Below are 72,089 nucleotides of genomic sequence, written 5' to 3' on the forward strand. Positions count from 1 at the left end.
AAAATATATATATATCACTACTGCAGCCGGACAGGTATATATTATATAATGACGGACCTGCTGGACACTGTCTGTCAGCAGAATGAGTTTTTTAAAGAATAAAAAAACACCACACAAGTCACACGACGAGTTTTTAACTTTTTCAGGCAATCACAATATAGTATACTATACTGGTGGTCAGTGTGGTCAGGTCACTGGTCAGTCACACTGGCAGTGGCACTCCTGCAGCAAAAGTGTGCACTGTTTAATTTTAATAATATGTACTCCTGGCTCCTGCTATAACCTATAACTGCTCCCCAGTCTCCCCCACAATTAAGCTGTGTGAGCACAGTCAGATATTATACATAGATGATGCAGCACACTGGGCTGAGCACAGATATGGTATGTAACTGAGTCACTGTGTATCGTTTTTTTCAGGCAGAGAACGGATTATATTAAATAAAACTGCACTGGTGGTCACTGGTCAGTGGTCAGTCACTAGTAAACTCTGCACTCTCTAGTACTCCTAAGCTCCAGTAAATCAAGTATCTCTGTCTCAATCTCACTCTCTCTCTTCTAATCTAAATGGAGAGGACGCCAGCCACGTCCTCTCCCTATCAATCTCAATGCACGTGTGAAAATGGCGGCGACGCGCGGCTCCTTATATAGAATCCGAGTCTCGCGATAGAATCCGAGCCTCGCGAGAATCCGACAGCGTCATGATGACGTTCGGGCGCGCTCGGGTTAACCGAGCAAGGCGGGAAGATCCGAGTCGCTCGGATCCGTGTAAAAAAAGCTGAAGTTCGGGCGGGTTCGGATTCCGAGGAACCGAACCCGCTCATCTCTAGTAGTTTGTAATCGCAATATTGCGAATACATCGTTCGCAATTTTAAGAAGCTAAGATTCACTCCCAGTAGGCGGAGGCTTAGCGTGTGTAACTCTGCTAAAATCGCCTTGCGAGCGAACAACTCGGAATGAGGGCCCATGTGCACTGCAGGGGAGGCAGATATAACGTGCAGAGAGAGTTAGATGTGGGTGGGTTATTTTGTTTCTGTGCAGGGTAAATACTGGCTGCTTTATTTTTACACTGCAATTTAGATTTCAGATTGAACACACCACACCCAAATCTAAGAGGCCCTACACACATGCTGATATCACTGCACGATATGAACGATCTCGTTCATTAATGAACGAGATAACGTTCATATCGTGCAGTGTGGAATCACCAGCGATGAACGATGCGCGGCCCCGCGCTCGTTCATCGCTGGTGACATGTCGGCTGTGCATGCAGGCCAATATGGACGAGATATTTGCCTGTACGTCTATGGAGCCGGGTGACGGGGGGTGTGAAGAAACTTCACTCCCCCCGTCACTGCCCCCCCGCCGCCGGGTCGCCCGTATCGGCCGTCGGGCACCTCGACGGCACATCGCTTAATGTGTAGGGCCCATAACTCTCTCTGCACATGTTATATCTGCCTCCCCTGCAGTGCACATGGGCCCTCATTCCGAGTTGTTTGCTCGCTAGCTGCTTTTAGCAGCATTGCACACGCTAGGCCGCCGCCCTCTGGGAGTGTATCTTAGCTTAGCAGAATAGCGAACAAAAGATTAGCAGAACTGCTACTAAATAATTCCCTGCAGTTTCTGAGTAGCTCCAGACCTACTCCTAGATTGCGATCACCTCAGCCCGTTTAGTTCCTGGTTTGACGTCACAAACACGCCCTGCGTTCAGCCAGCCACTCCCCCGTTTCTCCAGCCACTCCTGCGTTTTTACTTGGCACGCCTGCGTTTTTTAGCACACTCACTGAAAACGGCCAGTTTCCGCCCAGAAACACCCACTTCCTGTCAATCACACTACGATCACTCAAGCGAAGAAAAAACGTCGCTCGAGCTTGTGTAAATCTACAAAGTTTTGAGTGAAAGTACTTAGCGCATGCGCGCTGCGTACCATGCGCATGCACATTTTTCCTGTTTTTACTTGATTGCTGCACTGCGAAAATCGGCAGCGAGCGAACAACTCGGAATGACCACCATAGTATCTGTGTATGTTTTTGTTTAAATAATTGATTTGTTGGAGATAATTGGGCATTTAAGTGCTGAGTTTTCTATTCACATGCATACACACACATAAAATATATATACAGCACTGATCACACCCTCATATCAGTAGCCACACACCTGCCGTGCTGTTCACACCCCATGCGGTGGCACACAGTAGGCCCTTCATAAATTTCAGCTCCAGGCCCATGAGGACCTTAATCTGGCACTGAAGGAGCCAGCACACACATACACACACTAAAAGTTTTAAAGTGCCAGGTTCCAGTGGACCCGACCTTATACCCATGGTACTAAAGAACAAGACCCCAGTATCCACTAGGACGTAAGGGAAAATTTAGTAATGCATGGAAGCAAATTATAATTGACCATATGCTCCCAAATTCTGCAAAATAGAAAAATGATAGTTCAAACAAATTAGTTAAATCAGTGGTTCCCAAACTCAGTACTCAAGGACCCCCAACAGTTCACCTTTTTCAGGTCTACTCAAAGTATTGCAAGTGAAATAATTAGCTCCAGCTGTGGATCTTTTAAAATGTATCAGTGAGTAATGAATACACCTGTGCACCTGCAAGGTGACAAGGAAAACATGAACTGTTGGGGGTTCTTGAAGATCAAGTTTGGAAACCACACCAATCAACTGGATTTAACTAATTTGTATGATTAACCATTTATGGAAATTTAGTGTATTGCCAACTTACCAGTGCATGTTTTCAAGGTATCTTTAGTAATAGTTAGTAACACCTGTAGCTCTATTTTGCTAGTCAATTAACACACCTGTGCTTCAGCTAAATGTTCTGAAAAACATGCACAAACAGCTTTAGCATTCTCTGAAAGCAAAACTGTGTCAGGGCATGCTGGGATATGTAGTTTCACAACAGCTGGAGGGCCGCAGTTTGGACATGCCTGCACTAAGGGTTCCATGAGGACCTGGTTTGAGAAAACGAGATTTAATGTAAGAACTTACCGTTGTTAAATCTCATTCTGCGAGGTACACTGGGCTCCACAGGGAATGACATTGGGGTGTAGAGTAGGATCTTGATCCGAGTCACCAACAGGCTTAAAGCTTTGACTGTTCCCAGAATGCCTAGCGCCACCTCCTCTATAACCCCGCCTCTGTGCACAGGAGCTCAGTTCTTGTTAACCAGTCCAATGCAGTAGCAGGTAAAAGAGACAACAACGATTAGTAGCCACAAACACCACACACTCACGATAGGAGAGGGTGTCAGCAGCTAATGTCATACCAACCCATAGAAGCTAAGTGCGTCAGGGTGGGCGCCCTGTGTACCTTGCAGAAAGAGATTTAACAACGGTAAGTTCTTACCATAAATCTCGTTTTCTGCTGCGGGGTACACTGGGCCCACAGGGAATGACACTGGGGATGTCCTAAAGCAGTTCCTTATGGGAAGGGACGCACTGTAGCGGGCAAAAGAACCCAGCGTCCAAAGGAAGCATCCTGGGACGCGGAAGTATCGAAGGCATAGAACCTTATGAATGTGTTCACTGAGGACCACGTAGCCGCCTTGCACAATTGTTCAAGGGTCGCACCACGGCGGGCCGCCCAAGAAGGTCCAACAGACCGAGTATAATGGGCCTTGATGGTAGCAGGAGCTGGAAGGCCAGCCTGTACATAAGCATGTGCAATCACCATTCTAATCCATCTGGCCAGGGTCTGCTTGTGAGCAGGCCAGCCATGTTTGTGAAAACCAAACAGAACAAAGATAGAATCCGACTTCCTGATGGAGGCAGTTCTCTTCACGTAGATACGGAGAGCCCGTACCACATCCAAAGACCGCTCTTTGGAAGACAATTCAGGAGAGGCAAAGGCCGGAACCACAATCTCCTGATTAAGTTGGAAAGAAGACACCACCTTAGGTAAATAGCCGGGACGTGTTCTAAGAACCGCCCGATCACGGTGAAAAATCAGATATGGTGACCTACAAGACAAGGCACCCAAATCCGATACCCGTCTAGCAGATGCAATAGCCAGCAGAAACAATACCTTAAGAGAAAGCCACTTAAGGTCTGCAGATTAAAGAGGCTCAAACGGAGACCCTAGCAACGCCTCCCAAAACCACCGACAAGTCCCAAGGGGCCACAGGCGGGATATATGGAGGTTGAATCCGCAACACACCCTGAGTGAACGTATGTAAAGTCTCAAGATTCTTGAAGGATACGGCGTAACCTCGAGTGACGACTTCCCGTACCCAGGCATCAGAAGTGGTCTTCAACCATTCTTGGGTAAACCCTAGAAGTCGGCCCCCCACCCCGGGATTCCTTAAAGGGAGGCCCGCCCCGTCATGCGGCAGGCTTGTCAGTTTTGGAAGCAGGCTGACGGGCAGCCCAGGCCCGTTTGGGTTTGGGCTTATTGGTTTGGAAGTGTGAACCTATTTTGGGTATGCCTGACCTTTTGCTTTCCCTGAAGGATGAAAGGAGCGAAAAGAAATACTCTTAGCTTCGGCACCGAAGGAGCAGTACTAGGAAGACATGTTGTTTTAGCAGATGCTAAGTCAGCCACTATCTTGTCAAGGTTTTCTCTGAAAACAAGGTCTCCTTTGAAGGGGAGTACCTCCAGGGTTTTCTTAGAGTCCATGTCCACAGACCAGGACCGTAACCAGAAAATTCGGCGAGCCAAAATGGATGTAGGAGAAGCCTTGGCCGCCAGAATACTGGAATAAGAAGCCGCCTGTTTAATGTAATGAGACGCTGTAACAATATATAACAGGCATTGTCTAGCATGATTAGAAGCGTTGGAAGGCAACTCCGCCTCCAGCTCCTGAGCCCATGCTTCCACAGCTTCTGCAGCCCATGTTGCTGCAATAGTGGGCCTATGCACTACACCATTTAGGGTGTAGATTGCCTTCAAACAACCCTCCACACGCTTGTCTGTTGGCTCTCTCAAGGATGTGACAGTAGTTACAGGCAGAGCTGAGGAAACTACCAGCCGCGCCACTTGCGAATCCACTGGCGGGGGTGTTTCCCAATTTTTACTAAGCTCCGCAGCGAGGGGGTAGCGAGCCAGCATCTTCTTGTGAGGCGTGAACTTCTTTCCTGGATTTTCCCAGGACTCCTGACGTATGTCAACTAAATGGTCAGTGAGGTAAAACCTGTTTAACCACCTTCAGACGTTTAAACCTGTCCGGTTTCTTAGGGCAGCGTCAGGCTCCAGTTCATCATTAACCTGAAGAATGAGCCTGATAGCCTCTAACAAGTCAGGAACATCCACCTGCGAAACAACTTCCCCATCAGAAGCATCAGAATCTGTGGGGTCCGTATAAACGCCATCCTCATCAGAAGTTGGAGGATTGTGAGGAACTAATTGCCCGCTTAGAGGACCCCTTGGTCTTAGGCGGGTGAGGGTTAGACTTTTGAGCAGTCAGTGATTGGTTCAATTGCTGTAACTGATTGGACAGTTGATATGCCCATGGCGGATGAACCGCGGGGACCATAAGCGGTTGTACCGGGACAGGTCTCATAGGGGGCGTTAGTCTAGTTACCAGCGTATTCAATAGCGTGGAGAAGGTAGCCCAAGGTGAGTCATTTTGCACCCCCGTTGCTACAGTCCCACTGGGGGGCAAGGAACCCCAAGAACCGAGACCCTCAGTTGCTATGTTATCCTCAAATGTGTCTGTAGCGTCAACACCACGCAATGTGGGATCAGCCCCAGCTCCGTTGCCCTTTGTAGCTGACATAATCAAAAGCTCAATGAAAGGCAACACAGTACAATATCAGCAGCATAATACCTGACAAGAACCCCTTGTGTAGTGTATAAGCACAAACAGGGAATTCAAGAGGTATATGGTGACTAAAAATCACAGAGAAAAAATAAGAATTTACTCACCGGTAATTCTATTTCTCGTAGTCCGTAGTGGATGCTGGGAACTCCGTAAGGACCATGGGGAATAGCGGGCTCCGCAGGAGACTGGGCACTCTAAAAGAAAGATTAGGTACTATCTGGTGTGCACTGGCTCCTCCCTATATGCCCCTCCTCCAGACCTCAGTTAGGGAAACTGTGCCCGGAAGAGCTGACACAATAAGGAAAGTAGAGATGTGCACCGGAAATTTTTCGGGTTTTGTGTTTTGGTTTTGGGTTCGGTTCCGTGGCCGTGTTTTGGGTTCGAACGCGTTTTGGCAAAACCTCACCAAATTTTTTTTGTCGGATTCGGGTGTGTTTTGGATTCAGGTGTTTTTTTCAAAAAACCCTAAAAAACAGCTTAAATCATAGAATTTGGGGGTCATTTTGATCCCAAAGTATTATTAACGTCAATAACCATAATTTCCACTCATTTTCAGTCTATTCTGAACACCTCACACCTCACAATATTATTTTTAGTCCTAAAATTTGCACCGAGGTCGCTGGATGACTAAGCTCAGCGACCCAAGTGGCCGACACAAACACCTGGCCCATCTAGGAGTGTCACTGCAGTGTCACGCAGGATGGCCCTTCCAAGAAACACTCCCCAAACAGCACATGACGCAAAGAAAAAAAGAGGCGCAATGAGGTAGCTGTGTGACTAAGCTCAGCGACCAAAGTGGCCGACACAAACACCTGGCCCATCTAGGAGTGGCACTGCAGTGTCACGCAGGATGGCCCTTCCAAAAAACACTCCCCAAACAGCACATGACGCAAAGAAAAAAAGAGGCGCAATGAGGTAGCTGTGTGAGTAAGCTAAGCGACCCTAGTGGCCGACACAAACACCTGGCCCATCTAGGAGTGGCACTGCAGTGTCAGGCCGGATGGCCCTTCCAAAAAATACTCCCCAAACAGCACATGACGCAAAGAAGAAAAAAAAGAGGCGCAATGAGGTAGCTGTGTGACTAAGATAAGTGACCCTAGTGGCCGACACATACACCTGGCCCATCTAGGAGTGGCACTGCAGTGTCACGCAGGATGGCCCTTCCAAAAAACACTCCCCAAACAGCACATGACGCAAAGAAGAAAAAAAAGAGGCGCAATGAGGTAGCTGTGTGACTAAGATAAGCGACCCTAGTGGCCGACACAAACACCTGGCCCATCTAGGAGTGGCACTGCAGTGTCACGCAGGATGGCCCTTCCAAAAAACACTCCCCAAACAGCACATGACGCAAAGAAAAATGAAAGAAAAAAGAGGTGCAAGATGGAATTGTCCTTGGGCCCTCCCACCCACCCTTATGTTGTATAAACAGGACATGCACACTTTAACCAACCCATCATTTCAGTGACAGGGTCTGCCACACGACTGTGACTGAAATGACGGGTTGGTTTGGACCCCCACCAAAAAAGAAGCAATTAATCTCTCCTTGCACAAACTGGCTCTACAGAGGCAAGATGTCCACCTCATCATCATCCTCCAATTCATCACCGTGTACATCCCCCTCCTCACAGATTATCAATTCGTCCCCACTGGAATCCACCATCACAGCTCCCTGTGTACTTTGTGGAGGCAATTGCTGCTGGTGAATGTCTCCACAGAGGAATTGATTATAATTCATTTTAATGAACATCATCTTCTCCACATTTTCTGGAAGTAACCTCGTACGCCGATTGCTGACAAGGTGAGCGGCGGCACTAAACACTCTTTCGGAGTACACACTTGTGGGAGGGCAACTTAGGTAGAATAAAGCCAGTTTGTGCAAGGGCCTCCAAATTGCCTCTTTTTCCTGCCAGTATACGTACGGACTGTCTGACGTGCCTACTTGGATGCGGTCACTCATATAATCCTCCACCATTCTTTCAATGGTGAGAGAATCATATGCAGTGACAGTAGACGACATGTCCGTAATCGTTGTCAGGTCCTTCAGTCCGGACCAGATGTCAGCATCAGCAGTCGCTCCAGACTGCCCTGCATCACTGCCAGCGGGTGGGCTCGGAATTCTGAGCCTTTTCCTCGCACCCCCAGTTGCGGGAGAATGTGAAGGAGGAGATGTTGACAGGTCGCGTTCCGCTTGACTTGACAATTTTCTCACCAGCAGTTCTTTGAACCCCCGCAGACTTGTGTCTGCCGGAAAGAGAGATACAACGTAGGTTTTAAATCTAGGATCGAGCACGGTGGCCAAAATGTAGTGCTCTGATTTTAACAGATTGACCACCCGTGAATCCTTGTTAAGCGAATTAAGGGCTCCATCCACAAGTCCCACATGCCTAGCGGAATCGCTCAGTGTTAGCTCCTCCTTCAATGTCTCCAGCTTCTTCTGCAAAAGCCTGATGAGGGGAATGACCTGACTCAGGCTGGCAGTGTCTGAACTGACTTCACGTGTGGCAAGTTCAAAAGGTTGCAGAACCTTGCACAACGTTGAAATCATTCTCCACTGCGCTTGAGACAGGTGCATTCCACCTCCTATATCGTTCTCAGTTGTATAGGCTTGAATGGCCTTTTGCTGCTCCTCCAACCTCTGAAGCATATAGAGGGTTGAATTCCACCTCGTTACCACTTCTTGCTTCAGATGATGGCAGGGCAGGTTCAGGCGTTTTTGGTGTTGCTCCAGTCTTCTGTACGTGGTGCCTGTACGCCGAAAGTGTCCCGCAATTCTTCTGGCCACCGACAGCATCTCTTGCACGCCCCTCTCGTTTTTTAAATAATTCTGCACCACCAAATTCAAGGTATGTGCAAAACATGGGACGTGCTGGAATTTGCCCAGATTTAATGCACACACAATATTGCTGGCGTTGTCCGATGCCACAAATCCACAGGAGAGTCCAATTGGGGTAAGCCATTCCGCGATGATCTTCCTCAGTTGCCGTAAGAGGTTTTCAGCTGTGTGCGTATTCTGGAAAGCGGTGATACAAAGCGTAGCCTGCCTAGGAAAGAGTTGGCGTTTGCGAGATGCTGCTACTGGTGCCGCCGCTGCTGTTCTTGCGGCGGGAGTCCATACATCTACCCAGTGGGCTGTCACAGTCATATAGTCCTGAGTCTGCCCTGCTCCACTTGTCCACATGTCCGTGGTTAAGTGGACATTGGGTACAACTGCATTTTTTAGGACACTGGTGAGTCTTTTTCTGAGGTCTGTGTACATTTTCGGTATCGCCTGCCTAGAGAAATGGAACCTAGATGGTATTTGGTACCGGGGACACAGTACCTCAAACAAGTCTATAGTTGGCTCTGCAGTAATGATGGATACCGGAACCACGTTTCTCACCGCCCAGGATGCCAAGGCCTCAGTTATCCGCTTTGCAGCAGGATGACTGCTGTGATATTTCATCTTCCACGCAAAGGACTGTTGGACAGTCAATTGCTTGGTGGAAGTAGTAAAAGTGGTCTTACGACTTCCCCTCTGGGATGACCATCGACTCCCAGCAGCAACAACAGCAGCGCCAGCAGCAGTAGGCGTTACACGCAAGGATGCATCGGAGGAATCCCAGGCAGGAGAGGACTCGTCAGAATTGCCAGTGACATGGCCTGCAGGACTATTGGCATTCCTGGGGAAGGAGGAAATTGACACTGAGGGAGTTGGTGGGGTAGTTTGCGTGAGCTTGGTTACAAGAGGAAGGGATTTACTGGTCAGTGGACTGCTTCAGCTGTCGCACAAAGTTTTTGAACTTGTCACTGACTTATGATGAATGCGCTGCAGGTGACGTATAAGGGAGGATGTTCCGAGGTGGTTAACGTCCTTACCCCTACTTATTACAGCTTGACAAAGGCAACACACGGCTTGACACATGTTGTCCGCATTTCTGTTGAAATACTTCCACACCGAAGAGCTGATTTTTTGGGTATTTTCACCAGGCATGTCAATGGCCATATTTCTCCCATGGACAACAGGTGTCTCCCCGGGTGCCTGACTTAAACAAACCACCTCACCATCAGAATCCTCCTTGTCAATTTCATCCCCAGCGCCAGCAACACCCATATCCTCCTCATCCTGGTGTATTTCAACACTGACATCTTCAATCTGACTATCAGGAACTGGACTGCGGGTGCTCCTTCCAGCACTTGCAGGGGGCGTGCAAATGGTGGAAGGCGCATGCTCTTCACATCCAGTGTTGGGAAGGTCAGGCATCGCAACCGACACAATTGGACTCTCCTTGTGGATTTGTGATTTCGAAGAACGCACAGTTCTTTGCTGTGCTTTTACCAGCTTAAGTCTTTTCATTTTTCTAGCGAGAGGCTGAGTGCTTCCATCCTCATGTGAAGCTGAACCACTAGCCATGAACATAGGCCAGGGCCTCAGCCGTTCCTTGCCACTCCGTGTGGTAAATGGCATATTGGCAAGTTTACGCTTCTCCGACGACGATTTTATTTTAGATTTTTGAGTCCTTTTTTTACTGATCTTTTGTGTTTTGGATTTTACATGCTCTGTACTATGACATTGGGCATCGGCCTTGGCAGACGACATTGATGGAATTTCATCGTCTCGGCCATGACTAGTGGCAGCAGCTTCAGCACGAGGTGGAAGTGGATCTTGATCTTTCCCTATTTTTGGAACCTCAACATTTTTGTTCTCCATATTTTAATAGGCACAACTAAAAGGCACCTCAGGTAAACAATGGAGATGGATGGATACTAGTATACTTATGGATGACGAGTGACTGACGACACAGAGGTAGCTACAGCCGTGGACTACCGTACTGCGTCTGCTAGTATAGAGATGATAATGATATAAAAAATATATATATATCACTACTGCAGGTATATATAATATAATGACGGACCTGCTGGACACTGTCAGCAGACTCCTAAACTACTAGTATGAAGAAGATAGAAAAAAAAACCCCACCACAGGTAGGTATACAATTATGGACGAGCACTGACGACACAGAGGTAGCTACAGCCGTGGACTACCGTACTGCGTCTGCTAGTATAGAGATGATAATGATATAAAAAATATATATATATCACTACTGCAGGTATATATAATATAATGACGGCCCTGCTGGACACTGTCAGCAGACTCCTAAACTACTAGTATGAAGAAGATAGAAAAAAAAAACCCACCACAGGTAGGTATACAATTATGGACGAGCACTGACGACACAGAGGTAGCTACAGCCGTGGACTACCGTACTGCGTCTGCTAGTATAGAGATGATAATGATATAAAAAATATATATATATCACTACTGCAGGTATATATAATATAATGACGGACCTGCTGGACACTGTCAGCAGACTCCTAAACTACTAGTATGAAGAAGATAGAAAAAAAAAACCCACCACAGGTAGGTATACAATTATGGACGAGCACTGACGACACAGAGGTAGCTACAGCCGTGGACTACCGTACTGCGTCTGCTAGTATAGAGATGATAATGATATAAAAAATATATATATATCACTACTGCAGGTATATATAATATAATGACGGACCTGCTGGACACTGTCAGCAGACTCCTAAACTACTAGTATGAAGAAGATAGAAAAAAAAACCCCACCACAGGTAGGTATACAATTATGGACGAGCACTGACGACACAGAGGTAGCTACAGCCGTGGACTACCGTACTGCGTCTGCTAGTATAGAGATGATAATGATATAAAAAATATATATATATCACTACTGCAGGTATATATAATATAATGACGGACCTGCTGGACACTGTCAGCAGACTCCTAAACTACTAGTATGAAGAAGATCGAAAAAAAAAACCACCACAGGTAGGTATACAATTATGGACGAGCACTGACGACACAGAGGTAGCTACAGCCGTGGACTACCATACTGCGTCTGCTAGTATAGAGATGATAATGATATAAAAAATATATATATATCACTTCTGCAGGTATATATAATATAATGACGTACCTGCTGGACACTGTCAGCAGACTCCTAAACTACTAGTATGAAGAAGATAGAAAAAAAAACCCCACCACAGGTAGGTATACAATTATGGACGAGCACTGACGACACAGAGGTAGCTACAGCCGTGGACTACCGTACTGCGTCTGCTAGTATAGAGATGAAAATGATATAAAAAATATATGTATATATCACTACTGCAGGTATATATAATATAATGACAGACCTGCTGGACACTGTCAGCAGACTCCTAAACTACTAGTATGAAGAAGATAGAAAAAAAAAACCCACCACAGGTAGGTATACAATTATGGACGAGCACTGACGACACAGAGGTAGCTACAGCCGTGGACTACCGTACTGCGTCTGCTAGTATAGAGATGATAATGATATAAAAAATATATATATATCACTACTGCAGGTATATATAATATAATGACGGACCTGCTGGACACTGTCAGCAGACTCCTAAACTACTAGTATGAAGAAGATAGAAAATAAAACCCCACCACAGGTAGGTATACAATTATGGACGAGCACTGACGACACAGAGGTAGCTACAGCCGTGGACTACCGTACTGCGTCTGCTAGTATAGAGATGATAATGATATAAAAAATATATATATATCACTACTGCAGGTATATATAATATAATGACGGACCTGCTGGACACTGTCAGCAGACTCCTAAACTACTAGTATGAAGAAGATAGAAAAAAAAACACACCACAGGTAGGTATACAATTATGGACGAGCACTGACGACACAGAGGTAGCTACAGCCGTGGACTACCGTACTGCGTCTGCTAGTATAGAGATGATAATGATATAAAAAATATATATATATCACTACTGCAGGTATATATAATATAATGACGGACCTGCTGGACACTGTCAGCAGACTCCTAAACTACTAGTATGAAGAAGATAGAAAATAAAACCCCACCACAGGTAGGTATACAATTATGGACGAGCACTGACGACACAGAGGTAGCTACAGCCGTGGACTACCGTACTGCGTCTGCTAGTATAGAGATGATAATGATATAAAAAATATATATATATCACTACTGCAGGTATATATAATATAATGACGGACCTGCTGGACACTGTCAGCAGACTCCTAAACTACTAGTATGAAGAAGATAGAAAAAAAAAACACACCACAGGTAGGTATACAATTATGGACGAGCACTGACGACACAGAGGTAGCTACAGCCGTGGACTACCGTACTGCGTCTGCTAGTATAGAGATGATAATGATATAAAAAATATATATATATCACTACTGCAGGTATATATAATATAATGACGGACCTGCTGGACACTGTCAGCAGACTCCTAAACTACTAGTATGAAGAAGATAGAAAATAAAACCCCACCACAGGTAGGTATACAATTATGGACGAGCACTGACGACACAGAGGTAGCTACAGCCGTGGACTACCGTACTGCGTCTGCTAGTATAGAGATGATAATGATATAAAAAATATATATATATCACTACTGCAGGTATATATAATATAATGACGGACCTGCTGGACACTGTCAGCAGACTCCTAAACTACTAGTATGAAGAAGATAGAAAAAAAAAACACACCACAGGTAGGTATACAATTATGGACGAGCACTGACGACACAGAGGTAGCTACAGCCGTGGACTACCGTACTGCGTCTGCTAGTATAGAGATGATAATGATATAAAAAATATATATATATCACTACTGCAGGTATATATAATATAATGACGGACCTGCTGGACACTGTCAGCAGACTCCTAAACTACTAGTATGAAGAAGATAGAAAAAAAAAAAACCCACCACAGGTAGGTATACAATTATGGACGAGCACTGACGACACAGAGGTAGCTACAGCCGTGGACTACAGTACTGCGTCTGCTAGTATAGAGATGATAATGATATAAAAAATATATATATATATCACTACTGCAGGTATATATAATATAATGACGGACCTGCTGGACACTGTCAGCAGACTCCTAAACTACTAGTATGAAGAAGATAGAAAAAAAAAAACCACCACAGGTAGGTATACAATTATGGATGAGCACTGACGACACAGAGGTAGCTACAGCCGTGGACTACCATACTGCGTCTGCTAGTATAGAGATGATAATGATATAAAAAATATATATATATATCACTACTGCAGGTATATATAATATAATGTCGGACCTGCTGGACACTGTCAGCAGACTCCTAAACTACTAGTATGAAGAAGATAGAAAAAAAAACACACCACAGGTAGGTATACAATTATGGACGAGCACTGACGACACAGAGGTAGCTACAGCCGTGGACTACCATACTGCGTCTGCTAGTATAGAGATGATAAATGATATAAAAAATATATATATATCACTACTGCAGGTATATATAATATAATGACGGACCTGCTGGACACTGTCAGCAGACTCCTAAACTACTAGTATGAAGAAGATAGAAAAAAAAAACCCACCACAGGTAGGTATACAATTATGGATGAGCACTGACAACACAGAGGTAGCCACAGCCGTGGACTACCGTACTGCATCTGCTAATATAGAGATGATAAAGATGATAGAGATGAACAAAAAAAATATAACACTACTGCAGGTAAATATTTATATAATATAATGAATGACGGACCTGCTGGACACTGTCAGCAGAATGCGTTTATAGAATAAAAAAAAAAAACACCACAGGAGTGTTTGTTTAACTTTTTCAGGCAGACAATATACTGGTGGTCACTGGTCAGTCACACTGGCAGCAAAAGTGTGCACTGTACTCCTGCTATTAACTGCACCCCAGTCTCCCCCACAATTCAGCTGTGTGAGCAGTGAGCACTCAGCACAGTCAGATATACATAGATGATATTATCATGCAGCACACTGAGGCTGAGCACAGATATGGTATGTGACTGTGTATCGTTTTTTTTCAGGCAGAGAACGGATTATAAATAAAACTGGTGGTCACTGGTCACTATCAGCAAAACTCTGCACTGTACTGAGTACTCCTAATGCTCCCCAAGTAGTAAATAAAGTGTCTCTCTAATCTATTCTACACGGAGAGGACGCCAGCCACGTCCTCTCCCTATCAATCTCAATGCACGTGTGAAAATGGCGGCGACGCGCGGCTCCTTATATAGAATCCGAGTCTCGCGATAGAATCCGAGCCTCGCGAGAATCCGACAGCGGGATGATGACGTTCGGGCGCGATCGGGTTAACCGAGCAAGGCGGGAAGATCCGAGTCTGCCTCGGACCCGTGTAAAAAGGCTGAAGTTCGCGGGGGTTTGGATTCCGAGGAACCGAACCCGCTCATCTCTAAAGGAAAGGATTTGGAATCCCGGGTAAGACTCATACCAACCACACCAATCACACCGTACAACTTGTGATACTATACCCAGTTAACAGTATGAATAACAACTGAGCCTCACGAAAAGATGGCTCATAACAATAACCCTTTAGTTAGGCAATAACTATATACAAGTATTGCAGACAATCCGCCCTTGGGATGGGCGCCCAGCATCCACTACGGACTACGAGAAATAGAAATACCGGTGAGTAAATTCTTATTTTCTCTGACGTCCTAGTGGATGCTGGGAACTCCGTAAGGACCATGGGGATTATACCAAAGCTCCCAAACGGGCGGGAGAGTGCGGATGACTCTGCAGCACCGAATGAGCAAACTCAAGGTCCTCCTCAGCCAGGGTATCAAACTTGTAGAATTTTGCAAATGTGTTTGAACCCGACCAAGTAGCAGCTCGGCAAAGCTGTAAAGCCGAGACCCCTCGGGCAGCCGCCCAAGAAGAGCCCACCTTCCTCGTGGAATGGGCTTTTACTGATTTAGGATGCGGCAGTCCAGCCGCAGAAAGTGCAAGTTGAATCGTGCTATAGATCCAGCGAGCAATAGTCTGCTTTGAAGCAGGAGCACCCAGCTTGTTGGGTGCATACAGGATAAATAGCGAGTCAGTTTTCCTGACTCTGGCCATCCTGGAAACATAGATTTTCAGGGCCCTGACTACGTCCAGCAACTTGGATCCCTCCAAGTCCCGAGTAGCCGCAGGCACCACAATAGGTTGGTTCAAATGAAACGCTGATACCACCTTAGGAAGAAATTGGGAACGAGTCCTCAATTCCGCCCTATCCATATGAAAAATCAGATAAGGGCTTTTACATGACAAAGCCGCCAATTCTGATACACGCCTGGCCGAAGCCAAGGCCAACAGCATGACCACTTTCCGCGTGAGATATTTTTGTTCCACGGTTTTAAGTGGCTCAATCAATGCGACTTTAGGAAATCCAACACCACGTTGAGATCCCAAGGTGCCACTGGAGGCACAAAAGGGGGCTGAATATGCAGCACTCCTTTAACAAAAGTCTGAACTTCAGGCAGTGAAGCTAGTTCGTTTTGGAAGAAAATCGACAGAGCCAAAATCTGGACCTTAATGGAACCCAAGTTGAGGCCCATAGTCACCCCTGACTGTAGGAAGTGCAGAAATCGACCCAGCTGAAATTCCTCCATTGGGGCCTTCCAGGCCTCACACCAAGCAACATATTTCCGCCATATGCGGTGATAATGTTTTGCGGTCACATCCTTCCTAGCTTTAATCAGTGTAGGAATGACTTCCTCCGGAATGCCCTTTTCCTTTAGGATCCGGTGTTCAACCGCCATGCCGTCAAACGCAGCCGCGGTAAGTCTTGGGACAGACAGGGCCCCTGCAGTAGCAGGTCCTGTCTGAGCGGCAGAGGCCAAGGGTCCTCTGAGATCATTTCTTGAAGTTCTGGGTACCAAGCTCTTCTTGGCCGATCCGGAACAATGAGTATAGTTCATACTCCTCTCCTTCTTATTATTCTCAGTACCTTGGGTATGAGAGGAAGAGGAGGGAACACATAAACCGACTGGTACACCCACGGTGTCACTGGAGCGTCCACAGCTATCGCCTGAGGGTCCCTTGACCTGGCGCAATATCATTTTAGCTTTTTTTTGAGGCGGGACGCCATCATGTCCACCTGTGGCCGTTCCCAACGGTTCACAATCAGCTGGAAGACCACTGGATGAAGTCCCCACTCTCCCGGGTGGAGGTCGTGCCTGCTGAGGAAGTCTGCTTCCCAGTGTCCACTCCCGGAATGAATATTGCTGACAGTGCTATCACGTGATTCTCCGCCATCAAAGAATCCTTGTGGATTCTGCCATTGCCACCCTGCTTCTTGTGCCGCCCTGGCGGTTTACATGGGCAACCGCTGTGATGTTGTCTGACTGAATCAGAACCGGTTGGTTTTGAAGCAGGGGTTCTACTTGACTCAGGGCGTTGTAAATGTCCCTTAGTTCCAGAATATTTATGTGTAGGGAAGTTTCCTGACTTGACCATTGTCCTTGGAAGTTTCTTCCCTGGGTGACTGCCCCCCAACCTCGGAGGCTTGCATCCGTGGTCACCAGGACCCAGTCCTGTATGCCGAATCTGCGGCCTTCGAGCAGATGAGCACTCTGCAGCCACAACAGCAGAGACACCCTGGCCCTCGGGGACAGGGTGATTAACCGATGCATGTGGAGATGCGATCCGGACCACTTGTCCAACAGATCCCACTGGAAGATCCTTGCATGGAATCTGCCGAAGGGACTTGCTTCGTAAGAAGCTACCATCTTTCCCAGGACTCGCGTGCAGTGATGCACCAACACCTGCTTTGGTTTCAGGAGGACCCTGACCAGAGATGATAATTCCTGGGCCTTCTCCTCCGGGAGAAATATCTTCTTCTGTTCTGTGTCCAGAATCATGCCCAAGAACAGCAGATGCGTCGCAGGAATAAGCTGCGACTTTGGGATATTCAGAATCCAGCCGTGCTGATGCAGCACTTCCTGGGATAGTGCCACGCCGACTAGCAACTGCTCTTTGGACCTCGCCTTTATAAGGAGATCGTCCAAGAATGGCATAATCATGACTCCCTTCTTTCGGAGGAGCATCATCATTTCGGCCATTACCTTGCTCCTGTACCACACCCTTGAGGTACTTTGAACTTGAACTTTTTTTATATAAATGTTCAAGGATTTTAAATTTAGAATGGGTCTCACCGAACCGTCTGGTTTCGGTACCACAACATTGTGGAATAGTAACCCCGTCCCTGTTGAAGGAGGGGTACCTTGATTATCACCTGCTGAAGATACAGCTTGTGAATTGCTGCCAGTACTACCTCCCTTTCTCTGAGGGCAGCAGGCAAGGCTGATTTGAGGTAACGGCGAGGGGGAGTCGCCTCGAACTCCAGCTTGTATCCCTGTGATACTACTTGCAGAACCCAGGGATCCATCCGTGAGTGAGCCCACTAGTCGCTGAAGTTCCGGAGACACGCCCCCACCACACCTGGCTCAGCCTGTGGAGCCACAGCGTCATGCGGTGGACTTAGAGGAAGCGGGGGAAGATTTTTGATCCTGGGAACTGGCTGTCTGGTGCAGCCTTTTTCCTTCTTCCCTTGCCTCTGGCAGAAAGGAAGCACCTTTGACCTGCTTGCTTTTCTGAGGCCGAAAGGACTGTACCTGATAATACGGTGCTTTCTTAGGCTGTGAGGGAACCTGAGGTAAAAAATTTGACTTCCCAGCTGTTGCTGTGGATACGAGGTCCGAGAGACCATCCCCAAACAATTCCTCACCCTTATAAGGCAGAATCTTCCTGTGCCTTTTAGAATCAGCATCACCTGTCCACTGCCGGGTCCATAATACCCTCCTGGCAGAAATGGACATTGCATTAATTCTGGATGCCAGCCGGCAAATATCCCTCTGTGCATCCCTCATATATAAGACGACGTCTTTAATATGCTCTATGGTTAGCAAAATAGTATCCCTGTCGAGGGTAACACTATTATCTGACAGGGTATCAGACCACGCTGCAGCAGCACTACACCTCCATGCTGAGGCAATTGCAGGTGTCAGTATAGTACCTGAGTGTGTATATACAGACTTCAGGATTTCCTCCTGCTTTCTATGAGCAGGCTCCTTCAAGGTGGCCGTATCCTGAGACGGCAGTGCCACCTTTTTTAACAAACGTGTGAGCGCCTTATCCACCCTAGGGGATATCTCCCAACGTGACCTATCCTCTGGCGGGAAAGGGTACACCATCAGTAACTTTTTAGAATTTACCAGTTTCTTATCGGGGGAAACCCACGCTTCTTCACACACTTCATTCAATTCATCTGATGGGGGAACAAAACACTGGCTGCTTTTTCTCCCCAAACATAAAACCCCTTTTTAGTGGTACTTGGGTTAATGTCAGAAATGTGTAACACATTTTTCATTGCCGAAATCATGCAACGGATGCCCCTAGTGGATTGTGTATATGTCTCAACCTCGTCGACACTGGAGTCAGACTCCGTGTCGACATCTGTGTCTGCCATCTGAGGTAGCGGCCGTTTTTGAGCCCCTGATGGCCTTTGAGACGCCTGGGCAGGCGCGGGCTGAGAAGCCGGCTGTCCCATGGCTGTTACGTCATCCAGCCTTTTATGTAAGGAGTTGACACTGTCGGTTAATACCTTCCACATATCCACCCACTCTGGTGTCGGCCCCGTAGGGGGTGACATCACATTTATTGGCACCTGCTCCGCCTCCACATAAGCCTCCTCATCCAACAAGTCGACACAGCCGTACCGACACACCGCACACACACAGGGAATGCTCTGACTGAGGACAGGACCCCACAAAGTCCTTTGGGGAGACAGAGAGAGAGTATGCCAGCACACACCACAGCGCTATTTAATCAGGGATTTACACAAATAGAAAGTGATTTATCCCTATAGCTGCTTTTTATATACAGTTTGCGCCTAAATTTAGTGCCCCCCTCTCTTTTTAACCCTTTGAGCCTGGAAACTGCAGGGGAGCTGTCTTCCAGCTGCACTGTGAAGAGAAAAATGGCGCCAGTGTGCTGAGGGAGATAGCCCCGCCCCTTTTTTCGGCGGACTTCTCCCGCTCTTATAATTGTATTATGGCAGGGGATTTTTACACATATATAGCTTATTAGGCTATATTATGTGTTGTTTGCCAAAATTAAGGTACTCTAATTGCAGCCCAGGGCGCCCCCCCCAGCGCCCTGCACCCATCAGTGACCGGAGTATGTGGTGTGCATAGGGAGCAATGGCGCACAGCTGCAGTGCCGTGCGCTACCTTAATGAAGACCGAAGTCTTCAGCCGCCGATTTCCAGGACATTCTTCTTGCTTCTGGCTCTATAAGGGGGACGGCGGCGCGGCTCCGGGACCAGACGACCGAGGCCGGGCCTGTGTTCGATCCCTCTGGAGCTAATGGTGTCCAGTAGCCTAAGAAGCCCAAGCTAGCTGCAAGCAGGTAGGTTCGCTTCTTCTCCCCTTAGTCCCTCGTAGCAGTGAGTCTGTTGCCAGCAGATCTCACTGAAAATAAAAAACCTAACAAATACTTTCTTTACTAGGAGCTCAGGAGAGCCCCTAGTGCTAACTGAGGTCTGGAGGAGGGGCATAGAGGGAGGAGCCAGTGCACACCAGATAGTACCTAATCTTTCTTTTAGAGTGCCCAGTCTCCTGCGGAGCCCGCTATTCCCCATGGTCCTTACGGAGTTCCCAGCATCCACTAGGACGTCAGAGAAATACACACTGAGTATATCCTGTGAACTGCCTATATTAAGATAAACCTGACATACTTAGCCCCCTCAGGTTATAGAATATAGCGATAGCAATCTGAGTGAGATACACGAAATGGAGGTAACACAGCAGCTATATGCACACACAGAGTCACATTGGGGGTCATTCCGAGTTGTTCGCTCGCAAGCTGCTTTTAGCAGCTTTGCACACGCTAAGCCGCCGCCTACTGGGAGTGAATCTTAGCATAGTAAAATTGCGAACGAAAGATTCTCAAAATTGCGAATACACACCTCATAGCAGTTTCTGAGTAGCTTCAAACTTACTCGGCATCTGCGATCAGTTCAGTGCTTGTCGTTCCTGGTTTGACGTCACAAACACACCCAGCGTTCGCCCAGACACTCCTCCGTTTCTCCAGCCACTCCCGCGTTTTTCCCAGAAACAGTAGCGTTTTTTCGCACACACCCATAAAACGGCCAGTTTCCGCCCAGAAACACCCACTTCCTGTCAATCACATTACGATCACCAGAACGAAGAAAAAAACGTGAGTAAAAATCCTAACTGCATAGCAAATTTACTTGGCGCAGTCGCACTGCGGACATTGCGCATGCGCATTCGCGACTAATCGCTCCGTTGCGGAAAAAAAATAACGAGCGAACAACTCGGAATGACCCCCATTGTACAATGCAGAAATTGACATGCAATAAAACTGCACTGGACTAGCAATACAGAGTAGTACTGTGTATAGCTATACACTCATTAGATATAACAATGCACAGTAAAGACTGGATGTATATCACAGGGTACTTGTACTATAATATAACCCTGACTAAATGCACTCTCTCTTAACTAACACTGTCAGCAGACATGTAGAATACGTAAGTGTCCTGTAAAATGCACAGCGCTGATATGCAGGTGGCTTTACAGAGGAGGATTTGCCCAAACAGTCCCAGGATCAGCTCAGTTTGTCCTAATCGCGCCCAAACACTGACAGGGAGTGAGGGAGAGAGAGATATGCAGCTCCAGGGTGGGAACATTTACTCTAAATGGCGCGCTGGGGGAGGGGCTACAGGTCAAAGCCTTATCCCCCTGCTGGAGTTCACCACCGGGTACTGTGGGCTTATATAAACGGTTTATGAGAGAAAACCGACCTGTGCCCTTGCCCTCATGGTCTAGTAGGGTCCCTGTACTACCACAGTGTCCACGCCAGCGTGCGCGGCCCGCCTCCCACTGGCCGCGCGGGATCGCGATTTACAGCAGGTCCCGCTGGGGTGACCCACTTACCTCCTCCCTGAGTGCGGCCATGCGATCCAGGAGAACATCGGTCATGCGTGTGACTAACAGGAAGAAAACCGGAGCCACCGCTGTAAGTAGCCGGCAACCAGGGCGCGTGAGTATACAGCGCCGCTGGGGGAGGTGACGGAGCTGCAGCAGGAGATGTCTGACTGACATCTAACACTCACAGTGCCTCTGCTGCAGCCCTTGAAGTCTTCATTTTTCTTTAAAAGCTTCTTCTCAGGGCTGCTGGAGCAGCCCCCCTGTTGTATGCCTGCTTACTGCATGGTGCCAACTACAAAACTGAGCTCCTGTGCTCGGAGGCAGGGTTATAGAGGAGGCAGCGCTAGGCATTCTGGGAAAAAGGTCAAAGCTTTGAGCCTGTTGGTGCCTTGGATCAAGATCCTACTCTACACCCCCAATGTCATTCCCTGTGGAGCCCAGTGTACATCGCAGCAGAACGTTTGAATATCAAGGAATGAAATTTCTTTACAGATTCAGATGTGTGTCATCATGGCAACTGTAAACGTCTCTATCATCATTACATTGTGCATTAAAAATATTGTTACTATATACCAAAATGCTAATCATATTACATTTGTACTTCTAAAGTGTAATTATTATATACACAGCACATTTTTCCACAGCTAGCATTAATTTTATTTCTGTCGATAATTTAATACATAAATTTCCATCTAAATGGGAAAGTTTACAGAAGTGAATAAATTAGTGAGAATAGTGTCCAAATCCATAAATGGCAATGGACCATACAGTGTCGCAAAATTCTTCAAAGGCAGCTTAAGGCACAAAAAGTAATTTTCAAAAGGAGCTGTCAATTGCCAGACCTGCAAATACAAATAAGAATGCCTTCACTGGTTTATATGCAGACATTTCTCATTCTCCTTTAAGATGTGGCAAACTTTAAATTGACATTTAATGCATCACAAGACAACTGCATGTGATGCATAAAATATCAGTTTCAAAAACGTTGCTATAGAGATGGCCATCAGTGTGGTTGCCATCGATGGTTATCATTGATGGCAATATGATAAGTAACCATCAATGGCTGCGAACTATCCAGTGGATGACCATTGTTGGTTTCCACAACCGATGGTCATCCCTGTTATTTCACTGACTGGTTCGTGGGACAATCAGAACATGGAGTGGGGCTTCATGGGTGTCAGAGGGTGGAGCTATGCTTCATTCCGTCACCTCGGTAAAACAAAATATTTGGTTATGCCTTGCCATCGATGGAGATAAACCATCTGGGTCTCTGCCATCGATGGCAAAAGTATTCTACAGAGGCCATAAACCATCAAAGATTTTGAATTATCGATGGTTGATGGCCATCCCTACTTTGCTACACCTCTTACTTGCCTGCTTTCAATGGCCTGTCTTATAAGTTCCTGAATTTTGTAGTTTTCCCAAAGACCTGGACAAGTAGAATTATCTTGGATTCCACTCACTTCCCCAGGGAAGTTCTCTCATGTTATGGCCCCATCCTCCACTGCAAAACAATGCAAATCACAGCACTGCGTAGAAAGAGTCTTTCACACCAGTCCATACCTGTGGTTACTAAGGAATGCAAAAACTGAGTCAGGGCATGCTGGGATATGTAGTTCCACAGCAGCTGGAGGGCCGCAGGTTGAAGACCCATGATCTAGATCAACCTATAATCTACTTAAAATCAGAGGTGTCTATCTACAACTGTCTCTTTCTACCTACCTACCTTATCAATATACATTTATTTATTCTACCTAAACCATAGTGCGGCGGTGCCTAAACCTAAACACTGCCGCCCGCCGATTCCCCCAAAAAACACCCCTCCTCAGCCTACCCACGGAACCCCCCTCCCTGCAGCCTAACCTTTCCCGTGGGTAAGAGGCGGTTGGAGCTGCTATCACTGCTGCTTCCTTGGAAGCAGCAGGGATAGCGCAGCATGGGGATGCAGCAGGAGGTGTCTACTACAAGCAGACGCCTCCTGCTGCATCGCCATCGGGGGGCTTAGGGCTTAGGCTATATGATATCAGTAATGCTAGAGTCAGTGCACCTACAACACCCCCCTTTTTTCTTCTGTAGAACTACAAGTCTCAGTAGGTAGCACCTCACATTACTGGCAGCTATAGGTGTGCAGTCTAAGGCCCCTCCCTAGCAAACTAAAAGTGTTTTGTATAGACACACCTGAAGGAGTGAGACACCTTCATTCTTAGACTTGCACCCACCCGCACCTGACCCTCATTTATTTTAACTAGGGTACCTAGCATAACTGCACTTGTGAATATGGCACAATTCTAGGTAAGTCCAATTATTCAGAACAATAGGTCAGAAATGGGGTGGCTCCTGGGGTACGGGGCCTCCTGGACTGCCGTGGCTGGGCGACAACAGGGCATCGCAGCATTACATTTAATTTGGCACTTTCACCGTTTGTTTATTATACATGTTACACATTTTTTTCACTTATATTAATTCACCCCATAACACCCTTTTTTTCTCACCTATCCCTTAATCCTTCTCACTACACACAATTATTCCCTGCGACGCCCTGGGGTTGCTTGGCTGTGGTTTTTTGGGGGGTCCCGTGCCCTAGGTTTGAACCCCTATAGTGTTAGGTACTGCAGCAGAGTGGAGTCCCTTGCCGCGGGGCTGCAGCTTCATGCATTGATCAATTCATAACTAAACTCCACTATTTATTATATGCTAAGCTATATGATATCAGTAATGCTAGAGACAGTGCACCTACAACACCCCCCTTTTTTCTTCTGTAGAACTACAAGTCTCAGTAGGTAGCACCTCACATTACTGGCAGCTATAGGTGTGCAGTCTAAGGCCCCTCCCCAGCAAACTAAAAGTGTTTTGTATAGACACACCTGAAGGAGTGAGACACCTTCATTCTTAGACTTGCACCCACCCGCACCTGACCCTCATTTATTTTAACTAGGGTACCTAGCATGACTGCACTTGTGAATATGGCACAATTCTAGGTAAGTCCAATTATTCAGAACAATAGGTCAGAAATGGGGTGGCTCCTGGGGTACGGGGCCTCCTGGACTGCCGTGGCTGGGCGACAACAGGGCATCGCAGCATTACATTTAATTTGGCACTTTCACCGTTTGTTTGTTTATTATACATGTTACACATTTTTTTTCACTTATATTAATTCACCCCATAACACCCTTTTTTTCTCACCTATCCCTTAATCCATCTCACTACACACAATTATTCCCTGCGACGCCCTGGGGTTGCTTGGCTGTGGTTTTTTGGGGGGTCCCGTTCCCTAGGTTTGAACCCCTATAGTGTTAGGTACTGCAGCAGAGTGGAGTCCCTTGCCGCGGGGCTGCAGCTTCATGCATTGATCAATTCATAACTAAACTCCACTATTTATTATATGCTAAGCTATATGATATCAGTAATGCTAGAGACAGTGCACCTACAACACCCCCCTTTTTTCTTCTGTATAACTACAAGTCTCAGTAGGTAGCACCTCACATTACTGGCAGCTATAGGTGTGCAGTCTAAGGCCCCTCCCTAGCAAACTAAAAGTGTTTTGTATAGACACACCTGAAGGAGTGAGACACCTTCATTCTTAGACTTGCACCCACCCGCACCTGACCCTCATTTATTTTAACTAGGGTACCTAGCATGACTGCACTTGTGAATATGGCACAATTCTAGGTAAGTCCAATTATTCAGAACAATAGGTCAGAAATGGGGTGGCTCCTGGTGTAGGGGGCCTCCTGGACTGCCGTGGCTGGGCGACAACTGGGCATCGCAGCATTACATTTAATTTGGCACTTTCACCGTTTGTTTATTATACATGTTACACATTTTTTTCACTTATATTAATTCACCCCATAACACCCTTTTTTTCTCACCTATCCCTTAATCCTTCTCACTACACACAATTATTCCCTGCGACGCCCTGGGGTTGCTTGGCTGTGTTTTTTTGGGGGGTCCCGTGCCCTAGGTTTGAACCCCTATAGTGTTAGGTACTGCAGCAGAGTGGAGTCCCTTGCCGCGGGGCTGCAGCTTCATGCATTGATCAATTCATAACTAAACTCCACTATTTATTATATGCTAAGCTATATGATATCAGTAATGCTAGAGACAGTGCACCTACAACAACCCCCTTTTTTCTTCGGTAGAACTACAAGTCTCAGTAGGTAGCACCTCACATTACTGGCAGCTATAGGTGTGCAGTCTAAGGCCCCTCCCTAGCAAACTAAAAGTGTTTTGTATAGACACACCTGAAGGAGTGAGACACCTTCATTCTTAGACTTGCACCCACCCGCACCTGACCCTCATTTATTTTAACTAGGGTACCTAGCATGACTGCACTTGTGAATATGGCACAATTCTAGGTAAGTCCAATTATTCAGAACAATAGGTCAGAAATGGGGTGGCTCCTGGGGTACGGGGCCTCCTGGACTGCCGTGGCTGGGCGACAACAGGGCATCGCAGCATTACATTTAATTTGGCACTTTCACCGTTTGTTTATTATACATGTTACACATTTTTTTCACTTATATTAATTCACCCCATAACACCCTTTTTTTCTCACCTATCCCTTAATCCTTCTCACTACACACAATTATTCCCTGCGACGCCCTGGGGTTGCTTGGCTGTGGTTTTTTGGGGGGTCCCGTGCCCTAGGTTTGAACCCCTATAGTGTTAGGTACTGCAGCAGAGTGGAGTCCCTTGCCGCGGGGCTGCAGCTTCATGCATTGATCAATTCATAACTAAACTCCACTATTTATTATATGCTAAGCTATATGATATCAGTAATGCTAGAGACAGTGCACCTACAACACCCCCCTTTTTTCTTCTGTAGAACTACAAGTCTCAGTAGGTAGCACCTCACATTACTGGCAGCTATAGGTGTGCAGTCTAAGGCCCCTCCCTAGCAAACTAAAAGTGTTTTGTATAGACACACCTGAAGGAGTGAGACACCTTCATTCTTAGACTTGCACCCACCCGCACCTGACCCTCATTTATTTTAACTAGGGTACCTAGCATGACTGCACTTGTGAATATGGCACAATTCTAGGTAAGTCCAATTATTCAGAACAATAGGTCAGAAATGGGGTGGCTCCTGGGGTACGGGGCCTCCTGGACTGCCGTGGCTGGGCGATAACAGGGCATCGCAGCATTACATTTAATTTGGCACTTTCACCGTTTGTTTATTATACATGTTACACATTTTTTTCACTTATATTAATTCACCTCATAACACCCTTTTTTTCTCACCTATCCGTTAATCCTTCTCACTACACACAATTATTCCCTGCGACGCCCTGGGTTTGCTTGGCTGTGTTTTTTTGGGGGGTCCCGTGCCCTAGGTTTGAACCCCTATAGTGTTAGGTACTGCAGCAGAGTGGAGTCCCTTGCCGCGGGGCTGCAGCTTCATGCATTGATCAATTCATAACTAAACTCCACTATTTATTATATGCTAAGCTATATGATATCAGTAATGCTAGAGACAGTGCACCTACAACACCCCCCTTTTTTCTTCTGTAGAACTACAAGTCTCAGTAGGTAGCACCTCACATTACTGGCAGCTATAGGTGTGCAGTCTAAGGCCCCTCCCTAGCAAACTAAAAGTGTTTTGTATAGACACACCTGAAGGAGTGAGACACCTTCATTCTTAGACTTGCACCCACCCGCACCTGACCCTCATTTTTTTTAACTAGGGTACCTAGCATGACTGCACTTGTGAATATGGCACAATTCTAGGTAAGTCCAATTATTCAGAACAATAGGTCAGAAATGGGGTGGCTCCTGGGGTACGGGGCCTCCTGGACTGCCGTGGCTGGGCGACAACAGGGCATCGCAGCATTACATTTAATTTGGCACTTTCACCGTTTGTTTATTATACATGTTACACATTTTTTTCACTTATATTAATTCACCCCATAACACCCTTTTTTTCTCACCTATCCCTTAATCCTTCTCACTACACACAATTATTCCCTGCGACGCCCTGGGGTTGCTTGGCTGTGGTTTTTTGGGGGGTCCCGTGCCCTAGGTTTGAACCCCTATAGTGTTAGGTACTGCAGCAGAGTGGAGTCCCTTGCCGCGGGGCTGCAGCTTCATGCATTGATCAATTCATAACTAAACTCCACTATTTATTATATGCTAAGCTATATGATATCAGTAATGCTAGAGACAGTGCACCTACAACACCCCCCTTTTTTCTTCTGTAGAACTACAAGTCTCAGTAGGTAGCACCTCACAGTACTGGCAGCTATAGGTGTGCAGTCTAAGGCCCCTCCCTAGTACACCTCTTACTTGCCTGCTTTCAATGGCCTGTCTTATAAGTTCCTGAATTTTGTAGTTTTCCCAAAGACCTGGACAAGTAGAATTATCTTGGATTCCACTCACTTCCCCAGGGAAGTTCTCTCATGTTATTATGGCCCCATCCTCCACTGCAAAACAATGCAAATCACAGCACTGCGTAGAAAGAGTCTTTCACACCAGTCCATACCTGTGGTTACTAAGGAATGCAAAAACTGAGTCAGGGCATGCTGGGATATGTAGTTCCACAGCAGCTGGAGGGCCGCAGGTTGAAGACCCATGATCTAGATCAACCTATAATCTACTTAAAATCTAGAGGTGTCTATCTACAACTATCTCTATCTACCTACCTACCTTATCAATATACTTTTATTTATTCTACCTAAACCATAGTGCGGCGGTGCCTAAACCTAAACACTGCCGCCCGCCGATTCCCCCAAAAAACACCCCTCATCAGCCTACCCACGGAACCTCCCTCCCTGCAGCCTAACCCTTCCCGTGGGTAAGAGGCGGTTGGAGCTGCTATCACTGCTGCTTCCTTGGAAGCAGCAGGGATAGCGCAGCATGGGGATGCAGCAGGAGGTGTCTACTACAAGCCGACGCCTCCTGCTGCATCGCCATCATGGGGCTTAGGGCACCTGTGGTGCCGCTGAAGCCGCCCCTCGCAGAGGACAGAAAACCTCCGTCTTACGGCGGAGATCCCGGTCCTCTTCCCACCACTAGTGGCGACGCGCCTCTGTTTCCACAAACGGAGGCCGTCGCCACCCCTCCCCACCCCCAGAGGGCAGCAGACTGTCAATCGCTAACAGTCTGTTTGTTCTGCTGGACCCGGGCGCGCACGCGCACAACGGGTCCTGCGCATGCGCATAGTACAGAAAATTAATCGGTACTTTGCAAGGATGGGGACGCGGCTCCAACCACATGCCCTTCTGTTGTACTGTATGTAAAAATAGCATAGTATAGTAAAGGTAGATACTATCTATCTACCTACCTTTCTATCTTAGAATAGATAAATATCTATATATTTTTATATCTTATTTATTTATTATTATTTATTTCTTCTTTATACTTATATCTTATTTATTTATTTATTTATCTATTCTATCTTATAAAATATATATTTATCTATTCTACTTAAAACTATGGCCCTCATTCCGAGTTGTTCGCTCGGTAAATTTCATCGCATCGCAGCGATTTTCCGCTTAGTGCGCATGCGCAATGTCCGCACTGCGACTGCGCCAAGTAAATTTGCTATGAAGTTAGGAATTTTACTCACGGCTTTTTCTTCGCTCAGGCGATCGTAGTGTGATTGACAGGAAATGGGTGTTTCTGGGCGGAAACAGGCCGTTTTATGGGCGTGTGGGAAAAAACGCTACCGTTTCCGGAAAAAACGCAGGAGTGGCTGGAGAAACGGGGGAGTGTCTGGGCGAACGCTGGGTGTGTTTGTGACGTCAAACCAGGAACGACAGGCACTGAACTGATCGCAGATGCCGAGTAAGTCTGAAGCTACTCTGAAACTGCTAAGAAGTTTGTAATCGCAAAATTGCGAATACGTCGTTCGCAATTTTAAGATGCTAAGATTCACTCCCAGTAGGCGGCGGCTTAGCGTGAGCAACTCTGCTAAAATCGCCTTGCGAGCGAACAACTCGGAATGACCTCCTATGTACAGCATCTATCTAGATCACAGGTTCTCAAACTCGGTCCTCAGGACCCCACACGGTGCATGTTTTGCAGGTCTCCTCACAGAATCACAAGTGAAATACTTAGCTCCACCTGTGGTCCTTTTAAAATGTGTCAGTGAGTAATTAATACACCTGTGCACCTGCTGGGTTACCTGCAAAACATGCACTGTGTGGGGTCCTGAGGACCGAGTTTGAGAACCCCTGATCCAGATCATGGGTCTTCAACCTGTGGCCCTCCAGCTGCTGTGAAACTACACATCCCGGCATGCCCTGCCAGTTTTGATATTAAGGTATGCTAAAGCTGAGGCAGGGCATGCTGGGATGTGTAGTTCCACAGCAGCTGGAGAGCCGCAGGTTGAAGACCTATGATCTAGATCAACCTATAATCTACTTAAAATCTAGAGGTGTCTATCTACAACTATATCTATCTACCTACCTACCTTATCAATATACATTTATCTATTCTACCTAAACCCATAGTGACTAACCTTGACCTCCCTGCGGCGGTGCCTAAACCTAAACACCGCCGCCCGCCGATTCCCCCCAAAAACACCCCTCCTCGGCCTACCCACGGACGCCCCCCCCTCCTAACCCTTCCCGTGGGTAAGTGGCGGTTGGAGCTGCTATCACTACTAGAGATGAGCGGGTTTGGTTCCTCAGAATCCGAACCCCCCCGAACTTCAGCCTTTTTACACGGGTCCGAGGCAGACTCGGATCTTCCCGCCTTGCTCGGCTGACCCGAGCGCGCCCGAACGTCATCATCCCGCTGTCGGATTCTCGCGAGGCTCGTATTCTATCGCGAGACTCGGATTCTATATAAGGAGCCGCGCGTCGCCGCCATTTTCACACGTGCATTGAGATTGATAGGGAGAGGACGTGGCTGGCGTCCTCTCCGTTAGAATAGATAGACACTTGAGTTGATTACTTAGTAATTTTGGGGAGCATTAGGAGTACTCAGAGTGCAGAGTTTTGCTGATAGTTAGTTACTAGTGACTGACCACCACCAGTTTTATTTATTATTTAATATAATCCGTTCTCTGCCTGAAAAAAAACGATACACAGTCACATACCATATCTGTGCTCAGCCTCAGTGTGCTGCATGATAATATCATCTATGTATATCTGACTGTGCTGAGTGCTCACTGCTCACACAGCTGAATTGTGGGGGAGACTGGGGTGCAGTTATAGCAGGAGTACAGTGCACACTTTTGCTGCCAGTGTGACTGACCAGTGACCACCAGTATATTGTCTGCCTGAAAAAGTTGAACACTCCTGTGGTGTTTTTTTTTTTATTCTATAAATGCATTCTGCTGACAGTGTCCAGCAGGTCCGTCATTCATTATATTATATAAATATTTACCTGCAGTAGTGTTATATTTTTTTGGTTCATCTCTATCATCTTTATCATCTCTATATTAGCAGACGCAGTATGGTAGTCCACGGCTGTGGCTACCTCTGTGTCGTCAGTGCTCGTCCATAATTGTATACCTACCTGTGGTGGGTTTTTTTTTTCTATCTTCTTCATACTAGTAGTTTAGGAGTCTGCTGACAGTGTCCAGCAGGTCCGTCATTATATTATATATACCTGCAGTAGTGATATATATATATATATTTTTATATCATTATCATCTCTATACTAGCAGACGCAGTACGGTAGTCCACGGCTGTAGCTACCTCTGTGTCGTCAGTGCTCGTCCATAATTGTATACCTACCTGTGGTGGGTTTTTTTTTTCTATCTTCTTCATACTAGTAGTTTAGGAGTCTGCTGACAGTGTCCAGCAGGTCCGTCATTATATTATATATACCTGCAGTAGTGAGCTGCAGTCAGGCTCGGCACTCCTTACAAGGAAGAGATACTTGCTGTGGTGCCATCTGAGGATGTGTGTCATCCTTTGCATACAGTGGAAAACAGCGGCACTCAACAGACTCTAGAATCAAATATGTAGCCTTTATTACGGTCCTACGCTGTTTCGGGGTGATCCCCAGTCTTCAGGGACAAGCAATACAAACTTACATACAAAAAGACACATCTAATATACCCTAACAAACAAGTGTTAACAACGCTCACCTGTCCGGCGCTGCCAATTCCGCCGCGTCCAGCCGCTGAACTCGCGGGTCCCAGAGTAGTGACGTCATCTGGCCGCGCCGGACTCGGAGAGCCAATGAAAGGACGTTTCCAGGTGTTGCTAAGAGACACATGACAACCTAAACAAACAACAGTGCATGTTAAACGATCAGTGTGAATACGTCCTGAGGTGCAACTATATTAAAACTTTAAAAACATCGGGTGTCAGTTGCTGATAACTGGGACAAGACTGAATCCTAACATGTATAATAACATGTATAATATACAATGATAAATAATGCAAAATAGATGTAGTTAACCCGTTACCGGGCTCCTTTAGTTCTATAGCATATAATAATTAACGATAATACTGAGCCAGCAATAATAAGCAACTTCAATCTGGAAGAAGAAAAAAAAGGAAAAAGGGGAAAAATGCCTGTCAAAAAATAGATTATAATGGTGTTAATATAATGAATAGATTATAGAAAACACTGCAATCCCAGTGTTTCATTTAAACCTCCTGGGGATACTGTATTCAATACATGTATCCATCTACTTTCTCTCTGTAGTAAGATCCTGTTACGATCTCCTCCTCTGTGGTGTTGGGGAACATGATCTATAATAATAGCTCGTAAACTTGCTACATTATGTTTCGCTACTAAACAATGTCGGGCCAGTGGTTGTTCACTGTTACCTTTTTCTTTAGCCTGTTTTATAGCACTTCTGTGAAGGGCCATTCGTTCTCGGAATTGCCGCTGTGTCTTGCCGACATACGCAAGTCCACAGGGGCATTTCAACATATAAACGACATGAGTGGTCGTGCACGTCACCCTATGTCGTATTTTGAAGATTTTACCTGTGTGAGGATGACTAAACGTTGAGCAAGTAAGTAAGGTATTACACGTCGAGCAACCCAAACAACGAAAACACCCCACTTTCGGGCGTAAAAAGTGTGTCTGTTGTTGTCTGGTAAGGGGAAACACATCCAATTTAACTACCCTATCAGCTATGTTAGGGCCCCTCGTAAAACTGGGTAGTACCCGAGAGCCCAACAATGCCGGTAATGTATGGTCAGTATTTACTATTGGCCAAAGTTTCTTGACCTGTTTCAGTGGCGGAACTAGCGAGCAGTGGGCCCATGTGCGACAAAATGGCTTGGGCCCCCCCCCCCATCCCATCCCATCCAAGTCCACCCCCTCACCCCTGGAGAGGATCTGGTGAGGGGGGCCTGCTCAGGGAAGTGGATACCTAGCAACAGTGCCGTAACTAGACATTTTAGCAGTGTGTGCAAGAAACGGCATTGGAGCCCCACCCCTGCATGCAAAACAGGGGCAGTGCGCGCCGTAGGCGCGCGCAAAAAAACATAGTGGCGTGGCTTCGTGGTTAAGGGGTGTGGCCACAAAATAATACCAATTCATAAAACGGTGCACAGTAGTCTCCATTATTCAAATTACGCCGCACAGTAGCACCACTACACCAGGTAGAGACCCTTTTACGCCTTACGGCGGACAGATTCCTCTTTTTACACATTACAGCAGACAGCGTCCTCTTTTTACACATTACAGCAGACAGCGTCCCCTTTTTACTAGAGATGAGCGGGTTCGGTTTCTCTGAATCCGAACCCGCCAGAACTTCATGTTTTTTTTCACGGGTCCGAGCGACTCGGATCTTCCCGCCTTGCTCGGTTAACCCGAGCGCGCCCGAACGTCATCATGACGCTGTCGGATTCTCGCGAGGCTCGGATTCTATCGCGAGACTCGGATTCTATATAAGGAGCCGCGCGTCGCCGCCATTTTCACACGTGCATTGAGATTGATAGGGAGAGGACGTGGCTGGCGTCCTCTCCATTTAGATTATAAGAGACTGAGAGAGATTTACTGGAGCTGACTAGGAGGAGTACTGTTACTGTAGAAGTGTAGAGACTGAGTGGAGAGAGTTTACTAGTGAGGACAGTGCAGTTTACTTTATAATCCGTTCTCTGCCTGAAAAAAGCGATACACAGCACACAGTGACTCAGTCACATACCATATCTGTGTGCACTGCTCAGGCTCAGGCCAGTGTGCTGCATCATCTATTATCTATCTATATATAATATTATATATATCTGTCTGACTGCTCAGCTCACACAGCTTATAATTGTGGGGGAGACTGGGGAGCACTACTGCAGTGCCAGTTATAGGTTATAGCAGGAGCCAGGAGTACATAATATATTATATAGTGAGTGACCACCAGACACACAGTGCAGTTTATTTAATATATCCGTTCTCTGCCTGAAAAAAGCGATACGCAGCACACAGTGACTCAGTCACATACCATATCTGTGTGCACTGCTCAGGCTCAGGCCAGTGTGCTGCATCATCTATATATATTATATATCTGTCTGACTGCTCAGCTCACACAGCTTATAATTGTGGGGGAGACTGGGGAGCACTACTGCAGTGCCAGTTATAGGTTATAGCAGGAGCCAGGAGTACATAATATTATATTAAAATTAAACAGTGCACACTTTTGCTGCAGGAGTGCCACTGCCAGTGTGACTAGTGACCAGTGACCTGACCACCAGTATATATAATATTAGTAGTATACTATCTCTTTATCAACCAGTCTATATTAGCAGCAGACACAGTACAGTGCGGTAGTTCACGGCTGTGGCTACCTCTGTGTCGGCACTCGGCAGCCCGTCCATAATTGTATATACCACCTAACCGTGGTTTTTTTTTCTTTCTTTATACATACATACTAGTTACGAGTATACTATCTCTTTATCAACCAGTCTATATATTAGCAGCAGACACAGTACAGTGCGGTAGTTCACGGCTGTGGCTACCTCTGTGTCGGCACTCGGCAGCCCGTCCATAATTGTATATACCACCTAACCGTGGTTTTTTTTTCTTTCTTTATAGTCATACTAGTTACGAGTATACTATCTCTTTATCAACCAGTCTATATTAGCAGCAGACACAGTACAGTGCGGTAGTTCACGGCTGTGGCTACCTCTGTGTCGGCACTCGGCAGCCCGTCCATAATTGTATATACCACCTAACCGTGGTTTTTTTTTCTTTCTTTATACATACATACTAGTTACGAGTATACTATCTCTTTATCAACCAGTCTATATATTAGCAGCAGACACAGTACAGTGCGGTAGTTCACGGCTGTGGCTACCTCTGTGTCGGCACTCGGCAGCCCGTCCATAATTGTATATACCACCTAACCGTGGTTTTTTTTTCTTTCTTCATAGTCATACTAGTTACGAGTATACTATCTCTTTATCAACCAGTCTATATTAGCAGCAGACACAGTACAGTGCGGTAGTTCACGGCTGTGGCTACCTCTGTGTCGGCACTCGGCAGCCCGTCCATAATTGTATATACCACCTAACCGTGGTTTTTTTTTCTTTCTTTATACATACATACTAGTTACGAGTATACTATCTCTTTATCAACCAGTCTATATTAGCAGCAGACACAGTACAGTGCGGTAGTTCACGGCTGTGGCTACCTCTGTGTCGGCACTCGGCAGCCCGTCCATAATTGTATATACCACCTAACCGTGGTTTTTTTTTCTTTCTTTATACATACATACTAGTTACGAGTATACTATCTCTTTATCAACCAGTCTATATTAGCAGCAGACACAGTACAGTGCGGTAGTTCACGGCTGTGGCTACCTCTGTGTCGGCACTCGGCAGCCCGTCCATAATTGTATATACCACCTAACCGTGGTTTTTTTTTCTTTCTTTATACATACATACTAGTTACGAGTATACTATCTCTTTATCAACCAGTCTATATTAGCAGCAGACACAGTACAGTGCGGTAGTTCACGGCTGTGGCTACCTCTGTGTCGGCACTCGTCAGCCCGTCCATAATTGTATATACCACCTAACCGTGGTTTTTTTTTCTTTCTTTATACATACATACTAGTTACGAGTATACTATCTCTTTATCAACCAGTCTATATATTAGCAGCAGACACAGTACAGTGCGGTAGTTCACGGCTGTGGCTACCTCTGTGTCGGCACTCGGCAGCCCGTCCATAATTGTATACTAGTATCCAATCCATCCATCTCCATTGTTTACCTGAGGTGCCTTTTAGTTGTGCCTATTAAAATATGGAGAACAAAAATGTTGAGGTTCCAAAATTAGGGAAAGATCAAGATCCACTTCCACCTCGTGCTGAAGCTGCTGCCACTAGTCATGGCCGAGACGATGAAATGCCAGCAACGTCGTCTGCCAAGGCCGATGCCCAATGTCATAGTACAGAGCATGTCAAATCCAAAACACCAAATATCAGTAAAAAAAGGACTCCAAAACCTAAAATAAAATTGTCGGAGGAGAAGCGTAAACTTGCCAATATGCCATTTACCACACGGAGTGGCAAGGAACGGCTGAGGCCCTGGCCTATGTTCATGGCTAGTGGTTCAGCTTCACATGAGGATGGAAGCACTCAGCCTCTCGCTAGAAAAATGAAAAGACTCAAGCTGGCAAAAGCAGCACAGCAAAGAACTGTGCATTCTTCGAAATCCCAAATCCACAAGGAGAGTCCAATTGTGTCGGTTGCGATGCCTGACCTTCCCAACACTGGACGTGAAGAGCATGCGCCTTCCACCATTTGCACGCCCCCTGCAAGTGCTGGAAGGAGCACCCGCAGTCCAGTTCCTGATAGTCAGATTGAAGATGTCAGTGTTGAAGTACACCAGGATGAGGAGGATATGGGTGTTGCTGGCGCTGGGGAGGAAATTGACCAGGAGGATTCTGATGGTGAGGTGGTTTGTTTAAGTCAGGCACCCGGGGAGACACCTGTTGTCCGTGGGAGGAATATGGCCGTTGACATGCCAGGTGAAAATACCAAAAAAATCAGCTCTTCGGTGTGGAGGTATTTCACCAGAAATGCGGACAACAGGTGTCAAGCCGTGTGTTCCCTTTGTCAAGCTGTAATAAGTAGGGGTAAGGACGTTAACCACCTCGGAACATCCTCCCTTATACGTCACCTGCAGCGCATTCATAATAAGTCAGTGACAAGTTCAAAAACTTTGGGTGACAGCGGAAGCAGTCCACTGACCAGTAAATCCCTTCCTCTTGCAACCAAGCTCACGCAAACCACCCCACCAACTCCCTCAGTGTCAATTTCCTCCTTCCCCAGGAATGCCAATAGTCCTGCAGGCCATGTCACTGGCAATTCTGACGAGTCCTCTCCTGCCTGGGATTCCTCCGATGCATCCTTGCGTGTAACGCCTACTGCTGCTGGCGCTGCTGTTGTTGCCGCTGGGAGTCGATGGTCATCCCAGAGGGGAAGTCGTAAGCCCACTTGTACTACTTCCAGTAAGCAATTGACTGTTCAACAGTCCTTTGCGAGGAAGATGAAATATCACAGCAGTCATCCTACTGCAAAGCGGATAACTGAGGCCTTGGCATCCTGGGTGGTGAGAAACGTGGTTCCGGTATCCATCATTACTGCAGAGCCAACTAGAGACTTGTTGGAGGTACTGTGTCCCCGGTACCAAATACCATCTAGGTTCCATTTCTCTAGGCAGGCGATACCGAAAATGTACACAGACCTCAGAAAAAGAGTCACCAGTGTCCTAAAAAATGCAGCTGTACCCAATGTCCACTTAACCACGGACATGTGGACAAGTGGAGCAGGGCAGGGTCAGGACTATATGACTGTGACAGCCCACTGGGTAGATGTATGGACTCCCGCCGCAAGAACAGCAGCGGCGGCACCAGTAGCAGCATCTCGCAAACGCCAACTCTTTCCTAGGCAGGCTACGCTTTGTATCACCGGTTTCCAGAATACGCACACAGCTGAAAACCTCTTACGGCAACTGAGGAAGATCATCGCGGAATGGCTTACCCCAATTGGACTCTCCTGTGGATTTGTGGCATCGGACAACGCCAGCAATATTGTGTGTGCATTAAATATGGGCAAATTCCAGCACGTCCCATGTTTTGCACATACCTTGAATTTGGTGGTGCAGAATTTTTTAAAAAACGACAGGGGCGTGCAAGAGATGCTGTCGGTGGCCAGAAAAATTGCGGGACACTTTCGGCGTACAGGCACCACGTACAGAAGACTGGAGCACCACCAAAAACTACTGAACCTGCCCTGCCATCATCTGAAGCAAGAAGTGGTAACGAGGTGGAATTCAACCCTCTATATGCTTCAGAGGTTGGAGGAGCAGCAAAAGGCCATTCAAGCCTATACAATTGAGCACGATATAGGAGGTGGAATGCACCTGTCTCAAGTGCAGTGGAGAATGATTTCAACGTTGTGCAAGGTTCTGATGCCCTTTGAACTTGCCACACGTGAAGTCAGTTCAGACACTGCCAGCCTGAGTCAGGTCATTCCCCTCATCAGGCTTTTGCAGAAGAAGCTGGAGGCATTGAAGAAGGAGCTAAAAGGGAGCGATTCCGCTAGGCATGTGGGACTTGTGGATGCAGCCCTTAATTCGCTTAACAAGGATTCACGGGTGGTCAATCTGTTGAAATCAGAGCACTACATTTTGGCCACCGTGCTCGATCCTAGATTTAAAGCCTACCTTGGATCTCTCTTTCCGGCAGACACAAGTCTGCTGGGGTGCAAAGACCTGCTGGTGACAAAATTGTCAAGTCAAGCGGAACGCGACCTGTCAACATCTCCTCCTTCACATTCCCCCGCAACTGGGGGTGCGAGGAAAAGGCTCAGAATTCCGAGCCCACCCGCTGGCGGTGATGCAGGGCAGTCTGGAGCGACTGCTGATGCTGACATCTGGTCCGGACTGAAGGACCTGACAACGATTACGGACATGTCGTCTACTGTCACTGCATATGATTCTCTCAACATTGATAGAATGGTGGAGGATTATATGAGTGACCGCATCCAAGTAGGCACGTCACACAGTCCGTACTTATACTGGCAGGAAAAAGAGGCAATTTGGAGGCCCTTGCACAAACTGGTTTTATTCTACCTAAGTTGCCCTCCCACAAGTGTGTACTCCGAAAGAGTGTTTAGTGCCGCCGCTCACCTTGTCAGCAATCGGCGTACGAGGTTACATCCAGAAAATGTGGAGAAGATGATGTTCATTAAAATGAATTATAATCAATTCCTCCGCGGAGACATTGACCAGCAGCAATTGCCTCCACAAAGTACACAGGGAGCTGAGATGGTGGATTCCAGTGGGGACGAATTGATAATCTGTGAGGAGGGGGATGTACACGGTGATATATCGGAGGGTGAAGATGAGGTGGACATCTTGCCTCTGTAGAGCCAGTTTGTGCAAGGAGAGATTAATTGCTTCTTTTTTGGGGGGGGTCCAAACCAACCCGTCATATCAGTCACAGTCGTGTGGCAGACCCTGTCACTGAAATGATGGGTTGGTTAAAGTGTGCATGTCCTGTTTTGTTTATACAACATAAGGGTGGGTGGGAGGGCCCAAGGATAATTCCATCTTGCACCTCTTTTTTCTTTTCTTTTTCTTTGCATCATGTGCTGATTGGGGAGGGTTTTTTGGAAGGGACATCCTGCGTGACACTGCAGTGCCACTCCTAGATGGGCCCGGTGTTTGTGTCGGCCACTAGGGTCGCTAATCTTACTCACACAGTCAGCTACCTCATTGCGCCTCTTTTTTTCTTTGCGTCATGTGCTGTTTGGGGAGGGTTTTTTGGAAGGGACATCCTGCGTGACACTGCAGTGCCACTCCTAGATGGGCCCGGTGTTTGTGTCGGCCACTAGGGTCGCTAATCTTACTCACACAGCTACCTCATTGCGCCTCTTTTTTTCTTTGCGTCATGTGCTGTTTGGGGAGGGTTTTTTGGAAGGGCCATCCTGCGTGACACTGCAGTGCCACTCCTAGATGGGCCCGGTGTTTGTGTCGGCCACTAGGGTCGCTAATCTTACTCACACAGCTACCTCATTGCGCCTCTTTTTTTCTTTGCGTCATGTGCTGTTTGGGGAGGGTTTTTTGGAAGGGACATCCTGCGTGACACTGCAGTGCCACTCCTAGATGGGCCCGGTGTTTGTGTCGGCCACTAGGGTCGCTTATCTTACTCACACAGCGACCTCGGTGCAAATTTTAGGACTAAAAATAATATTGTGAGGTGTGAGGTATTCAGAATAGACTGAAAATGAGTGTAAATTATGGTTTTTGAGGTTAATAATACTTTGGGATCAAAATGACCCCCAAATTCTATGATTTAAGCTGTTTTTTAGTGTTTTTTGAAAAAAACACCCGAATCCAAAACACACCCGAATCCGACAAAAAAAATTCGGTGAGGTTTTGCCAAAACGCGTTCGAACCCAAAACACGGCCGCGGAACCGAACCCAAAACCAAAACACAAAACCCGAAAAATTTCAGGCGCTCATCTCTACTTTTTACACATTACGGCAGACAGCATCCCCCTTTTTTACACAACGGCAGACAGCGTGCCCTTGTTACACATAGCGGCAGACAGCGTACATTTTTTCACATAACGGCAGACAGCCTGCCCTTGTTAAACATAGCGGCAGACAGCGTAAACTTTTTACACATAACGGCAGACAGCCTGCCCTTGTTAAACATAGCGGCAGACAGCGTACACTTTTTTCACATAACAGCAGTCAGCCTGCCCTTGTTACACATAATGGCAGACATCGTACACTTTTTACACATTACAGCAGACAGCTTGCCCTTGTTACACATTACAGAAGACAGCTTGCCCTTGTTACACATTATGGCAGACAGCGTGCCCTTGTTACACATTACGGCAGACAGCATCCCCCTTGTTACACATTACGGCAGGCAGATTCCCCCTTGTTACACATTGCGGCAAGCAGATTCCCCCTTTTTACACATTGCGGCAAGCAGCTTCCCCCTTTTTACACATTGTGGCAGGCAGATTCCCCCTTTTTACACATTGTGGCAGGCAGTCCCCCTTTTTACACATAGCTGCAGGCAGATTCCCCCTTTTTACACATAGCGGCAGGCAGATTCCCCCTTTTTACACATTGCGGCAGGCAGTCCCCCTTTTTACACATAGCTGCAGGCAGATTCCCCCTTTTAACACATAGCTGCAGGCAGATTCCCCCCTTTTACACATAGCTGCAGGCAGATTCCCCCTTTTTACACATAGCGGCAGGCAGATTCCCCCTTTTTACACATAGCGGCAGGCAGATTCCCCCTTTTTACACATAGCGGCAGGCAGATTCCCCCTTTTTACACATAGCGGCAGGCAGATTCCCCCTTTTTACACATAGCGGCAGGCAGTCCCAACAAAGAAAGAAAGAGACGAACGAAAGAAAGAAAGAAAGAAAGAAAGAAGAATTATACTTACCCTCTCCGCTGGCTCAGGCTCCTCGTGCAGCTTGACGATTCCCGGGCAGTAGAGAAGGAGGAGGAGGGAGGTGGAGGAGGGAGCCGCAGCAGCGCTGTGTTATTGGTGGAGGCGCTGCTGCTGCTGCCCCTCTGCTTCACTATAGGCTGTTCTCGGAAGACAGCCTATAGTGAAGCAGAGGGGCAGCAGCAGCGCCTCCACCAGTAACAAAGCGCTGCTGCGGCTCCTTCCTTCACCTCCCTCCTCCTCCTCCTCCCCCCCGTGCCACTGCTCCTCTCATCTCCAAGCGACACTCCTCCCTCTTCGTGTGTTACAGAGGCGGCAGCGTGTCTGGTGCTGCGGCTGCTGCCCGTAGTGCCATGGCCTGATCTGTTCATTACGACGGGCGGGCGGCGGGAGTCGCAGGACGCAGACCCGACGGGAGCGCTGGTGTGCGGCTGCGGCATGATACAATGAGTCATTGTGACTCATTGTAATGCCGGCGGCTGTGGGCCCTTGAGTGCGGCGGGGCCCCAGTGCAATGCACTGCCTGCCCTGCCAGTAGTTCCGCCCCTGACCTGTTTAGTAATTGTGGTAGTAGCTGCTGTGTAGTTATTGACCCACGGTATTCTGCGGGTCTCTCGATTTGTGTCACCCTCATCTGATGATTTCAACAACGTTTCCCTAGTCAGAGCCATGACCTTGTTTTTACTGGTCAACAGTTCACAACGTGGATAACCCCGCTGTTCAAATTTATATACCATCTGGTCCAAAGTGGGTTCCACCTGTTCTGGATCTGAAATAATTCGTTTGGCTCTTAGGAATTGTGATTGTGGTAATCCCTTACGTAATGATACCGGGTGGGAGCTCGTATAGTGCAAAAATGAATTGCGGTCAGTTAATTTAGTGTATAGGGCCGTATGTAATCGGCCTTCGTAATACCTGATTGTCACATCCAGATATTGAATCTCTACTGAGGACATCTGGTACGTGAATTGTACTGGACTCCCAGTTTGGTTGTGTGTCTCCAACAATTGCTCCAATTGTTCTCGTGTACCCTGCCACAAGATGAGAAGATCATCTATGTACCTCTTGTATAGGTACATAGAAGAAACCAATGATGGATCAAACAGTGTACTCTCAATAGTATACATAAAGGCATTAGCGTACGATGGGGCCACTGGGGACCCCATCGCACAGCCTAGTACCTGCAGGTATATGCGACCATTAAAAGTGAAATAATTGCGAGTTAAGACCAAAGTCAACAATTTCAAGAACAAATCTATCGATGGACCTAAATAGAGAGGGTTATCAGTGATAAGCCGACGAACAGCCTCCACACCTGCATCATGTGGGATGCAAGTGTAGAGACTAGTTACGTCAGCACTACACAGTATCAAATCATCTGGTGGTTTATCCAGTATTTGTAAAGTTACCAGTAAAGCTGTCGTATCTTTTAAATATGATGGAATTGCCTGGATACATGGATTCAAATATGCATCTAAAAAGATAGCTATTGGATAATATAAAGAATGCCTGGCTGACACAATAGGGCGGCCAGGTGGATTATCCAATGATTTATGTACTTTTGGTACTGTATAAAACAGTGGAATCTTTGGATAATCCACTGTCATTGCCCGTTTTTGTTCTGCAGATAAAATCCCTGATGTAGTGGCTTGTGTCAACACATCATCCAACTCCTGTTTAAACCGTATAGTGGGGTCATATGCTAAAGGACTGTAAGTGTCTTGATCTGACAGCTGGCGCTTGCTTTCCAATAAATAATCTGCCAGATCTTGTATAACTATAGCGCCCCCCTTGTCAGCACTACGTATAACCAAGTCCGTCCTTTTAGAAAGATCGTTCAATGCTGTTAACTCCTGTCGGTCCAAGTTGGAATGGTATGGTTTGGTCACCTCTTTGTGGTAAATTTGTTCTGTTAAACGAGAGAATGTCCTGATTGATGGATTATTGGTATTAGGATCAAATTTTGATCTCGGTATAATTTTTTTGAGTTTATCAGGAATTGTAGAATCCGATGCTATTCTGGCACTGTCTCCAAAATGTTCTTTTAAACGTAACGTCCTATTAAACTTGTAGTTCTCTACTTTAGCCATAAATGGATCTGGTTTCACTGTTGGGACAAACGAAAGTCCTTTAGATAGGACCTTGTGCTCCATCTCTGTAAGTGGGGAAGTAGAAAGGTTAATTACCAGATCTGCTAAGGATGTGGAGGTCGTCGAGTGTTGTAACCTCTTGATCTGCCCCAACCTCCTCGTCCGCGGGGGAACTTTGGTTGATTGCCTGAGCGAGTGACTGCTCCTAAAGGGTGAGATCTATTGTCTGATGCTGAGGCTGCATACATGGACTCTCCATCACTGGCTGAAGTACTGGATGCTGTTTGTTCTTGATAATTAGATCGTTGCCGATGTTTTCTATTATATTGTGGGCGCTCATGTGTTGGACCTGTGTTATTCAACCAAGCGTATACTCGTCTTTGTTGGTAATCTTGCTGTACTTTGTACAGTTTTTCTTTTTTGTATTTGATGAGATCACTCTTGTATTGGTCCATGTGGGCCTGTATTTTCTCTAGCCAGTTAGTGCCAGTGTCCTGGATTAATGTCGCCTTGTGTAGATTCTCAAACTCTGTCAGTTGTTCCTTAATAATATTTAGTTCCCGTGTCGACTCTTCCACTACTAGTAATAAAAGATCCATGGAACATTTGTTTAATATAGCCACCCATTTGCGACAAAAGGGGATGCTATAACGGCCTATAGTAGGGGTGTTCCGGATCCTAAAACCCCTCGGGATTTGATTGTTGCGATTAATAATCGGAAAGACTAATTCCATGATACGTAAAGTCACATTCACGTTGTTTCAAACGCTGCCAGCGCCGATATAATTCCTCTTTAGTAACAGTTTGGGGATCATCATCCAATTTCCTCCTTATAAGTATGGCCTGGGCTTCTGCGTCTGAAAAGCTGAAGCGCTCCTTGGCGTCTGCTTGTGCCAATTCCCATGCCGACTACCTGCAGTAGTGATATATATATATTTTTTATATCATTATCATCTCTATACTAGCAGACGCAGTACGGTAGTCCACGGCTGTAGCTACCTCTGTGTCGTCAGTCACTCGTCATCCATAAGTATACTAGTATCCATCCATCTCCATTGTTTACCTGAGGTGCCTTTTAGTTGTGCCTATTAAAATATGGAGAACAAAAATGTTGAGGTTCCAAAAATAGGGAAAGATCAAGATCCACTTCCACCTTGTGCTGAAGCTGCTGCCACTAGCATTGGCCGAGACGATGAAATGCCATCAACGTCGTCTGCCAAGGCCGATGCCCAATGTCATAGTACAGAGCATGTAAAATCCAAAACACAAAATATCAGTAAAAAAAGGACTCAAAAATCTAAAATAAAATCGTCGGAGGAGAAGCGTAAACTTGCCAATATGCCATTTACCACACGGAGTGGCAAGGAACGGCTGAGGCCCTGGCCTATGTTCATGGCTAGTGGTTCAGCTTCACATGAGGATGGAAGCACTCAGCCTCTCACTAGAAAAATGAAAAGACTTAAGCTGGCAAAAGCACAGCAAAGAACTGTGCGTTCTTCGAAATCACAAATCCACAAGGAGAGTCCAATTGTGTCGGTTGCGATGCCTGACCTTCCCAACACTGAACGTGAAGAGCATGCGCCTTCCACCATTTGCACGCCCCTGCAAGTGCTGGAAGGAGCACCCGCAGTCCAGTTCCTGATAGTCAGATTGAAGATGTCAGTGTTGAAGTACACCAGGATGAGGAGGATATGGGTGTTGCTGGCGCTGGGGAGGAAATTGACAAGGAGGATTCTGATGGTGAGGTGGTTTGTTTAAGTCAGGCACCCGGGGAGACACCTGTTGTCCGTGGGAGGAATATGGCCATTGACATGCCTGGTGAAAATACCAAAAAAATCAGCTCTTCGGTGTGGAAGTATTTCAACAGAAATGCGGACAACAGGTGTCAAGCCGTGTGTTGCCTTTGTCAAGCTGTAATAAGTAGGGGTAAGGACGTTAACCACCTCGGAACATCCTCCCTTATACGTCACCTGCAGCGCATTCATCATAAGTCAGTGACAAGTTCAAAAACTTTGGGCGACAGCTGAAGCAGTCCACTGACCAGTAAATCCCTTCCTCTTGTAACCAAGCTCACGCAAACCACCCCACCAACTCCCTCAGTGTCAATTTCCTCCTTCCCCAGGAATGCCAATAGTCCTGCAGGCCATGTCACTGGCAATTCTGACGAGTCCTCTCCTGCCTGGGATTCCTCCGATGCATCCTTGAGTGTAACGCCTACTGCTGCTGGCACTGCTGTTGTTGCTGCTGGGAGTCGATGGTCATCCCAGAGGGGAAGTCGTAAGACCACTTTTACTACTTCCACCAAGCAATTGACTGTCCAACAGTCCTTTGCGAGGAAGATGAAATATCACAGCAGTCATCCTGCTGCAAAGCGGATAACTGAGGCCTTGGCATCCTGGGCGGTGAGAAACGTGGTTCCGGTATCCATCATTACTGCAGAGCCAACTATAGACTTGATTGAGGTACTGTGTCCCCGGTACCAAATACCATCTAGGTTCCATTTCTCTAGGCAGGCGATACCGAAAATGTACACAGACCTCAGAAAAAGACTCACCAGTATCCTAAAAAATGCAGTTGTACCCAATGTCCACTTAACCACGGACATGTGGACAAGTGGAGCAGGGCAGACTCAGGACTATATGACTGTGACAGCCCACTGGGTAGATGTATTGACTCCCGCCGCAAGAACAGCAGCGGCGGCACCAGTAGCAGCATCTCGCAAACGCCAACTCTTTCCTAGGCAGGCTACGCTTTGTATCACCGCTTTCCAGAATACGCACACAGCTAAAAACCTCTTACGGCAACTGAGGAAGATCATCGCAGAATGGCTTACCCCAATTGGACTCTCCTGTGGATTTGTGGCATCGGACAACGCCAGCAATATTGTGTGTGCATTAAATATGGGCAAATTCCAGCACGTCCCATGTTTTGCACATACCTTGAATTTGGTGGTGCAGAATTATTTAAAAAACGAGAGGGGTGTGCAAGAGATGCTGTCGGTGGCCAGAAGAATTGCGGGACACTTTCGGCGTACAGGCACCACGTACAGAAGACTGGAGCAACACCAAAAACGCCTGAACCTGCCCTGCCATCATCTGAAGCAAGAAGTGGTAACGAGGTGGAATTCAACCCTCTATATGCTTCAGAGGTTGGAGGAGCAGCAAAAGGCCATTCATGCCTATACAACTGACCACGATATAGGAGGTGGAATGCACCTGTCTCAAGCGCAGTGGAGAATGATTTCAACGTTGTGCAAGGTTCTGCAACCTTTTGAACTTGCCACACGTGAAGTCAGTTCAGACACTGCCAGCCTGAGTCAGGTCATTCCCCTCATCAGGCTTTTGCAGAAAAAGCTGGAGACATTGAAGGAGGAGCTAACACTGAGCGATTCCGCTAGGCATGTGGGACTTGTGGATGGAGCCCTTAATTCGCTTAACAAGGATTCACGGGTGGTCAATCTGTTGAAATCAGAGCACTACATTTTGGCCACCGTGCTCGATCCTAGATTTAAAACCTACGCTGTATCTCTCTTTCCGGCAGACACAAGTCTGCAGGGGTTCAAAGAACTGCTGGTGAGAAAATTGTCAAGTCAAGCGGAACGCGACCTGTCAACATCTCCTCCTTCACATTCTCCTGCAACTGGGGGTGCGAGGAAAAGGCTCAGAATTCCGAGCCCACCCGCTGGCGGTGATGCAGGGCAGTCTGGAGCGACTGCTGATGCTGACATCTGGTCCGGACTGAAGGACCTGACAACGATTACGGACATGTCGTCTACTGTCACTGCATATGATTCTCTCACCATTGAAAGAATGGTGGAGGATTATATGAGTGACCGCATCCAAGTAGGCACGTCAGACAGTCCGTACGTATACTGGCAGGAAAAAGAGGCGATTTGGAGGCCCTTGCACAAACTGGCTTTATTCTACCTAAGTTGCCCTCCCACAAGTGTGTACTCCGAAAGAGTGTTTAGTGCCGCCGCTCACCTTGTCAGCAATCGGCGTACGAGGTTACTTCCAGAAAATGTGGAGAAGATGATGTTCATTAAAATGAATTATAATCAATTCCTCCATGGAGACATTCACCAGCAGCAATTGCCTCCACAAAGTACACAGGGAGCTGTGATGGTGGATTCCAGTGGGGACGAATTGATAATCTGTGAGGAGGGGGATGTACACGGTGATGAATCGGAGGATGATGATGAGGTGGATATCTTGCCTCTGTAGAGCCAGTTTGTGCAAGGAGAGATTAATTGCTTCTTTTTTGGGGGGGGTCCAAACCAACCCGTCATTTCAGTCACAGTCGTGTGGCAGACTCTGTCACTGAAATGATGGGTTGGTTAAAGTGTGCATGTCCTGTTTATACAACATAAGGGTGGGTGGGAGGGCCCAAGGACATTTCCATCTTGCACCTCTTTTTTCTTTCATTTTTCTTTGCGTCATGTGCTGTTTGGGGAGTGTTTTTTGGAAGGGCCATCCTGCGTGACACTGCAGTGCCACTCCTAGATGGGCCAGGTGTTTGTGTCGGCCACTAGGGTCACTTATCTTAGTCACACAGCTACCACATTGCGCCTCATTTTTTTCTTCTTTGCGTCATGTGCTGTTTGGGGAGTATTTTTTGGAAGGGCCATCCGGCCTGACACTGCAGTGCCACTCCTAGATGGGCCAGGTGTTTGTGTCGGCCACTAGGGTCGCTTATCTTAGTCACACAGCTACCTCATTGCGCCTCTTTTTTTTCTTCTTTGCGTCATGTGCTGTTTGGGGAGTATTTTTTGGAAGGGCCATCCGGCCTGACACTGCAGTGCCACTCCTAGATGGGCCAGGTGTTTGTGTCGGCCACTAGGGTCGCTGAGCTTAGTCACACAGCTACCTCATTGCGCCTCTTTTTTTCTTTGCGTCATGTGCTGTTTGGGGAGTGTTTTTTGGAAGGGCCATCCTGCGTGACACTGCAGTGCCACTCCTAGATGGGCCAGGTGTTTGTGTCGGCCACTTGGGTCGCTGAGCTTAGTCATCCAGCGACCTCGGTGCAAATTTTAGGACTAAAAATAATATTGTGAGGTGTGAGGTGTTCAGAATAGACTGAAAATGAGTGGAAATTATGGTTATTGAGGTTAATAATACTTTGGGATCAAAATGACCCCCAAATTCTATGATTTAAGCTGTTTTTTAGGGTTTTTTGAAAAAAACACCCGAATCCAAAACACACCCGAATCCGACAAAAAAAATTCGGTGAGGTTTTGCCAAAACGCGTTCGAACCCAAAACACGGCCACGGAACCGAACCCAAAACCAAAACACAAAACCCGAAAAATTTCCGGTGCACATCTCTAATCACTACTGCTTCCTTGGAAGCAGCAGGGATAGCGTAGCATGGTGATGCAGCAGGAGGTGTCTACTACAAGCAGACGCCTCCTGCTGCATTGCCATCGGGGGGCTTAGGGCACCTGTGGTGCCGCTGAAGCCGCCCCTCGCAGAGGACAGGAAACCTCCGTCTTACGGCGGAGATCCCTGTCCTCTTTCCACCACTAGTGGCGACGCGCCTGTTTCCACAAACGGAGGCCGTCGCCACCCCTCCCCACCCCCAGAGGGCAGCAGACTGTCAATCGCTGACAGTCTGTTTGTTCTGCGGGACCCGGGCGCGCACGCGCACAACGGGTCCTGCGCATGCGCATAGTACTGAAAATGAATCGGTACTTTGCAAGGATGGGGGCGCGGCTCCAACCACATGCCCTTTTGTTGTACTGTATGTAAAGATAGATAGTATCTACTTTACTATACTATACTATCTACCTACCTATCTATCTTATAAAAATATATATATTTATCTATTCTATCTTATTTATTATTTCTTCTTTATTCTTATATCTTATTTATTTATCTATTCTAGCTTATAAAATATATATTTATCTATTCTACTTAAAACTATGTACAGCATCTATCTAGATCATGGGTCTTCAACCTGTGGCCCTCCAGCTGCTGTGAAACTACACATCCCGGCATGCCCTGCCAGTTTTGCTATTAAGGTATGCTAAAGCTGAGGCAGGGCATGCTGGGATGTGTAGTTCCACAGCAGCTGGAGAGCCGCAGGTTGAACACCCATGATCTAGATCAACCTATAATCTACTTAAAATCTAGAGGTGTCTATCTACAACTATATCTATCTACCTACCTACCTTATCAATATACATTTATCTATTCTACCTAAACCCATAGTGACTAACCTTGACCTCCCTGCGGCGGTGCCTAAACCTAAACACCGCCGCCCGCCGATTCCCCCCAAAAACACCCCTCCTCGGCCTACCCACGGACGCCCCCCTCCCTCCCTCCTCCTAACCCTTCCCGTGGGTAAGTGGCGGTTGGAGCTGCTATCACTACTGCTTCCTTGGAAGCAGTAGGGTAGCGTAGCATGGTGATGCAGCAGGAGGTGTCCACTACAAGCAGACGCCTCCTGCTGCATCGCCATCGGGGGGGGGGGGGTTAGGGCACCCGTGGTGCCGCTGAAGCCGCCCCTCGCAGAGGACAGGATCCTCCGTCTTACGGCGGAGATCCCTGTCCTCTTACCACCACTAGTGGCGACGCGCCTCTGTTTCCACAAACGGAGGCCGTCGCCACCCCTCCCCACCCCCAGAGGGCAGCAGACTGTCAATCGCTGACAGTCTGTTTGTTCTGCGGGACCCGCGCGCGCAAACGCACAACGGGTCCTGCGCATGCACATAGTACCGAAAATGAATCGGTACTTTGCAAGGATGGGGGCGCGGCTCCAACCACATGCCCTTTTGTTGTACTGTATGTAAAGATAGTATAGTATAGTGATAAAGCTAATTATTTACCTTTTAACATAAGCTATTTACTAATACCGTGTAGCCGTAATGGCCGCTAAACCACGTGCTCGTGCTACTCACTTCGTACGCTATTTGCGTACAAAGACCTCACACGTGGTACGCAAGTTACGTACACACGCTGCGCTGGGTGTACGGAATACACACAGCGAACGTACACACAGACAGTAACCTTTATAAACTTTAAACACAGAATATGCTTACACTGTAAACCTTAATACCGTGGTACTATAATGGTGTAACACTGAACCTTTGTGAGTATGCAAGCTGTTTGAGCAATTGAGATGCTCTGAAACCCTTAGCACTTATATGGTGAATCACACAAACACTTGTTAAGGTTCCAACACCTTACCAGATGATTTTTAGTAAGTAAAAGGGAAAAGTACAGTTAATAGCTTATACACTACAGTCCTAACATTAATAACTAAACAGAATAACTATACAGGAATATACACAATAGCGAACGATCGCAAATACAAATAAACAGAAAGAGAATAAATGGCAAACACTTAAAGGATAACAAAAGAGAACAATTGCATACACACAGAGTAACAAAATGGCCACAGAGAAACATACACACTTGGGAATGAATCGCATGCACTATCTGGAAACCAGCTCTCAGTCATCATGGGGAAAACCTTGTGGAGAGAAGTGAGAGCTGGTCTGGCTATGGGGGTCTTTATATACACAGCATACTGTACACTACAAAGGGCCCTACAATCTCATTGTTCATTGGACACAGGAATGACCCTCTGCATTATAACCAAAGGTCATAGGTGGATTCGAACAGGTGGGCTGTGACTATTTCAAACTGCTCAGGTGGGAGGAATCCTCAGGATTCCCGCCGCATGGATAATGAACTGCAAATACTGTAAATGTCCATAAACTTCTTTTAAACATAACTATACGCAGGAGCGACTAATCTCTTCCTAACCAACACCGGATTGTTTCTAATAAAATACTCTTCAGTTACTGTAGGTACTATACACCACTGTTCAACCTTTGTCAGACCCTTCGTATCATGCAAAGAGGAATCCCTATGTCCACGAACCATTTACACTAAACATACTTGCAGACATTATTAAGGGGATTAATATCTACAAAACACACTATAAAGGTTAAATATGCTGCGATCGAGTCGCCCGCTACAAGCCCACAAACTCTACCGTAACTACACATCCCCATGCGCAGGCGACGTTGGAGCATCCCTTACGCAACCTGAGGGGATGCGTATGCACGGGGGAGTCGGTGCACGAGCAGCGGGCACATGCATTGGGGTTAGTAGTCTAGAGATGAGCGCCTGAAATTTTTCGGGTTTTGTGTTTTGGTTTTGGGTTCGGTTCCGCGGCCGTGTTTTGGGTTCGACCGCGTTTTGGCAAAACCTCACCGAATTTTTTTTGTCGGATTCGGGTGTGTTTTGGATTCGGGTGTTTTTTTCAAAAAACCCTAAAAAACAGCTTAAATCATAGAATTTGGGGGTAATTTTGATCCCAAAGTATTATTAACCTCAAAAAACATAATTTACACTCATTTTCAGCCTATTCTGAACACATCACACCTCACAATATTATTTTTAGTCCTAAAATTTGCACCGAGGTCGCTGTGTGAGTAAGATAAGCGACCCTAGTGGCCGACACAAACACCGGGCCCATCTAGGAGTGGCACTGCAGTGTCACGCAGGATGTCCCTTCCAAAAAACCCTCCCCAAACAGCACATGACGCAAAGAAAAAAAGAGGCGCAATGAGGTAGCTGACTGTGTGAGAAAGATAAGCGACCCTAGTGGCCGACACAAACACCGGGCCCATCTAGGAGTGGCACTGCAGTGTCACGCAGGATGTCCCTTCCAAAAAACCCTCCCCAATCAGCACATGATGCAAAGAAAAAGAAAAGAAAAAAGAGGTGCAAGATGGAATTATCCTTGGGCCCTCCCACCCACCCTTATGTTGTATAAACAAAACAGGACATGCACACTTTAACCAACCCATCATTTCAGTGACAGGGTCTGCCACACGACTGTGACTGATATGACGGGTTGGTTTGGACCCCCCCCAAAAAAGAAGCAATTAATCTCTCCTTGCACAAACTGGCTCTACAGAGGCAAGATGTCCACCTCATCTTCACCCTCCGATATATCACCGTGTACATCCCCCTCCTCACAGATTATCAATTCGTCCCCACTGGAATCCACCATCTCAGCTCCCTGTGTACTTTGTGGAGGCAATTGCTGCTGGTCAATGTCTCCGCGGAGGAATGGATTATAATTCATTTTAATGAACATCATCTTCTCCACATTTTCTGGATGTAACCTCGTACGCCGATTGCTGACAAGGTGAGCGGCGGCACTAAACACTCTTTCGGAGTACACACTTGTGGGAGGGCAACTTAGGTAGAATAAAGCCAGTTTGTGCAAGGGCCTCCAAATTGCCTCTTTTTCCTGCCAGTATAAGTACGGACTGTGTGACGTGCCTACTTGGATGCGGTCACTCATATAATCCTCCACCATTCTATCAATGTTGAGAGAATCATATGCAGTGACAGTAGACGACATGTCCGTAATCGTTGTCAGGTCCTTCAGTCCGGACCAGATGTCAGCATCAGCAGTCGCTCCAGACTGCCCTGCATCACCGCCAGCGGGTGGGCTCGGAATTCTGAGCCTTTTCCTCGCACCCCCAGTTGCGGGAGAATGTGAAGGAGGAGATGTTGACAGGTCGCGTTCCGCTTGACTTGACAATTTTGTCACCAGCAGGTCTTTCAACCCCAGCAGACCTGTGTCTGCCGGAAAGAGAGATCCAAGGTAGGCTTTAAATCTAGGATCGAGCACGGTGGCCAAAATGTAGTGCTCTGATTTCAACAGATTGACCACCCGTGAATCCTTGTTAAGCGAATTAAGGGCTGCATCCACAAGTCCCACATGCCTAGCGGAATCGCTCCGTGTTAGCTCCTTCTTCAATGCCTCCAGCTTCTTCTGCAAAAGCCTGATGAGGGGAATGACCTGACTCAGGCTGGCAGTGTCTGAACTGACTTCACGTGTGGCAAGTTCAAAGGGCATCAGAACCTTGCACAACGTTGAAATCATTCTCCACTGCACTTGAGACAGGTGCATTCCATCTCCTATATCGTGCTCAATTGTATAGGCTTGAATGGCCTTTTGCTGCTCCTCCAACCTCTGAAGCATATAGAGGGTTGAATTCCACCTCGTTACCACTTCTTGCTTCAGATGATGGCAGGGCAGGTTCAGTAGTTTTTGGTGGTGCTCCAGTCTTCTGTACGTGGTGCCTGTACGCCGAAAGTGTCCCGCAATTTTTCTGGCCACCGACAGCATCTCTTGCACGCCCCTGTCGTTTTTTAAAAAATTCTGCACCACCAAATTCAAGGTATGTGCAAAACATGGGACGTGCTGGAATTTGCCCATATTTAATGCACACACAATATTGCTGGCGTTGTCCGATGCCACAAATCCACAGGAGAGTCCAATTGGGGTAAGCCATTCCGCGATGATCTTCCTCAGTTGCCGTAAGAGGTTTTCAGCTGTGTGCGTATTCTGGAAAGCGGTGATACAAAGCGTAGCCTGCCTAGGAAAGAGTTGGCGTTTGCGAGATGCTGCTACTGGTGCCGCCGCTGCTGTTCTTGCGGCGGGAGTCCATACATCTACCCAGTGGGCTGTCACAGTCATATAGTCCTGACCCTGCCCTGCTCCACTTGTCCACATGTCCGTGGTTAAGTGGACATTGGGTACAACTGCATTTTTTAGGACACTGGTGAGTCTTTTTCTGACGTCCGTGTACATTCTCGGTATCGCCTGCCTAGAGAAGTGGAACCTAGATGGTATTTGGTAACGGGGGCACACTGCCTCAATAAATTGTCTAGTTCCCTGTGAACTAACGGCGGATACCGGACGCACGTCTAACACCAACATAGTTGTCAAGGACTCAGTTATCCGCTTTGCAGTAGGATGACTGCTGTGATATTTCATCTTCCTCGCAAAGGACTGTTGAACAGTCAATTGCTTACTGGAAGTAGTACAAGTGGGCTTACGACTTCCCCTCTGGGATGACCATCGACTCCCAGCGGCAACAACAGCAGCGCCAGCAGCAGTAGGCGTTACACGCAAGGATGCATCGGAGGAATCACAGGCAGGAGAGGACTCGTCAGACTTGCCAGTGACATGGCCTGCAGGACTATTGGCATTCCTGGGGAAGGAGGAAATTGACACTGAGGGAGTTGGTGGGGTGGTTTGCGTGAGCTTGGTTACAAGAGGAAGGGATTTACTGGTCAGTGGACTGCTTCCGCTGTCACCCAAAGTTTTTGAACTTGTCACTGACTTATTATGAATGCGCTGCAGGTGACGTATAAGGGAGGATGTTCCGAGGTGGTTAACGTCCTTACCCCTACTTATTACAGCTTGACAAAGGGAACACACGGCTTGACACCTGTTGTCCGCATTTCTGGTGAAATACCTCCACACCGAAGAGCTGATTTTTTTGGTATTTTCACCTGGCATGTCAACGGCCATATTCCTCCCACGGACAACAGGTGTCTCCCCGGGTGCCTGACTTAAACAAACCACCTCACCATCAGAATCCTCCTGGTCAATTTCCTCCCCAGCGCCAGCAACACCCATATCCTCCTCATCCTGGTGTACTTCAACACTGACATCTTCAATCTGACTATCAGGAACTGGACTGCGGGTGCTCCTTCCAGCACTTGCAGGGGGCATGCAAATAGTGGAAGGCGCATGCTCTTCACGTCCAGTGTTGGGAAGGTCAGGCATCGCAAACGACACAATTGGACTCTCCTTGTGGATTTGGGATTTCAAAGAACGCACAGTTCTTTGCGGTGCTTTTGCCAGCTTGAGTCTTTTCAGTTTTCTAGCGAGAGGCTGAGTGCTTCCATCCTCATGTGAAGCTGAACCACTAGCCATGAACATAGGCCAGGGCCTCAGCCGTTCCTTGCCACTCCGTGTGGTAAATGGCATATTGGCAAGTTTACGCTTCTCCTCCGACAATTTTATTTTAGGTTTTGGAGTCCTTTTTTTTCTGATATTTGGTGTTTTGGATTTGACATGCTCTGTACTATGACATTGGGCATCGGCCTTGGCAGACGACGTTGCTGGCATTTCATCGTCTCGGCCATGACTAGTGGCAGCAGCTTCAGCACGAGGTGGAAGTGGATCTTGATCTTTCCCTAATTTTGGAACCTCAACTTTTTTGTTCTCCATATTTTATAGGCAGAACTAAAAGGCACCTCAGGTAAACAATGGAGATGGATGGATTGGATACTAGTATACAATTATGGACGGACTGCCACGGTTAGGTGGTATAAAAAAACCACGGTTAGGTGGTATATATTATAATAATAATACAATTATGGACGGACTGCCTGCTGACTGCCGACACAGAGGTAGCCACAGCCGTGAACTACCGCACTGTACACTGGTTGATAAAGAGATAGTAGTATACTCGTAACAACTAGTATGACACTATGACGACGGTATAAAGAAAGAAAAAAAAATACCACAGTTAGGTGGTATATATTATAATAATAATACAATTATGGATGGACGGACTGCCTGCCGACTGCCGACACAGAGGTAGCCACAGCCGTGAACTACCGCACTGTACACTGGTTGATAAAGAGATAGTAGTATACTCGTAACAACTAGTATGACACTATGACGACGGTATAAAGAAAGAAAAAAAAATACCACAGTTAGGTGGTATATATTATAATAATAATACAATTATGGATGGACGGACTGCCTGCCGAGTGCCGACACAGAGGTAGCCACAGCCGTGAACTACCGCACTGTACACTGGTTGATAAAGAGATAGTAGTATACTCGTAACAACTAGTATGACACTATGACGACGGTATAAAGAATGAAAAAAAAACCACGGTTAGGTGGTATATATTATAATAATAATACAATTATGGATGGACGGACTGCCTGCCGACTGCCGACACAGAGGTAGCCACAGCCGTGAACTACCGCACTGTACACTGGTTGATAAAGAGATAGTAGTATACTCGTAACAACTAGTATGACACTATGACGACGGTATAAAGAAAGAAAAAAAAATACCACAGTTAGGTGGTATATATTATAATAATAATACAATTATGGATGGACGGACTGCCTGCCGACTGCCGACACAGAGGTAGCCACAGCCGTGAACTACCGCACTGTACACTGGTTGATAAAGAGATAGTAGTATACTCGTAACAACTAGTATGACACTATGACGACGGTATAAAGAATGAAAAAAAAAACCACGGTTAGGTGGTATATATTATAATAATAATACAATTATGGATGGACGGACTGCCTGCCGACTGCCGACACAGAGGTAGCCACAGCCGTGAACTACCGCACTGTACACTGGTTGATAAAGAGATAGTAGTATACTCGTAACAACTAGTATGACACTATGACGACGGTATAAAGAAAGAAAAAAAAATACCACAGTTAGGTGGTATATATTATAATAATAATACAATTATGGATGGACGGACTGCCTGCCGACTGCCGACACAGAGGTAGCCACAGCCGTGAACTACCGCACTGTACACTGGTTGATAAAGAGATAGTAGTATACTCGTAACAACTAGTATGACACTATGACGACGGTATAAAGAAAGAAAAAAAAATACCACAGTTAGGTGGTATATATTATAATAATAATACAATTATGGATGGACGGACTGCCTGCCAAGTGCCGACACAGAGGTAGCCACAGCCGTGAACTACCGCACTGTACACTGGTTGATAAAGAGATAGTAGTATACTCGTAACAACTAGTATGACACTATGACGACGGTATAAAGAATGAAAAAAAAACCACGGTTAGGTGGTATATATTATAATAATAATACAATTATGGATGGACGGACTGCCTGCCGACTGCCGACACAGAGGTAGCCACAGCCGTGAACTACCGCACTGTACACTGGTTGATAAAGAGATAGTAGTATACTCGTAACAACTAGTATGACACTATGACGACGGTATAAAGAATGAAAAAAAAACCACGGTTAGGTGGTATATATTATAATAATAATACAATTATGGATGGACGGACTGCCTGCCGACTGCCGACACAGAGGTAGCCACAGCCGTGAACTACCGCACTGTACACTGGTTGATAAAGAGATAGTAGTATACTCGTAACAACTAGTATGACACTATGACGGTATAAAGAATGAAAAAAAAACCACGGTTAGGTGGTATATATTATAATAATAATACAATTATGGATGGACGGACTGCCTGCCGACTGCCGACACAGAGGTAGCCACAGCCGTGAACTACCGCACTGTACACTGGTTGATAAAGAGATAGTAGTATACTCGTAACAACTAGTATGACACTATGACGACGGTATAAAGAAAGAAAAAAAAATACCACGGTTAGGTGGTATATATTGTAATACAATTATGGATGGACGGACTGCCTGCCGAGTTCCGACTGCCGACACAGAGGTAGCCACAGCCGTGAACTACCGCACTGTACTGTGTCTGCTGCTAATATAGACTGGTTGATAAAGAGATAGTATACAATACATACAACAATATACTACTATACTGGTGGTCAGGCACTGGTCACCACTAGTCACACTGGCAGTGGCACTCCTGCAGCAAAAGTGTGCACTGTTTAATTTTAAATTAATATAATATTATGTACTCCTGGGGGCTCCTGCTATAACAACCTGCAGTGCTCCCCAGTCTCCCCCACAATTATTATAAGCTTTGCCTTTTATACATTGATGTGCAGCACACTGGGCTGAGCTGAGTGCACACAGACTGAGTCACACTGTGTGACTGGCTGCTGCTGTGTATCGTTTTTTTTCAGGCAGAGAACGGATATAGCAGAGAACGGATATATTATATTAAAATAAATAAAAGTTAACTAACAACAACTGCACTGGTCACTGTGGTAAACTCTGTCTGACTCTGCACAATCTCTCTCTCTCTTCTAATCTAATTTCTAATGGAGAGGACGCCAGCCACGTCCTCTCCCTATCAATCTCAATGCACGTGTGAAAATGGCGGCGACGCGCGGCTCCTTATATAGAATCCGAGTCTCGCGAGAATCCGACAGCGTCATGATGACGTTCGGGCGCGCTCGGGTTAACCGAGCAAGGCGGGAGGATCCGAGTCTGCTCGGACCCGTAAAAAAAACATGAAGTTCGTGCGGGTTCGGTTTCAGAGAAACCGAACCCGCTCATCTCTAGTTAGTACAAGGCAATAGTGAATCATGATATTTTTTCGACTTTGACAATAGTAAAGGTAGATACTATCTATCTACCTACCTATCTATCTTATAAAAATATATATTTATCTATTCTATCTTATTTATTATTTCTTCTTTATTCTTATATCTTATTTATTTATCTATTCTAGCTTATAAAATATATATTTATCTATTCTACTTAAAACTATGTACAGCATCTATCTAGATCATGGGTCTTCAACCTGTGGCCCTCCAGCTGCTGTGAAACTACACATCCCGGCATGCCCTGCCAGTTTTGCTATTAAGGTATGCTAAAGCTGAGGCAGGGCATGCTGGGATGTGTAGTTCCACAGCAGCTGGAGAGCCGCAGGTTGAAGACCTATGATCTAGATCAACCTATAATCTACTTAAAATCTAGAGGTGTCTATCTACAACTATATCTATCTACCTACCTACCTTATCAATATACATTTATCTATTCTACCTAAACCCATATAGTGACTAACCTTGACCTCCCTGCGGCGGTGCCTAAACCTAAACACCGCCGCCCGCCGATTCCCCCCAAAAACACTAGAGATGAGCGGGTTCGGTTCCTCGGAATCCGAACCCGCCCGAACTTCATGTTTTTTTTCACGGGTCCGAGCGACTCGGATCTTCCCGCCTTGCTCGGTTAACCCGAGCGCGCACGAACGTCATCATGACGCTGTCGGATTCTCGCGAGACTCGGATTCTATATAAGGAGCCGCGCGTCGCCGCCATTTTCACTCGTGCATTGAGATTGATAGGGAGAGGACGTGTCTGGCGTCCTCTCCATTAGAATAGAGATAGATTAGATAGAGAGAGAGAGATTGTGCAGAGTCGCAGACAGAGTTAGTTTACCACAGTCAGTGACCAGTGCAGTTGCTAGTTAACTTTTATTTAATATAATATATCCGTTCACTTCTCTCTGCTATATCCGTTCTCTGCCTGAAAAAAAAAACGATACACAGCACAGTCAGTCACACAGTGTGACTCAGTCTGTGTGCACTCAGCTCAGCCCAGTGTGCTGCACAGTCATCAATGTATAAATTAAAAGCTTATAATTAATTGTGGGGGAGACTGGGGAGCACTGCAGGTTGTTAGCAGGAGCCAGGAGTACAATTATATTAATTAACAGTGCACACTTTTGCTGCAGGAGTGGTGACCAGTGCCTGACCACCAGTATAGTATTGTTGTATACTACTAATATCTCTTTAAATATCAACCAGTCTATATTAGCAGCAGACACAGTACAGTGCGGTAGTTCACGGCTGTGGCTACCTCTGTGTCGGCACACGGCAGGCAGTCCGTCCGACCAGAATTGTATTATTTATTATTATATACCTACCACCTAACCGTGGTTTTTTTTTCATTCTTTATACCGTCATAGTGTCATCCTAATTGTTACGAGTATACTACTATCTCTTTATCAACCAGTGTACAGTGCGGTAGTTCACGGCTGTGGCTACCTCTGTGTCGGCACACGGCAGGCAGTCCGTCCGACCAGAATTGTATTATTTATTATTATATACCTACCACCTAACCGTGGTTTTTTTTTCATTCTTTATACCGTCATAGTGTCATCCTAATTGTTACGAGTATACTACTATCTCTTTATCAACCAGTGTACAGTGCGGTAGTTCACGGCTGTGGCTACCTCTGTGTCGGCACACGGCAGGCAGTCCGTCCGACCAGAATTGTATTATTTATTATTATATACCTACCACCTAACCGTGGTTTTTTTTTTCATTCTTTATACCGTCATAGTGTCATCCTAATTGTTACGAGTATACTACTATCTCTTTATCAACCAGTGTACAGTGCGGTAGTTCACGGCTGTGGCTACCTCTGTGTCGGCACACGGCAGGCAGTCCGTCCGACCAGAATTGTATTATTTATTATTATATACCTACCACCTAACCGTGGTTTTTTTTTCATTCTTTATACCGTCATAGTGTCATCCTAATTGTTACGAGTATACTACTATCTCTTTATCAACCAGTGTACAGTGCGGTAGTTCACGGCTGTGGCTACCTCTGTGTCGGCACACGGCAGGCAGTCCGTCCGACCAGAATTGTATTATTTATTATTATATACCTACCACCTAACCGTGGTTTTTTTTTCATTCTTTATACCGTCATAGTGTCATCCTAATTGTTACGAGTATACTACTATCTCTTTATCAACCAGTGTACAGTGCGGTAGTTCACGGCTGTGGCTACCTCTGTGTCGGCACACGGCAGGCAGTCCGTCCGACCAGAATTGTATTATTAATTATTATATACCTACCACCTAACCGTGGTTTTTTTTTCATTCTTTATACCGTCATAGTGTCATCCTAATTGTTACGAGTATACTACTATCTCTTTATCAACCAGTGTACAGTGCGGTAGTTCACGGCTGTGGCTACCTCTGTGTCGGCACACGGCAGGCAGTCCGTCCGACCAGAATTGTATTATTTATTATTATATACCTACCACCTAACCGTGGTTTTTTTTTTCATTCTTTATACCGTCATAGTGTCATCCTAATTGTTACGAGTATACTACTATCTCTTTATCAACCAGTGTACAGTGCGGTAGTTCACGGCTGTGGCTACCTCTGTGTCGGCACACGGCAGGCAGTCCGTCCGACCAGAATTGTATTATTTATTATTATATACCTACCACCTAACCGTGGTTTTTTTTTCATTCTTTATACCGTCATAGTGTCATCCTAATTGTTACGAGTATACTACTATCTCTTTATCAACCAGTGTACAGTGCGGTAGTTCACGGCTGTGGCTACCTCTGTGTCGGCACACGGCAGGCAGTCCGTCCGACCAGAATTGTATTATTTATTATTATATACCTACCACCTAACCGTGGTTTTTTTTTTCATTCTTTATACCGTCATAGTGTCATCCTAATTGTTACGAGTATACTACTATCTCTTTATCAACCAGTGTACAGTGCGGTAGTTCACGGCTGTGGCTACCTCTGTGTCGGCACACGGCAGGCAGTCCGTCCGACCAGAATTGTATTATTTATTATTATATACCTACCACCTAACCGTGGTTTTTTTTTCATTCTTTATACCGTCATAGTGTCATCCTAATTGTTACGAGTATACTACTATCTCTTTATCAACCAGTGTACAGTGCGGTAGTTCACGGCTGTGGCTACCTCTGTGTCGGCAGTCAGCAGGCAGTCCGTCCATAATTGTATTATTATTATAATATATACCACCTAACCGTGGTTTTTTTATACCACCTAACCGTGGCAGTCCGTCCATAATTGTATACTAGTATCCAATCCATCCATCTCCATTGTTTACCTGAGGTGCCTTTTAGTTCTGCCTATAAAATATGGAGAACAAAAAAGTTGAGGTTCCAAAATTAGGGAAAGATCAAGATCCACTTCCACCTCGTGCTGAAGCTGCTGCCACTAGTCATGGCCGAGACGATGAAATGCCAGCAACGTCGTCTGCCAAGGCCGATGCCCAATGTCATAGTACAGAGCATGTCAAATCCAAAACACCAAATATCAGAAAAAAAAGGACTCCAAAACCTAAAATAAAATTGTCGGAGGAGAAGCGTAAACTTGCCAATATGCCATTTACCACACGGAGTGGCAAGGAACGGCTGAGGCCCTGGCCTATGTTCATGGCTAGTGGTTCAGCTTCACATGAGGATGGAAGCACTCAGCCTCTCGCTAGAAAACTGAAAAGACTCAAGCTGGCAAAAGCACCGCAAAGAACTGTGCGTTCTTTGAAATCCCAAATCCACAAGGAGAGTCCAATTGTGTCGTTTGCGATGCCTGACCTTCCCAACACTGGACGTGAAGAGCATGCGCCTTCCACTATTTGCATGCCCCCTGCAAGTGCTGGAAGGAGCACCCGCAGTCCAGTTCCTGATAGTCAGATTGAAGATGTCAGTGTTGAAGTACACCAGGATGAGGAGGATATGGGTGTTGCTGGCGCTGGGGAGGAAATTGACCAGGAGGATTCTGATGGTGAGGTGGTTTGTTTAAGTCAGGCACCCGGGGAGACACCTGTTGTCCGTGGGAGGAATATGGCCGTTGACATGCCAGGTGAAAATACCAAAAAAATCAGCTCTTCGGTGTGGAGGTATTTCACCACAAATGCGGACAACAGGTGTCAAGCCGTGTGTTCCCTTTGTCAAGCTGTAATAAGTAGGGGTAAGGACGTTAACCACCTCGGAACATCCTCCCTTATACGTCACCTGCAGCGCATTCATAATAAGTCAGTGACAAGTTCAAAAACTTTGGGTGACAGCGGAAGCAGTCCACTGACCAGTAAATCCCTTCCTCTTGTAACCAAGCTCACGCAAACCACCCCACCAACTCCCTCAGTGTCAATTTCCTCCTTCCCCAGGAATGCCAATAGTCCTGCAGGCCATGTCACTGGCAAGTCTGACGAGTCCTCTCCTGCCTGGGATTCCTCCGATGCATCCTTGCGTGTAACGCCTACTGCTGCTGGCGCTGCTGTTGTTGCCGCTGGGAGTCGATGGTCATCCCAGAGGGGAAGTCGTAAGCCCACTTGTACTACTTCCAGTAAGCAATTGACTGTTCAACAGTCCTTTGCGAGGAAGATGAAATATCACAGCAGTCATCCTACTGCAAAGCGGATAACTGAGGCCTTGGCATCCTGGGTGGTGAGAAACGTGGTTCCGGTATCCATCATTACTGCAGAGCCAACTAGAGACTTGTTGGAGGTACTGTGTCCCCGGTACCAAATACCATCTAGGTTCCATTTCTCTAGGCAGGCGATACCGAAAATGTACACAGACCTCAGAAAAAGAGTCACCAGTGTCCTAAAAAATGCAGCTGTACCCAATGTCCACTTAACCACGGACATGTGGACAAGTGGAGCAGGGCAGGGTCAGGACTATATGACTGTGACAGCCCACTGGGTAGATGTATGGACTCCCGCCGCAAGAACAGCAGCGGCGGCACCAGTAGCAGCATCTCGCAAACGCCAACTCTTTCCTAGGCAGGCTACGCTTTGTATCACCGCTTTCCAGAATACGCACACAGCTGAAAACCTCTTACGGCAACTGAGGAAGATCATCGCGGAATGGCTTACCCCAATTGGACTCTCCTGTGGATTTGTGGCATCGGACAACGCCAGCAATATTGTGTGTGCATTAAATCTGGGCCAATTCCAGCACGTCCCATGTTTTGCACATACCTTGAATTTGGTGGTGCAGAATTTTTTAAAAAACGACAGGGCCGTGCAAGAGATGCTGTCGGTGGCCAGAAGAATTGCGGGACACTTTCGGCGTACAGGCACCACGTACAGAAAACTGGAGCACCACCAAAAACTACTGAACCTGCCCTGCCATCATCTGAAGCAAGAAGTGGTAACGAGGTGGAATTCAACCCTCTATATGCTTCAGAGGTTGGAGGAGCAGCAAAAGGCCATTCAAGCCTATACAATTGAGCACGATATAGTAGGTGGAATGCACCTGTCTCAAGTGCAGTGGAGAATGATTTCAACGTTGTGCAAGGTTCTGATGCCCTTTGAACTTGCCACACGTGAAGTCAGTTCAGACACTGCCAGCCTGAGTCAGGTCATTCCCCTCATCAGGCTTTTGCAGAAGAAGCTGGAGGCATTGAAGGAGGAGCTAACACGGAGCGATTCCGCTAGGCATGTGGGACTTGTGGATGCAGCCCTTAATTCGCTTAACAAGGATTCACGGGTGGTCAATCTGTTGAAATCAGAGCACTACATTTTGGCCACCGTGCTCGATCCTAGATTTAAAGCCTACCTTGGATCTCTCTTTCCGGCAGACACAGGTCTGCTGGGGTTGAAAGACCTGCTGGTGACAAAATTGTCAAGTCAAGCGGAACGCGACCTGTCAACATCTCCTCCTTCACATTCTCCCGCAACTGGGGGTGCGAGGAAAAGGCTCAGAATTCCGAGCCCACCCGCTGGCGGTGATGCAGGGCAGTCTGGAGCGACTGCTGATGCTGACATCTGGTCCGGACTGAAGGACCTGACAACGATTACGGACATGTCGTCTACTGTCACTGCATATGATTCTCTCAACATTGATAGAATGGTGGAGGATTATATGAGTGACCGCATCCAAGTAGGCACGTCACACAGTCCGTACTTATACTGGCAGGAAAAAGAGGCAATTTGGAGGCCCTTGCACAAACTGGCTTTATTCTACCTAAGTTGCCCTCCCACAAGTGTGTACTCCGAAAGAGTGTTTAGTGCCGCCGCTCACCTTGTCAGCAATCGGCGTACGAGGTTACATCCAGAAAATGTGGAGAAGATGATGTTCATTAAAATGAATTATAATCAATTCCTCCGCGGAGACATTGACCAGCAGCAATTGCCTCCACAAAGTACACAGGGAGCTGAGATGGTGGATTCCAGTGGGGACGAATTGATAATCTGTGAGGAGGGGGATGTACACGGTGATATATCGGAGGGTGAAGATGAGGTGGACATCTTGCCTCTGTAGAGCCAGTTTGTGCAAGGAGAGATTAATTGCTTCTTTTTTGGGGGGGGTCCAAACCAACCCGTCATATCAGTCACAGTCGTGTGGCAGACCCTGTCACTGAAATGATGGGTTGGTTAAAGTGTGCATGTCCTGTTTTGTTTATACAACATAAGGGTGGGTGGGAGGGCCCAAGGATAATTCCATCTTGCACCTCTTTTTTCTTTTCTTTTTCTTTGCATCATGTGCTGATTGGGGTGGGTTTTTTGGAAGGGACACCCTGCGTGACACTGCAGTGCCACTCCTAGATGGGCCCGGTGTTTGTGTCGGCCACTAGGGTCGCTAATCTTACTCACACAGCTACCTCATTGCGCCTCTTTTTTTCTTTGCGTCATGTGCTGTTTGGGGAGGGTTTTTTGGAAGGGACATCCTGCGTGACACTGCAGTGCCACTCCTAGATGTGCCCGGTGTTTGTGTCGGCCACTAGGGTCGCTAATCTTACTCACACAGTCAGCTACCTCATTGCGCCTCTTTTTTTCTTTGCGTCATGTGCTGTTTGGGGAGGGTTTTTTGGAAGGGCCATCCTGCGTGACACTGCAGTGCCACTCCTAGATGGGCCCGGTGTTTGTGTCGGCCACTAGGGTCGCTAATCTTACTCACACAGCTACCTCATTGCGCCTCTTTTTTTCTTTGCGTCATGTGCTGTTTGGGGAGGGTTTTTTGGAAGGGCCATCCTGCGTGACACTGCAGTGCCACTCCTAGATGGGCCCGGTGTTTGTGTCGGCCACTAGGGTCGCTAATCTTACTCACACAGCTACCTCATTGCGCCTCTTTTTTTCTTTGCGTCATGTGCTGTTTGGGGAGGGTTTTTTGGAAGGGCCATCCTGCGTGACACTGCAGTGCCACTCCTAGATGGGCCCGGTGTTTGTGTCGGCCACTAGGGTCGCTTATCTTACTCACACAGCGACCTCGGTGCAAATTTTAGGACTAAAAATAATATTGTGAGGTGTGAGGTATTCCGAATAGACTGAAAATGAGTGTAAATTATGGTTTTTGAGGTTAATAATACTTTGGGATCAAAATGACCCCCAAATTCTATGATTTAAGCTGTTTTTTAGTGTTTTTTGAAAAAAACACCCGAATCCAAAACACACCCGAATCCGACAAAAAAAATTCGGTGAGGTTTTGCCAAAACGCGTTCGAACCCAAAACACGGCCGCGGAACCGAACCCAAAACCAAAACACAAAACCCGAAAAATTTCAGGCGCTCATCTCTAAAAAACACCCCTCCTCGGCCTACTCATGGACGCCCCACTCCCTCCCTCCTCCTAACCCTTCCCGTGGGTAAGTGGCGGTTGGAGCTGCTATCACTACTGCTTCCTTGGAAGCAGCAGGGATAGCGTAGCATGGTCATGCAGCAGGAGGTGTCTACTACAAGCAGACGCCTCCTGCTGCATCGCCATCGGGGGGGTTAGGGCACCCGGGGTGCCGCTGAAGCCGCCCCTCGCAGAGGACAGGAAACCTCCGTCTTACGGCGGAGATCCCTGTCCTCTTCCCACCACTAGTGGCGACGCGCCTCTGTTTCCACAAACGGAGGCCGTCGCCACCCCTCCCCACCCCCAGAGGGCAGTATACTGTCAATCGCTGACAGTGTGTTTGTTCTGCGGGACCCGGGCGCGCACGCGCACAACGGGTCCTGCGCATGCGCATAGTACCGAAAATGAATCGGTACTTTGCAAGGATGGGGGCGCGGCTCCAACCACATGCCCTTTTGTTGTACTGTATGTAAAAATAGTATAGTATAGTAAAGGTAGATACTATCTATCTACCTACCTACCTACCTACCTACCTATCTATCTTATAAAAATATATATATTTATCTATTCTATCTTATTTATTATTTCTTCTTTATTCTTATATCTTATTTATTTATCTATTCTATCTTATAAAATATATATTTATCTATTCTACTAAAAATTATGTACAGCATCTATCTAGATCATGGGTCTTCAACCTGTGGCCCTCCAGCTGCTGTGAAACTACACATCACGGTATGCTAAAGCTGAGGCAGGGCATGCTGGGATGTGTAGTTCCACAGCAGCTGGAGAGCCGCAGGTTGAAGACCCATGATCTAGATCAACCTATAATCTACTTAAAATCTAGAGGTGCCTATCTACAACTATATCTATCTACCTACCTACCTTATCAATATACATTTATCTATTCTACCTAAACCCATAGTGACTAACCTTGACCTCCCTGCGGCGGTGCCTAAACCTAAACACCGCCGCCTGCCGATTCCCCCCAAAAACACCCCTCCTCGGCCTACCCACGGACGCCCCCCTCCCTCCCTCCTCCTAACCCTTCCCGTGGGTAAGTGGCGGTTGGAGCTGCTATCACTACTGCTTCCTTGGAAGCAGCAGGGATAGCGTAGCATGGTGATGCAGCAGGAGGTGTCTACTACAAGCAGACGCCTCCTGCTGCATCGCCATCGGGGGGCTTAGGGCACCCGTGGTGCCGCTGAAGCCGCCCCTTGCAGAGGACAGGAAACCTCCGTCTTACGGCGGAGATCCCTGTCCTCTTCCCACCACTAGTGGCAACGCGCCTCTGTTTCCACAAACGGAGGCCGTCGCCACCCCTCCCCACCCCCAGAGGGCAGCAGACTGTCAATCGCTGACAGTCTGTTTGTTCTGCGGGACCCGGGCGCGCACACGCACAACGGGTCCTGCGCATGCGCATAGTACCGAAAATGAATCGGTACTTTGCAAGGATGGGGGCGCGGCTCCAACCACATGCCCTTTTGTTGTACTGTATGTAAAGATAGATAGTATCTGCCATTACTATACTATACTATCTACCTACCTATCTATCTATCTTATAAAAATATATTTATTTATCTATTCTATCTTATTTATTATTTCTTCTTTATTCTTATATCTTATTTATTTATCTATTCTAGCTTATAAAATATATATTTATCTATTCTACTTAAAACTATGTACAGCATCTATCTAGATCATGGGTCTTCAACCTGTGGCCCTCCAGCTGCTGTGAAACTACACATCCCGGCATGCCCTGCCAGTTTTGCTATTAAGGTATGCTAAAGCTGAGGCAGGGCATGCTGGGATGTGTAGTTCCACAGCAGCTGGAGAGCCGCAGGTTGAAGACCCATGATCTAGATCAACCTATAATCTACTTAAAATCTAGAGGTGTCTATCTACAACTATATCTATCTACCTACCTACCTTATCAATATACATTTATCTATTCTACCTAAACCCATAGTGACTAACCTTGACCTCCCTGCGGCGGTGCCTAAACCTAAACACCGCCGCCCGCCGATTCCCCCCAAAAACACCCCTCCTCGGCCTACACACGGACCCCCCCCCCCCCTCCTCCCCGCAGCCTAACCCTTCCCGTGGGTAAGAGGCTGTTGGAGCTGCTATCACTGCTGATGGTTCTGATGGAAGCGAAAGTACACCATATAGGGTATTTAGCTTGGTTAATTCACTATGACTGTTGTGTTTGATGCTTGTATTATGCTGACGAAGGAGCGGATGCTCCGAAATATATATATACATATATATATATATAGAAAATATAGAGATTGGTGGCACTCACGCAGACTTGATAAATGCAGGAAGAAGTTTCTTTATTTGGCAAATAAAGAAACTTCTTCCTGCATTTATCAAGTCTGCGTGAGTGCCACCAATCTCTATATTTTCTATATTGTCTATTGCTGACCTGGAGGGCACCGCAGCAAAGGTACAGTATTTTTCCACTTTTTATTGGAGTGCCGGTATGACTTTGGAGATATATATATATATATATATATATATATAAATAAAAGCTCCAGTAAAGAGTAAAGAGACGACACTCAGCACAGAAAGAAAAGACTTGAAAAACAGCATGTACTAATATATCAACAGTGTATTTGTATATATATATATATATATATATATATATATATATATATATATATATATATATATATATACATATAAAGAAACAAAAAAAACAACACTTTTCTACCAATGATGATAAATTAACTGCATTGGCAATGATGTGTACTCACATCGGAATATCTTGTACAACGCAACATTAAATATTGATATTATACCAACGGAGGCACGAATGGTGTCGGTTGAATCAGAGCCGGCCCTAACCAATATGATGCCCTAGGCAAGATTTTGGCTGGTGCCCCCTAGCACCACCGCTGGTTCTGCCTCTGACCTTGCACATCTTTCCCAGCACCATTACCCCTCACCCATAGCAGTCCTTGTACCCCCTATATTTTAAATAGGAACAGTTCGCACATTTGACGCACAGCCCAAAAAGGGGCATCTTCTTGCTGGGAAGGGACATGGCCACACAATAGTAACCCCAATTCCAATTACGCCACACAGTACTGCAACTTTATTCACATTTTATCTTGCGATAGTGTCCATAATTCATATTACATCCCACAGTAGTATCACTTTACCTTATAAACGTTACTCCTCACAGTAGAGCCCCTTATTCACATTACATCACACTGAATTGCTCCTTATTCACATTACACCTCACCTTATTGCTCTTTATTCACATTAGACGACACAGTAGTGCCCTTTCTATTTGCAACGCCACATAGTAGAGCACCTTATACACATAATGCCACACTTTAGTAATGCATTTATACACAATTCCACACAGTAATGCCCCTTACACATATGAGACACATTAATGTCCTTATAAACATAATGCACCTTACACATTTTGACAACCTTTATTAATGCCCTTTTACACATAATGTCCCTTACACATATGCCGCACATTATTAATGCCCTTATACACATAATGACACACATAGTGCCCCCTACACATTTGCTGCACATTATTAGTGCCCCTATACACATAATGACACACATACATTAGTACCCTGTTACACATATGCCGCACATTATTAATGCCCTTATACACTTAATGACACACATAGTGGCCCTTTACACATATGTTGCACATTATTAATGCATTTTTACATGACACTCATAATGCTCCTTACACATATTCTGAACACTACTGCACAACCAACCCTCTCACATGCACACAGCACTCACACTTCCACTAACACTGTGACCTCTGCCTCTGCTTGGATACAGATGTGTCCTCACAAATCTTGCATCAATGCTAACGTCGGACACTTTTTTTTATGAAAATGCATCTTATTTGCATTGCTATGTGGCTAGGATGCACAAGCAGCTTCTGCTGATTAAACTGATATGCAGCATGCCAATATACTGTGTGAGACTGTGGCTGTATCTGCATATGAAATGCTACTGTACATACAGAATATAGGCATGTCGCATATCATTTTAATCAGCAGAAGCTGATGATGCCCCTAGGCATATCAAATGCCCTAGGCAATTGCCTAGTTTGCCTATGCCTATGGCCGGCTCTGGGTTGAATAACAGTGATTATTTATTACGCTATGAGAGAAATGATCCGCTGTTTACACTATATAACGTGTAGTATATGAAGTCTGGATTGTTACAGTTGCACCTATGGGTGGTGACCAATAAAATGAGTGCCCTTGTTATCTGGACATATAACTATAGCTATATATAAATATATCTATAAAATATAAAGTTTGCAGAGATCATCAGCAATCAATATCTATCATTTGATGTAAACTGTACTTGAAATGTATATAAATGACTATTTTATAGTTTAGTAGATACATGTAGTGACTTTGGGTTCCACATACTTCTAACTGAGGGCCTAATTCAGACCTGATCGCAGCAGAAAATTTGTTTTTTAATAGGCAAAACCATGGGGGTCATTCCGACCCGATCGCAGGCTGCACTTCTTCACAGCCGTGCGATCGGGTCGGAACTGCTCATGCACTGCGGCCGCATTGCGCAGGCACGTCGTTGTCCAGCGACGGCGCTAACAAAGAAAGCAGTCGCAGCGGCGACCGCAAGAAGATTGACAGGAGGAAGGCGGAACCGGGCGTCAATTCACTGTTTTCTGGACGTGGAGATCTAAACGCAGGCGTGTCGAGGCGTTTGGAGGGTGCATGTCTGACGTCAATTCTGGAACCGGCAATGCTGGTTTGATCGCACAGGGTAAGTAAATCTTTCCCTGGTCTTGTTCTACACACAACTTTTTTTGCATAGCAGGGCTGCACAAGCGATTGCAGCCTTGCTATGCAAAAAAACACTCCTCCATAGGCAGCGTCCACCTGATTGCGCAGGCAGCAAAAGAAGCTGCGTGCGATCAGGTCAGAATGACCCCCCATGTGCACTGCAGGGGGGGCAGATATAACATGTGCAGAGAGAGAGTTAGATTTGGGTGGGTTATATTGTTTCTGTGCAGGGTAAATACTGACTGCTTTATTTTTAAACTGCAATTTAGATTTCAGTTTGAACACACCCCACCCAAATCTAACTCTCTCTGCACGTTATATTTGCCCCCCCCCCCCCCCCCCCTTGCAGCGCACATGGTTTTGCCCATCAGAGAACAAATTTGCTGCTGCAATCAGGTCTGAATTAGGCCCTGAGAACCTTCTGGAGTTTCCACAAGACAAGACACCTGTGTTGAGGTGTCTTGAGACCTGAGCAGGAAAACCATGGTCGAAAGGACACCAGTGCTGACCTATAAAAAGGGGACAATTGCGCTGGTGAGGGTCATTCTCCCTGGCTGCACCTCAGAGTGAGCCGCTTCCCTCTCTATCTGCCTACGCAGCTACTAAAAGAGCTGTGCTGTAATAAACATACAGTGGGAGCAGGGTAGTGGAAGAAGCCACATCTGTAGCCTTGCGTCTGAAGACTCACCAGAGAGCAGCTTTTGGAGGCACTGGCAGTGGAGACAGGGGAGCGGAGGGCAGCTGGGCTGTGGAGGTGGAAGGCGGCTGCTTGAAAACCGGAGATTGGTGGGGCAAACAGTGCCGCTGTCAGTCACCTTCAGCGGGCGGAGCTTGAAGCTAGTAGCAGCATCTTCTCTCTGCTGCTTCCGTTGTCAGAGACCCGGCTAACAGTTACATCAGAGACTTCACTGCCCTCCACTGACTGAGATGGTAGGTGAAGCCAGAAGAAGAGAAAAGGGTAACTAGCAGGAATCGGATACTGAAGCCAACAGAGGTCTGTAAGCCACCACTGAACACACTAATACCCCTTTTCCACTAGCTCAAAAAACACGGGTAAATGCACAGGGGCGCGCATTTACCCGTGTTTTTTGCAAGTGGAAAAGGGTAACCCCGCAAAAACCCGGATCAAGTGACCCGTGAATCCTACCCGGGTAAATACCTGGGTAGGACACGGGAATGATCCTAGTAGGGTTGAAGTATAAACGGAAGCCTCGTCGATGCAACACGGCTCCCGTTTACACTGTATGGAAGGGCGGCGCTGGGAGATCATGCGCCGCCCCTGCCGCGTCACTAGCAGCGTCACCAACCCAACAATGTGCCGGGTTGGTGAGTGCAGTGGGAAAGGGGGCTGAGCACGGGCCGCATCCGGGTAGCACCCGTGTCAGGCTCCCGGCTGCGAC

The sequence above is a fragment of the Pseudophryne corroboree genome, chromosome 4 (assembly GCF_028390025.1).
Source record: "Pseudophryne corroboree isolate aPseCor3 chromosome 4, aPseCor3.hap2, whole genome shotgun sequence".
Lineage (NCBI taxonomy): Eukaryota > Metazoa > Chordata > Amphibia > Anura > Myobatrachidae > Pseudophryne > Pseudophryne corroboree.